This window comes from Bos indicus x Bos taurus, chromosome 1, assembly GCF_003369695.1.
Source record: "Bos indicus x Bos taurus breed Angus x Brahman F1 hybrid chromosome 1, Bos_hybrid_MaternalHap_v2.0, whole genome shotgun sequence".
Lineage (NCBI taxonomy): Eukaryota > Metazoa > Chordata > Mammalia > Artiodactyla > Bovidae > Bos > Bos indicus x Bos taurus.
This window is the reverse complement of record NC_040076.1, coordinates 131,401,805-131,473,893: the sequence shown is the minus strand read 5'-3', so window position 1 is coordinate 131,473,893 and position 72,089 is coordinate 131,401,805. Positions and strand designations below refer to the sequence as shown.

Genomic DNA, 72,089 nt, shown 5'->3' with positions numbered 1-72,089 from the left:
ATCCCTGCCTGATTCATTCCACCATCCTGATTATTTCAAAGCAAACCATAGCATTTTATCTGCAAATGCTTCTGTATACAATCTTCTAGAATAAAAGAGCCTTGTTAGACAACATAACCCCAATACAATTATTACATCTAAAGATAATTAATGATAATTCCCTAATCACCGTGTTCATATTTCCCTGATGAACTTACACATTTCTAACAATTGGAAGTCCCTTTAATCACTGCTACTTTGCAAAGTCCCCCTTATTTTCCTGAAACGAAAAAAGACACACATAACCTACCTACATAAACACAAAACCAACCAAACAAAAAACAAACCTGATATACCCTTTCTGAATATAAAGGAGAAATAAAATGCAACCAACTTAAAACATATATTTCTTTTTTAAAAAATAAATTTATTTATTTTAATTGGAGGCTAAGTACTTTACAATATTGTGTTGGTTTTGCCATACATTGACTTGAATCTGCCATGGGTGTATATGTGTTCCCCATCCTGAACCACCCCCCTCCCCAACCTCCCTCCCCATCCCATCCCTCTGGGTCATCCCAGTGCACTAGCCCTGAGCACCCTATATCATGCATCGAACCTGGACTGGCAATCTGTTTCACATATGATAATATACATGTTTCAATGCCATTCTCCCAAGTCATCCCACCCTTGCCCTCTTCCACAGAGTCCAAAAGACTGTCTATACATCTGTGTCTCTTTTGCTATCTCGCATACAGGGTTATCATTACCATCTTTCTAAATTCCATATATATGTGTTAGTATACTGTATTGGTGTTTTTCTTTCTGGCTTCTCTCAGTATAATCAGCTCCAGTTTCATCCACCTCATTAGAACTGATTCAAATGTATTCTTTTTAATAGCTGAGTAGTACTCCATTGTGTATATGTACAACAGCTTTCTTTTTTTTTTAATTTTATTTTATTTTTAAACTTTTCATAATTGTATTAGTTTTGTCAAATATCAAAATGAATCCACCACAGGTATACATGTGTTCCCCATCCTGAACCCTCCTCCCTCCTCCCTCCCCATACCATCCCTCTGGGTCGTCCCAGTGCACTAGCCCCAAGCATCCAGTATCGTGCATCGAACCTGGACTGGCATCTCGTTTCATACATGATATTTTACATGTTTCAATGCCATTCTCCCAAATCTTCCCACCCTCTCCCTCTCCCACAGAGTCCATAAGACTGTTCTATACATCACTGTCTCTTTTGCTGTCTCGTACACAGGGTTATTGTTACCATCTTTCTAAATTCCATATATATGTGTTAGTATACTGTATTGGTGTTTTTCCTTCTGGCTTACTTCACTCTGTATAATAGGCTCCAGTTTCATCCACCTCATTAGGACTGATTCAAATGTATTCTCTTTAATGGCTGAGTAATACTCCATTGTGTATATGTACCATGGCTTTCTTATCCATTCATCTGCTGATGGACATCTAGGTTGCTTCCATGTCCTGGCTATTATAAACAGTGCTGCGATGAACATTGGGGTACACGTGTCTCTTTCCCTTCTGGTTTCCTCAGTGTGTATGCCCAGCAGTGGGATTGCTGGATCATAAGGCAGTTCTATTTCCAGTTTTTTAAGGAATCTCCACACTGTTCTCCATAGTGGCTGTACTAGTTTGCATTCCCACCAACAGTGTAAGAGGGTTCCTTTTTCTCCACACCCTCTCCAGCATTTATTATTTGTAGACTTTTGGATCGCAGCCATTCTGACTGGTGTGAAATGGTACCTCATAGTGGTTTTGATTTGCATTTCTCTGATAATGAGTGATGTTGAGCATCTTTTCATGTGTTTGTTAGCTATCTGTATGTCTTCTTTGGAGAAATGTCTATTTAGTTCTTTGGGCCGTTTTTTGATTGGGTCGTTTATTTTTCTGGAGTTGAGCTGTAGGAGTTGCTCGTATATTTTTGAGATTAGTTGTTTGTTAGTTGCTTCATTTGCTATTATTTTCTCCCATTCTGAAGGCTGTCTTTTCACCTTGCTAATAGTTTCCTTTGATGTGCAGAAGCTTTTCAGGTTAATTAGGTCCCATTTGTTTATTTTTGCTTTTATTTCCAATATTCTGGGAGGTGGGTCATAGAGGATCCTGCTGTGATGTATGTCAGAGAGTGTTCTGCCTATGTTTTCCTCCAAGAGTTTTATAGTTTCTGGTCTTACATTTAGATCTTTAATCCATTTTGAGTTTATTTTTGTGTATGGTGTTAGAAACTGTTCTAGTTTCATTCTTTTACAAGTGTTTGACCAGATTTCCCAGCACCACTTGTTAAAGAGATTGTCTTTAATCCATTGTATATTCTTGCCTCCTTTGTCAAAGATAAGGTGTTCATATATGTGTGGATTTATCTCTGGGCTTTCTATTTTGTTCCATTGATCTATATTTCTGTCTTTGTGCCAGTACCATACTGTCTTGATAACTGTGGCTTTGTAGTAGAGCCTGAAGTCAGGTAGGTTGATTCCTCCAGTTCCATTCTTCTTTCTCAGGATCGCTTTGGCTATTCGAGGTTTTTTGTATTTCCATACAAATTGTGAAATTATTTGTTCTAGCTCTGTGAAGAATACTGTTGGTAGCTTGATAGGGATTGCATTGAATCTACAACAGCTTTCTTATCCATTCATCTGCTGATGGACATCTAGGTTGCTTCCATGTCCTGGCTATTATAGACAGTGCTACGATGAACATTGGGGTACACGTGTCTCTTTCCCTTCTGGTTTTCCTCAGTGTGTATGCCCAGCAGTGGAATTGCTGGGTCATATGGCAGTTCTATTTCCATTTTTTAAAGGAATCTCCACACTGTTCTCCATAGTGGCTGTATTAGTTTGCATTCCCACCAACAGTGTTGAGGGCTCCCTTTTCTCCACACCCTCTCCAGCATTTATTGCTTGTAGGCTTTTGGATCGCAGCCATTCTGACTGGTGTGAAATGGTACCTCATTGTGGTTTTGATTTGCATTTCTCTGATAATGAGTGATGTTGAGCATCTTTTCATGTGTTTGTTAGCTATCTGTATGTCTTCTTTGGAGAAATGTCTGTTTAGTTCTTTGGGCCGTTTTTTGATTGGGTCGTTTATTTTTCTGGAGTTGAGCTGCAGGAGTTGCTTGTATATTTTTGAGATTAGTTCTTTGTCAGTTGCTTCATTTGCTATTATTTTCTCCCATTCTGAAGGCTGTCTTTTCACCTTGCTTATAGTTTCCTTTGTTGTGCAGAAGCTTTTAATTTTAATTAGGTCCCATTTGTTTATTTTTGCTTTTATTTCCAATGTTCTGGGAGGTGGGTCATAGAGGATCCTGCTGTGATGTATGTCAGAGAGTGTTTTGCCTATGTTCTCCTCTAGGAGTTTTATAGTTTCTGGTCTTACGTTTAGATCTTTAATCCATTTTGAGTTTATTTTTGTGTGTGGTGTTAGAAAGTGTTCTTGTTTCATTCTTTTACAAGTGGTTGACCAGTTTTACCAGCACCACTTGTTTAAAGAGATTGTCTTTTTTCCATTGTATATTCTTGCCTCCTTTGTCAAAGATAAGGTGTCCATAGGTGCGTGGCTTTATCTCTGGGCTTTCTATTTTGTTCCATAAAACATATATTTCAGTGTTTAAATACTTGGACACTACTATACTAGAGGATATCATGCGGTTTTATGCTTGAACTTGAACTGTGAAAGTGACAGTTTTGAATATAGACTGATATTGGGGTGTCATGTGTTGACAATTAGTGTAAATAGTGCTGCCGTTAGTGACAGACTTTTTTAAAATGAACTCTCAAAAAAATTTCTGACTAAACAGGTTACAGCCTTCCCTTAATTTACAGCATTGTTGCTATACCTAAAAATTCAGCATATAATCAAAGTGTGCAAAAGTCACCTTATTTATAAGTAAAATGAAATTAGGCTCTAGGTATAACTCTGGGAGTTGGTGATGGACAGGGAGGCCTGGCGTGCTGCTATTCATGGAGTTGAGAATAGTCGGACACGACTGAGCGACTGATCTGATCTGATCTGATAGATAATTATGTATCCCTGGTGGCTCAGACTATGGTAAAGAATCTTCTTGCAGTTCAAGAGACATAGGTTCAAATTCTGGGTCAGGAAGATCTCCTGGAGAAGAGAATGGCTACTCACTCCAGTATTCTTGCCTGGAGAATTCCATGGACAGAGGAGCCTGACAGGCTACAGTCCATGAGGCCACAAAGAGTTGGACATGACTGAGTGACTAAGGCTTTCAGATAATTATAGGTAATACTTTCAGATAATTAGATAATTATAAACTGTTTTTATTTTATTTATTAAAAAATTTCATTTATATTTTATTAATGTTATTATTTACTTAAAAACACATTATTGAGGTATGATTGACATATAAAAAGTCGAATATATTTAATGTATATACAACTGATGAGTTTGGACATAAGTGGATTTCTCTAAAATCATCACTGCAATCTGTGCCATAAACATATCTACCACCCCTAAAAGTTTCTTCCTATCATATAAACAATTTATGAAATAGATATGAATGCCTGGAGAAACAGTCAGAAGTCACATGGGACATAGAACATTTTTTATTGGTGGGACCTCCCGTGCATTCGTGAGATGACTGTTATTCTTGCCTCCTCTTCTCTGACTTCTATAGCTATTTATTTATTTTTTATTTTTTTTTAATTTTATTTTATTTTTAAACTTTACATAATTGTATTAGTTTTGTCAAATATCAAAATGAATCCACCACAGGTATACATGTGTTCCCCATCCTGAACCCTCCTCCCTCCTCCCTCCCCATACCATCCCTCTGGGTCGTCCCAGTGCACTAGCCCCAAGCATCCAGTATCGTGCATCAAACCTGGACTGGCATCTCATTTCATACATGATATTTTACATGTTTCAATGCCATTCTCCCAAATCTTCCCACCCTCTCCCTCTCCCATAGAGTCCAGATTCAACACAGCTCAATTCAATGTATGTTCCTTAATTGAATCCTGGGTGGAACTAAAAACTAATTATAAAGAATATTATTGTGATATCTGGGGACTCTTGACTAACAAATGATTATAATAGTTATATAATAACTATTATATATAATAACTATTATATATAGTAACAAATTATTATATATAATACTAACTATTGTAATAGATAATAGTATTAATGATAAATTTCTCAATCATCTAGATAATTATTGTTTTATTCTTAGCATTCTTTCAGAGATTTGAAAACTTTGAAAAGAAGATGTTTTGGGGGAGCTGCCCTCACAAATTTTCAAAATTTCCATGAGGGCAGTGACTATTGAGAACTAGTACCCTAAGTGAAAGATCCAGATGTATGGTGATATAGATGGGGAAGAAAAAACGGATTAGAAATGGGAGTGAGGTTCTTTCCCATGCACTGCCTTGGGGTGGGTGCAGAGGGGGTACCTAGAGATGTCTTTAAATGTAGGCTTCCAAGAATAATGAGATGTAATCTGTTATCCTCTGGGACTTTGGAAGTGGTACCCTTGCTAATATTCCACAGGCCACAAATGGGAGTAGCTTTCCACTGGGAGAGCCTCAGAAAGTCCCCCTATCCCTCAAAGTACAGAAATGACTGATCAAAGGAGAAGAGCTCATGCTGATGGATACAAGCAGATGGGTGAGGATGGCTGTGGCCTAGAGGCCTCCTCCATGCCTCCCCAACCCCTCCCATCCTGGGCTCTTGTGCTGTCTCTGGAACTTGGCTGCAACCCTGAATGGAAAGGGAATACAGAAGGGGAGGCGGAATGGAGAACAAGGAACACACATCATTTGATTGAACTAAGCTTAAAATGTCTGAGTGATCAGCAATGTGACTAAATTGTTTGCTGCTGTGTCAAATGGAAGTGGGGGTTCAGACTGAGTGGAGATGTAGAAAAGGAAGTTGTGCTTCTCTTGGTAACTTGAATCTGTTAAAATAGTAAAGTATCAGAAGTGTCCCTGGACCTGAGTTATTCACTTTCTGAATCTGATGGGGTGCTCTGTATTTTATTTCATGTTTTTCAGTGTCATTGTTTCAATTCTCAGAGAAGTGGAGAAGTCAGGGGCACCACTGTGTATATATTGTTATAATAATAGAATGTATCAGAAAGAAGACGAGGCAGTAGACAGGATTGTGCAAACACAGAAGTACCATTTTGATGGAGGCAGGGCACTGCTGGGGAGAAGTCATGTCTGAAATTGTGAGGATAGGAAAGTAACAGAACTTTTTCCCAGTTGTCAAATTAAGAAGCGACGAGGAAGACAATTTGTTCATATAGTTAAAAAAAATCAGTTTGAGAAGAAAATCATATTCCTAAATGAGGTGAATGAAGAATATGTGGGCCCCTCTGAAAGAAAACTGGTGCCTTCAGCTGTTCCCCTTTGTTTAATTAGGGGATGTGAGGCACCAGCAGGGGCAGATGGCCGAGATCCTATCGTGGCAGCCCCAGGAATTAGGAACATTAATTTTAAGGGAGGATTAAAGCACAGAAGAACATTTTTAAAACATCATGCATTTTCATAAGCATCTAGGCATGCTGTCTGGCTAGCTGTTTATATGATGGGTCTTTGGGACAGAACCCGTGACAGAAGCAAGGGGAGTCTACGTGGCGGGGAAACATCAATATTTGTCTTGCTAAAGAACCAGGAGGGGTTCTTCTCTTTTCTGAATTTTGGTTGCTTGGCCCATGGAATGGAGGAAGAGGCTGGCATCAATCCGACTTGGTGGATCACAGTGTCTCTGGGGATTGAGGCCTCTCTTGAGACACCATGGCTTCTGGGAGGGAGTTCTAGGCATGTAGGAGCAGCGAGGCAGTCTGTCCATTCTGAACCAGCCTTCTACAATATCTCACTGCCCTGCACATGAGATATCAAGTCAGTCTGGTGTTGCAGGCTTCAGGCTGGTGAATGTGTAGCCCTGGGGATACGCAGAGACCTTCCACATGGCACAAGGGCACGGGATAGCTTAGATGCTCAGACTGCACAGGTCTTCTTTCCTAATATTTATGTCTGGGGGTGTGCCTGTGGTCTGCAGATTCTCCTTTCTCTCTCCCCTCCTGCTCTCACTTTAGAAAACATCTGCACACCTCGCTCCTGACCCCTCCCTCTTGACCATGGTGCTTTGTCTCATGATGGATAAACATCCGGGTGTAACAACAAAAGGCACAGCCTTGAGAAAGTGACTGGCTCTGATGATGGGTGGAAAATCCTCTCATTACTTGGCTGGTTTCTGACTCTTCACTTTCATCAGAATTGATGTATGTCCCCTTGTCCTTGACTTGTGCCTCCTTTATTACCAGGGTAGCATAATTATTATGTCTAGGAGAGCATTAATGGTGTTGGAAATCAAGGTGTGGCTCATTGTCAATGGCTTCTTGTAATGCCTTCAGTTAGGTTTCTGTCATGAAGTGGTTTTATTGTCCGACATTTTCAAGTAAGAAAGCTCCAAAGAGAAGACTTAGAGAATGGTGACCGTGTCTTGGAAGAAACTCCCAAAGACAATAGTGAAACATCATAAGAAATGTTTCTTCTTCAATGTTCTTGATGGCATAAGATGATTCTGGGTAGAAAACTGTGGTCATTACATCTCAGTTGAAAATTGATTCATAAGAGCTGGGACTCAAAATGTGAAGATGTAGTAGTACCATAGCCAACTTATTTCATTTATATTACCCTTTTTATGAATGCTTAAGCATGGTATATAATTACAATCTATGTCTAAAGTCTATAAAGGTCTTCTAATAAATCTAAAAATTAATCCATCGTGATAAGAAAGTTTTGCATCATGGTTTAATTTGCAGGATATTTCCCCCCTCTAGGTAAGTAAAAGAATGTATCTTAAAATCAATAATGTATTAGAGTCAGAGATACAGTATGTTTAATGATTATATATAATAATGTGTAATATATTTCAGTTCAGTTCAGTTCAGTCACTCAGTCATGTCCGACTCTTTGTGACCCCGTGAACCGCAGCACACCAGGCCTCCCTGTCCATATCACCAACTCACGGAGTCCACCCAAACCCATGTCCATTGAGTTGGTGATGCCATCCAACCATCTCATCCTCTGTCGTCCCCTTCTCCTTCTGCCCTCAATCTTTCCCAGCATCAGGGTCTTTTCAAATGAGTCAACTCTTTGTATCAGGTGGCCAAAGTATTGGAGTTTCAGCTTCAACATCAGTCCTACCAATGAAAACCCAGTACTGATCTCCATTAGGATGGACTGGTTGGATCTCCTTTCAGTCCAAGGGACTCTCAAGAGGCTTCTCCAACACCACAGTTCAAAAGCATCAATTCTTTGGTGCTCAGTTTTCTTTATAGTCCAACTCTCACATACATACACAGGCAGAGGCTTCCCTGGTGGCTCAGACAGTAAAGTGTCTGCCTGCAATGCAAGAGACCCAGGTTCAATCCCTGGGTTGGGAAGATCCCCTAGAGAAGGAAATGGCAATCCACTCCAGCACTCTTTCCTGGAAAATCCAATGGACGGAGGAGCCTGATAGGCTACAGTCCATGGGGTTGCAAAGAGTCAGACACAACTGAGCGACTTCACTTTCACTTTCACTTTCACATCCATACATGACCACTGGAAAAACCATAGCCTAGACTAGACAGACCTTTGTTGGCAAAGTAATGTCTCTGCTTTTCAATATGGTGTCTAGGTTGGTCATAACTTTCCTTCCAAGGAGTAAGCGTCTTTTAATTTCATGGCTGCAATCACCATTTGCAGTGATTTTGGAGCCCCCAAAAATAAAGTCTGACACTGTTTCCCCATCTATTTGCCATGAAGTGATGGGACCAGATGCCATGATCTTCGTTTTCTGAATGTTGAGCTTTAAGCCAACTTTTTCACTCTCCTCTTTCACTTTCATCAAGAGGCTCTTTAGTTCCTTTTCACTTTCTGCCATAAGGGTGGTGTCATCTGCATATCTGAGGTTCTTGATATTTCTCCTGGCAATCTTGACTCCAGCTTGTGCTTCTTCCAGTCCAGCGTTTCTCATGATGTACTCTGCATAGAAGTTAAATAAGCAGGGTGACAATATACAGCCTTAATGTACTCCTTTTCCTATTTGGCACCAGTCTGTTGTTCCATGTCCAGTTCTAACTGTTGCTTCCTGACCTGCATACAGATTTCTCAAGAGGCAGGTTGGGTGGTCTGGTATTCCCATCTCTTTCAGAATTTTCCACAGTTTATTGTGATCCACACAGTCAAAGGCTTTGGCATAGTCAATAAAGCAGAAATAGATGTTTTTCTGGAACTCTCTTGCTTTTTCCATGATCCAGCGGATGTTGGCAATTTGATCTCTGGTTCCTCTGCCTTTTCTAAAACCAGCTTGAACATCTGGAAGTTCATAGTTCACATACTGCTGAAGCCTGGCTTGGAGAATTTTGAGCATTACTTTACTAGCATGTGAGATGAGTGCAATTGTGCTGTAGTTTGAGCATTCTTTGGGGTTGCCTTTCTTTGGGATTGGAATGAAAACTGACCTTTTCCAGTCCTGTGGCCACTGCTGAATTTTCCAAATTTGCTGGCATATTGAGTGCAGCACTTTCTCAGCATCATCTTTCAGGATTTGGAATAGCTCCACTGGAATTCCATCACCTCCACTAGCTTGTTCAAATAACTGTGTAATAATAATTGTAATGATAATGTAGCTCAGAAGAAAAAATGTTAACACACAACTGTATGGGGATAGAAAAACCATCTCTCTGTGTATACACAATGTAGTGATAGTACTTTTCACAGTGTCTGACACATGTCCCTGTATTTCCTTGGAAAATTTAAAATATCCACATGCGTTTGTTGTAGCAACCTGGGGTATCCCAGCACACGGTTTGGGAACCACAACTATAGGATGTATTTATGATCTTGTCTACTGATTTAATGAAGTTCAGGCTCTCTGTTTTCTGTCAGGTGGTTAGGACTCTGGCATCAGCTGAGGATGAAAAGGTCATGAAACTGGACAAAGAAGAGGCCAAAAATAGTCCAAGGGAGACCTGGGACTTGAAAAGAGAGTTTCTCTGGGACAAATAGCCATTTGTGTGTTTAATTTTGTCTTTGTGTGTGTACACGCATGTGTGTGTGCACGCGCGTGTGTGTGTATCTAATATTGAGAGGCCTGTTAGCCTGACTGGCTGCTAAGGATTTTAACTTTGTCACATGCAATATTTTCCTTCTAATGTAGTCTGAGAAAGCAAAGACTGTGCCTTTTTCACAATTACATAGGGCACCAAAAATTATGTATAATTTTATATCATGCCCAACACAGTGCCTGGACTTGAGAAGATACCTAATAAATATTTATTGATCTACAAATAATAAATTAATCGGTGGAAAAAAGAAAAACATATTGTATCTAGTACTAAATTTAATTCTTTGTACTTTATTGAAGAAAAGTGGTTAAACATAGTGGTATGTTTTCTTAGGACAGATGCTTATCTACATCAGCATGGGTATCAAACCTGCTGTGCAGGTCTGGTTTAAGAAGAGTGCTAAGCTCTGCAGGGCGGAGAAGGCGATGGCACCCCACTCCAGTACTCTTGCCTGGAAAATCCCATGGATGGAGGAGCCTGGTAGGCTGCAGTCCATGGGGTCTCGAAGAGTCAGACACGACTGAGCGACTTCACTTTCACTTTTCACTTTCATTCATTGGAGAAGGAAATGGCAACCCACTCCAGTGTTCTTGCCTGGAGAATCCCAGGGACGGGGGAGCCTGGTGGGCTGCTGTCTATGGGGTCGCACAGAGTTGGACGCGACTGAAGTGACTTAGCAGTAGCAGCAGCAAGCTCTGCAGGGAGGGAATGAGGCCAGCCAGTATACCTGTCCATCATGGAGATAAATATTGGGCCATGGTGGTCCCACATCTAACAATCCTAGTTTTCAAATTTTACTTTTCCTTTGCCTACAAAGTAAGAAAACCCTGGTCTTGTGAAGAGAAAATAAAACTCTCTTTTATATATGCAAAATCTACTCTCTATCTTAATGAAGAGGCTTTGTTTTACTTGTTTGGAAATTAAAACTGAAAGTTTGCAGTTGTGAATTCTCTAAGGCCATTAGAAGTTCTGAGTTCCTGGAGTTGTCTGTTTCTGTGAACCCTCGGGTATATAGCTTGAGCTTTATCTAGCTGTGTCTTGGGTCCCCCTTTGCTCCATCCACCATCAGACCTTTTCCGCTGGGCCTTCCAGTCATCACATGTTTGCTGTTTACCCCTGGATTCTGCAGTTCAAGGTGGGAAAGAGGTGGCTGCAGGCACCAGAGATGAAAAACGGAAGCCTTGGACAAATGCTGCAACATAAAACAACGAGACTTCACTAAAGGGAAAGGAAAGGCCGTGGCGAAGTAAAAATGATGAAGAGGTGTTTTTAGCAACAACTGGTGACCCTGATGCTTATTTCAAAGTCAGTTATTTTGAATGGTTTAAGGCGTTAACCTTGGCCCAGACCAACTGCCTTTTAGCCACGGAGCCTGAAGATGTCCAAAGTGAATTATGCAGAAGGCCATTTAGGCTGAGCCTATTGGCATTCTGAATCGGATGCCATTTTTAAATTTTATTTTCTCAGGGTCACCGCATGTGTGTTTGTTTGCAAAAGCAGTTTAGGCCCTGGAATTGCAAGCTGTTCTGTTAAGACCAGGGCTGCACCGCTATCTCCTATCTTTGTTCCTCACCTCATTTTGAAGGATTGTTACTCGTGTGTGAGTACAATGGGATTATTTATTCATTGTGTCTGTCCACTCTTTTCTGTGCCACAAAAGGAGAAATAGCCTGCACTGCGACTTAAGAGCTTCTGACCGCTCCAAAGTCATGACATTTCCTTTGCTTTTTGATGGCTGGCTTTGAACAGCCGGTGAAGCTGGGTGACAAACTCTGTTGGCTCCAGGAGGGAGATGACTTGTCGTTGTTGTGAAAAAGCATATTTAGTCACTTTTAAAAAGCAAATTGCAGACTTAATAGAGCCACACAGTCTTCTTTGGAGATGGCTACAAGGTGGATTGTCTTGATAAAACATTTGAAGCCAGAAATCCATCAAGCGTCAGAGTATAAGCCCTGACCTGAACCCAAGCACACAACATTTTCACCAAACTTCAGTCATTTTTTTTTTTAAATAGAGAAAGGATAACTGTCCGGTACCTTTCATTTTTGTCTTCTTTGCAATTCTTCCAGTCCCAAATCAAATGAAAGTGTCTGATGATGAACTATTTCGAGTCTATCGGAGACCATATGCGTGGGTATCTGTAGGCTCAGCTTTTTGGCTTTTCTGCAGAAGTTGTGACTGTGCACTTGAAGCTGAGTATTTAGCAGGCTTTTGATGGCCAAGGGCAAATCTCTGGGTAAACAGAACAAATGCCTTCTCAGCATCACCCACTCCCAAGCCCCTGCATCATTATGAGGCTTGCTATCACGTCTTAGGTGATATTGACAGATCAGCCCCAAGTCCTGTCGATTTCCTCCTGGGAGCTCACCTGTCCTTGAGGTAGCTGCCACCAGGTGAGGTCTTTAGGTTTGATGGCACTTTGCCAGATGTAACTGAGAGTGAGTGAGAGTGAATTGTTACTTCTATGTTTTCTATTAAAGTAATAGCTATACTAAGCAATAATACAAACGGTCAACAATGTTTTAATTACTAAGCCGTCTCCCAAACCCGTTTCAGTCTCAGGTTGCTGAGACTTTGGACTCTTGAAGCACAAATTCAGAGGACTATGTTGAGAAAGCAAAAGAGCTAAGATTTCAAAAGGGATTTTATTTAAAAAATGAAACATGTACCTTGCAGAATGGTTGTGTTCTGTTGTGAGCAATGGACTGAACAAGGCGGAGAGAAGCCTTAGTTTGGGAGGGAGTGACTGGAGCAGGCCCCTGCTTGTCCTGGCCCCTGTTTTCCTGGCCCTGAGTCTAGGCCCTGGGAAAGGCTGTGATTGATGTATTTGTCTTTCTTTTCCCCCTTCTTTCTTTGCTTCCTGGAAAATAAAAATACAGGAAAATAGAAATATCAATGTAAGATCAATACTTGAATACTTACTATGCAGAATTTACTTATATCCATGCTTAGTCATTTTCACCTTAGGCTTTTAAAATCATTTAAAAGAAACACAACCTTACAGATAAAAATGAAGTACCCTTGGTTTCCCCTCTTCAGTACCATTGGTGTTCTTCTTTCCTCAGAAAAGGAAAGCTTATGACCTTAGTTCCCTCCACATCCCCATTAAAAGCCTACAGTGTTGTTGCTGCTGCTGCTGCTACTAAGTCGCTTCAGTTGTGTCTGACTCTGTACGACCCCATAGATGGCAGCCCACTAGGCTCCTCTGTCCCTGGGATTCTCCAGGCAAGAATACTGGAGTGGGTTGCCATTTCCTTCTCCAATGCATGAAAGTGAAAAGTGAAAGTGAAGTCGCTCAGTCATGCCCGACTCTTAGCAACCCCATGGACTGCAGCCTACCAGGCTCCTCCGCCTATGGGATTTTCCAGGCAAGAGTACTGGATTGGGTTGAACAATTCTGATGGTATCTCCATGTTCATAGTACTTTCACGGCTTTTTCACTCAATGTTTTATTTTCCAAATCTTTCTATGTTGAGATGTGTGTGTGTGTGTGTATGTGTGTGTGTGTGTGTTGACTCATTAAAATATCTGCAAGTATTTAATTGAATGAATATATAAAACTCTCCCCTTGATATGGTCAGATACAACAGATATGATGTCAGTCATCTTGAAAAGATGTCTTTCCTCCTCCAAGGAGAACTGCTGTCTCCTGCACTGACAGTTATCCTAAGACTTCCTTTTGCCTTTCTTGTATTGGGTTTGTACTTTTCTACCTTCCTCTTTCTTGGTTTACACCTTTGTTTTTGCAGTGACCCTGTTATAGTAGGTCCCTGAAAACTAATGCATCGGAGAGAAACTTTTTGAGAACTTGAATATCTTAAAATGCCTTATTTTACCTTCACTTAAAATACTTTTGTTGAATGTGTAATTTTAGGTTGAAATAATTGTCCTTAAGAAAAATTTTAGAGGCGTTGCTCCACTGTCTTTTACCTTTCAAAAGGTTATCCTTGTAATTATTGTCTGACACCTCTGGTTATTGCTTTTCTTCTTTGGGAGTTTGAAGGGTCTTCTGGTGTTTTGAAGTTTCAAGATGGCATGTCCTGATAGGGGTTAATTGCCTCCCCCTCCCCACTCCCCCGGCCCCTCAATGTTCTGGGCAGTAACTGGACCCATTCAGTCTGAAAATACAGACTCTTTTGTTCTGGGAAATTTCTTGAATTATTTCTCTAATATTTTCGTCCTACGCTTTTATAGTTTCTTTTTTTTCAAAGTTTTCTGTTTAGGATTTTGTCCTTCTTTAAGAGATAGTCTTTTAATTTTATTTTTAACCTTCAAAGTGAAGTGTTTCATTTTTTGCTATCTTTTTAACTTCCAAGTATCTTAAAAAAAATCTTCCTTTTCTTTCTGTTTAAAACGGTATCTCGTTATTTGTTCATGGATTTACAATATTTTAGGTCTGAAATGATGCTACCATTTTTAAAGTTTTCATTCTTCTCACCTGAAGACTGTTCCTTCAAATTGCCTTGTTAGCTCCTATCTTTCAATCAGAGGATCAGAGGACTTCTTCAAATATCTGGGGATCCTTGTTTGTTCCCTTGTATTTGAGCAGGACACTAAGCCCGCCTGGGACACGAAGCTAACTGGAGGCTTCATGTAGGCAGCTCCAGTGGTGCCATTTCGTTCAGAAACTCCCCATGTAATTTTCTTTAGACCTTTAGATCTTTTTCTCAAGATATTCCTCTAGAAAAGGCTTTTCATGCTCTTGATTGGAATGTACATATCTGCCTGTCAGAATTTTAGGAACCAAGTAGAGAAAAAAAATGCTGGGAGTGTCAAACTTCAGAATTAAACCTTTTACTTTAGTCTCTCTATTTTCCTAAGGTACCCTGCTGTCAACTAGGCTGGTGTCCCCCAACGCACAGACCTCTCCAGAGAATAAACTGTGGGGTCAAGAAAGGGTGTTTCCTCATTAGACAAAGCAAGGGTGGAGATTTGGGGGTCTAAATGCTTCTTAAACATACTTGAACTGATCTTATTTATAGCTCACTTTTACCCTCATGTCCAGTGGTACTGGAAAACCGATTGATAAATCTTTTGGCAGTTCTGTTCAGTATATCAAGTTGCTTCTTGATTTCTACACTGACAGTTTAGAATTTGACTTTCTGGGTATCTGTTAACTAAGTTACTGCTCATCCATCTGCTTGTCGGGTTGCAGATTTTGCTGCTGCTGTTTGTTCTTCTATGTCTTTTGTTTCTGTGGTTTTAATGTCTTAGAAATCCATTGACTGTCATTTTACTGAAATTTAAGGAGCAAGTGAAGACTAACACATGCCTTTGAATTTCTGTCTTTAAATGGAGGCCAATTATTTTTCTCCTGTAGTTTAAAGTTTTGATTTTTACAAATGTACCTTTTTTTGAGATTTTTTTTTGGGATGTAGACCATTAATAAGTTTTTATTGAATTCATTACAACATTGTTTCTGTTTTATGTTTTGGTTTTTGGCTGAGAGGGATCCCAGCTCCCCACCCAGGGATTGAATCTTTACCCCCTGCATTGGAAGGTGAAGTCTTAAGCACTGGACCGCCAGGGAAGTCTCTGTATCTATACATTTAATTCACTTAGAATGTATTTTTATATGTAGTACTGTTTATTTTCTAGGTGTGCTGTGGTTAGTCACTCAATCATGTCCAACCCTTTGCGACCCATGGACTACAGCCCTGGGTCTGTAGCCCACCAGGCTCCTCTGTCTGATTTCCCAGGCAAGAATACTGGAGTGGGTTACCATTTCCTCCTCCAGGGGATATTTCCAACCTAGGGATTGAACCCATGTCTCCTGTGTCTCCTGCATTTCAGGGAGATTCTTTACCCACTGAGCCATCAGGGAAGATTTTGAGCTACCAGGGAAGCCCTAGCCAAATTTTCCAACATTACTAACTAAATACTGTATCCTTTTCCTTCTACTGTGTAAGCCAATCTCTATCATATTTTGTATTTTCAGCCTTTCTATTCTGTTTCATTAATCTCTTTATCTGTCTTTTTACTAATACCATACTGTTTTCATTACTGTAAAGGTTATGATATCTTGATATCTACCAGAACTACTATCTTTGTTCTTTTTAAAATTACATTGACTCTTCTTGGAACTCTACTCTTTCATGTGAACTACGAAATCATTTTGCTAAATTCCGCTTTGTCAACTGAGATTCAGTTCAGTTCAGTCGCTCAGTCGTGTCCGACTCTTTGCAACCCCGTGAATCACAGCACACCAGGCCTCCCTGTCCATCACCAACTCCCAGAGTTCACTCAGACTCACGTCCATCGAGTTGGTGATGCCATCCAGCCATCTCATCCTCTGTCGTCCCCTTCTCCTCCTGCCCCCAATCCCTCCCAGCATCAGAGTCTTTTCCAATGTGTCAACTCTTCGCGTGAGGTGGCCAAAGTACTGGAGTTTCAGCTTTAGCATCATTCCTTCCAAAGAAATCCCAGGGCTGATCTCCTTCAGAATGGACTGGTAGGATCTCCTTGCAGTCCAAGGGACTCTCAAGAGTCTTCTCCAACACCACAGTTCAAAAGCATCAATTCTTCGGTGCTCAGCCTTCTTCACAGTCCAACTCTCACATCCATACATGACCACAGGAAAAACCATAGCCTTGACTAGCCTGACCTTTGTTGGCAAAGTAATGTCTCTGCTTTTGAATATGTTATCTAGGTTGGACATAACTTTCCTTCCAAGGAGTAAGCGTCTTTTAATTTCATGGCTACAGTCACCATCTGCAGTGATTTTGGAGCCCAAAAAAATAAAGTCTGACACTGTTTCCACTGTTTCCCCATGTATTTGCCATGAAGTGATGGGACCGGATGCCATGATCTTCGTTTTCTGAATGTTGAGCTTTAAACCAACTTTTTCACTCTCCTCTTTCACTCTCCTGTTTCACTTTCATCAAGAGGCTTTTTAGCTGCACTCAATATGCCAGCAAATTTGGAAAACTCAGCAGTGGCCACAGGACTGGAAAAGGTCAGTTTTCATTCCAATCCCAAAGAAAGGCAATGACAAAGAATGCTCAAACTACCGCACAATTGCACTCATCTCACAGGCTAGCAAAGTAATACTCAAAATTCTCCAAGCCAGGCTTCAGCAATATGTGAACTGTGAACTTCCTGATGTTCAAGCTGGTTTTAGAAAATGCAGAGGAACCAGAGATCAAATTGCCAACATCCACTGGATCATGGAAAAAGCAAGAGAGTTCCAGAAAAACATCTATTTCTGCTTTATTGACTATGCCAAAGCCTTTGACTGTGTGGATCACAATAAACTGTGGAAAATTCTGAAAGAGATGGGCATACCAGACTACCTGACCTGCCTCTTGAGAAATCTGTATGCAGGTCAGGAAGCAACAGTTAGAACTGGACATGGAACAACAGACTGGTTCCAAATAGGAAAAGGAGTACGTCAAGGCTGTATATTGTCACCCTGTTTATTTAACTTCTATGCAGAGTACATCATGAGAAATGCTGGACTGGAAGAAGCACAAGCTGGAATCAAGATTGCCGGGAGAAATATCAATCACCTCAGATATGCAGATGACACCAACCTTATGGCAGAAAGTGAAGAGGAACTAAAAAGCCTCTTGATGAAAGTGAAAGAGGAGAGTGAACAAATTGGCTTAAAGCTCAACATTCAGAAGACGAAGATCATGGCAACTGAGATTAGAATCACATTAACCTTATTGTGAAAAAAATTACATCTTTATTCAGTGTCCCATCCATGAACAAGGTACATCTTATTTATCCAAGAGTTCTTTTATGTTCTTTCGTAATATTAAGAATTCTCTCTTAAAACTTTTTCTTAGATTTATTTCTAGTTTTTTTTTTTTTTTAAAGTTTTGCTGCTATTGTAAATTATATGTGCATACATATAATTCTCTTTATTTGACTGGAAGTGAAACATTCAGGAACTCAAGGGAAGCCCAATGAATATAATAAGCATGGAAATTTTCTCTGTAAGAAATCAGCCATCAATCAAAACTCACAGAGAAATCTCTGATGTTTATTGTATACGGATAGTATTTCAGTCCTCGTTGGATATTAGAGGACTCACACAGCAGGTAAATCTTTGAAATTAATCACTTATGAACAGTCTTTTAGCCAGACTTACTCAGTGGGTATTAGAAATTTACACAGGAAAAACAAATCCTGTGAAGGTAATGGATGAAGAAAACTTTTCTGCTGAAAGTCAACCTTCAATTTAATTATGCACTTTTTTTTATTTTTTTGCAGACATTGAGTGAGTATTTATTTTCCGGTTTTGTTTTCCTGCTTTCCCTTTGTTCTTTGTTTCTACTTGTTTAGGATCAACGGTTTGGTCTAAATCATTCATACTTGGTGGAGTCTAGTTTTGGGTGGGATTACTGAACCAAGCAGGGGGAAGGGTATGAGCTGCTTTTTTAAAGCACAGGGATTAAGCAAGGACAGGTACAGCTCAGTTACATATTTGAGATAAAGGCCTCTCCATCAGCCTCAGAGGCCGGGTCCACCCTTGTTCTCCACGTGCTCTTGTTATTTGGGAGGTCTGCTTTAGTTCAAACATCTAGGTTGTTTGGGGACAGCCAGCTATCCAGCTGTTATTAAGGCATTTTGGCATATGAAAGCATATTGCAGGGAAAGTAAACATAAACTCAATTTTCCACTTTGGCTGCTTCAGTAAACACAGTTATTAGCCCCCAGTGAAGCTGGCAGCTCTCATCTGAGTAGACAAAAATCACTGGGTTCAAAATAGACATCCACATCAGCCAGCTCCAATTCACCATCACTGGTATTCACACGTACCAATTAGGTCACTTCTTATCGCTATACTGTGAATTGCAGTTTTACTTTCAGTAGCTGGGCACTTGAAAAGGTTGCAAGATAAATACCAGTGTCTTGCTTTATTGACTAGACCACAGAACCACAGATATGGCAAACCAAACTTCCCAGTGAATTAGGAGAAAGGAAACTTAATTAAAATCCTTCTCAATGCATTTTGTAGGTGAAGAAATAATCCCTAGTCACACGCATTTTGCATATTCACAAAGAGCTTCAACAAAGTTAAGTTCAGATCACTGCTACTGGAATTATGCACTTTTAATGCAAAAACGATCAGTATATAAACATGCTGGGCTTCCCAGGTGGCGCTAATGGTAAAGAACTGCCTGCCCGTGCAGGGGACATAAGAGACGTGGGTTCGACCCCTGGGTCAGGAAGATCTCCTGGAAAAGGGCGTGGCAACCCACTCCAGTATTCCTGCCTGGAGAATCACATGGACAGAGGAGCCTGGTGGGCTATGATCCATAGAGTCGCAAAGAGTTGGACACAACTGAAATGACTTAGAACACAGCATGCATGTGCATACATACCCTATTGCATTTTTTTTTGAATTTTCTTGATGTGGGCCATTTTAAAAAAGTCTTTTTATTGGATTTGTTACAATATTGCTTCTGTTTTATGTTTTGTTTTTGGCCCTGAGGCATACAGGATTTTAGCTCCCTGACTGGGGATTGAACCTGCACTCCCCTGTATTGGAAGGCGAAGTCTTAACCACTGGACCAGCAGGGAATCCCCCTATTGCATTTTAAAATAGTTATTGCTGGTGTACAGGGATGTTAGTGTTTTAGTATGTTGATTTTGTAACTAGCAAACCTCTTTTGTTGCTTTCAATAGTTGGGTCTGAGGAGTATCTTCCATTTATAGGTGGGAAATAATAATAAAAAATAGTAGCAACTTCATGTATTTCTTGGAGAAGGCAATGGCATCCCACTCCAGTACTCCTGCCTGGAAAATCCAATGGACAGAGGAGCCTGGAAGGCTGCAGTCCATGGGGTCGCTGAGGGTCGGACACGACTGAGCGACTTCACTTTCACTTTTCACTGTCATGCATTGGAGAATCCCATTTCATTGCCTGGAGAATCCCAGGGACGGGGGAGCCTGGTGGGCTGCTGTCTATGGGGTCACACAGAGTCGGACACGACTGAAGTGACTTAGCAGCAGCAGCATGTATTTCTTTCCAAGCTTCTTGCTATTCTTTCCCTTTTCTTACTGTTATGTAGCACTTCTACAACGATGTTCATGCAGGGAGAGCAGCCGTCTTTATTTCTGATTTTAATGGTGGTGTTTCTAAATTGTCATCATTATGTGTTATGTTTGGTCTAGGCTTTTGGTGAATTTTTAAATTGTATTAAGAAAATTCTCTCCTACTCATAGCTCACTAAAAGCATTTTAAAAGAGACACATGAGTACTTAATTTTAACTAATGATTTGTCAGTACCTACTGAGGTTTTTCCCTCTTTATTTCATTAACATGAATTTATGCTTTAGTAGATTCTGATGTTGAATTTTCTTTGCATCTTGTACTAAATCCCAAATTATTATGAGGTAATTTAAAAAAATATACTATTGGGCTTGATTTGTTAATATTTTAGGACTCTTCCTTCTATGTTAACAATTGATGTCTATAATTGTCTATCTTGTACTTTTCTAGTTTTGTTATTAAATTTGTAACTTCATAAAATTAGTTAATGACCTTCCTTTCTTTCATCTTTGAAACAATTTCCATAGGATGGAGTATCCCTTCCTTAACATTTTGGCTCGGTAGGTCAAGAATTTGACCCCTAATTCCATTTTTTATTTCCAGTTTATGGCAAGACTCTGAAAGCATTGCTTTGTGATTTACCAAAGCTGGTTTACCATTGAGTAAACTAACTAGAAACAAGTCTGTATTTAGATACTAAAAGGAAGATGCTCTTCCCCAGGCATTCCTGGAGGTTGTCATGTATACCTTCTTTTTCAAGTGTGCTAAAAAGTACGTATTACCATAAAAAAGGAAAGGAAAAAGATACTAATAAATATCAGTGACTTACAATGGTCCCCAGTGATGCTTGGTTTGCTCTCTAATGTAAGTGTGCATTATTTTATAAAAGTAACATTGTTTTTAGGCTAAACAAATGGAACATTCTCCAATGTCCTTTGTAGTCTTGGGAGAAGATTACTCTGTTGTTCTACAAACAGAATTGATTCCAGAGCTGCAATTATGTGAAACTCGTATTGGGCGAAGGGTTGCTTTTGGAAATTATCTTAGGAGAAACCACATTTTTTCTTAGATTTTTTTTTTCAAAGTAAAGCTTAAAACATTTCAAAGAACATTCATTTTTAATCATATGGCTCCCTCTGTTTAAGTAAAACTTTCCCTTGAAATGACTACATGCCTATCTTGGGAATTACTTTCCAAATCTTAAAGAACTTAGATAAGCTTCCTTCTTAAATTCAATTCTCTTTTGAAGAGAAACAAGTAATGACTTTTGAAGTATTGATACTTAATGTGTTAGAAATGAGTGGCAATGGGAAATAAATTTCCTTTATATAACCTCTTATTTTAAAAACATAGGTACAGATCTGACTGAAGGAAAGTCTTTCTGAGTATATCAATTGTCTTATCGTAAAACAAGGGTATGCATTGAAAATTGGGTCAGAAGAACATAAAGTTTATCTCTTGTTGTTAATTCAGTATGCCAAAAACACCTGCTGGAGGAAGGGCATCCTGTTAAGGCCCATTAGTTAATTGCCAAGTAAAGCTGGATTTTGCTTAGTGTGTCATTTTAACCCATGGGGAACTCATTTTTACAAGCAAATAAATTAATTCTCAGTCTTTATTTATTTTTTTTAATTTTAAGTTTTATTATTTTTTTTAATTCTCAGTCTTTAAAAAGAATCTTAAAATGATATGATTGGGTTTCTTGCCTTTTGTTTCAGGAGTAATGGAAGAACCTGACCTTGTGTGAGAATCTCAGCAAAGCAGGAAAAACGACCCTTTGCTATTAGTTGGGCTTTTCCCTCAAACCCTAGAATGGATTCCCAGGACATGGGGCTCATCTGGTGGGGGAACTGCATTAGTGCATATGAGGTAGGCCTAAGTGACCTCAAAACAAAGCGCTTTCCCCCAGAATGATATGGATGTCCTTCTGTTCAGATAAATGGATGTTTCCATCTTGATGCACTTATTCAGAGGTGCCTATAAATCTCATACAGAGTGAAGCAGAGCAAGGAAATACTCAAACAGTTCATTGTAAGAGCTTCTCATGTTCTCCTCTGGACAGAGCTTTTCCAGCTCATGTTGGTGGAATCTCTGTCCATGTGCTCTCTTGTTCTCTAGGCGCATAATCCTGCATCCTTCCCATTAGAGATGACTGTTTAGTTCTCAGTTGTCTTGATGGTCTGCCAGTCACTTATGTCTCTTTTTGAGGTCTGACTTTTTTTTTTTTCACTTTTCTACTTTTCAATTGTGGATTCCACAGAGAGACAGAGAGACAGAGAGAGAGAAAAGGAGGTCTTAACATTATTTTATGGTAGGAGTTTAGACCTGTGATATGATAAAGGATCTCATATTTGGAGCTTTGAAGACGGATGGCTGGGGCATTGAGGTAACAAGACAGTAATTGCTGGATGGTGCTATGGCTTATCCATCATGGGAGCTAAGCCAGAGCAGTTCTACAGAATTCAGTTTGGTGCCATGCTCTTTGAAAGCAAACTCTAATCTTCCTTTATCAGTAATATGAGTATAGTGCTGGTACCTAGTAAATAATTAAGACATATTTGGCTTTTAGTTGATTGACTCCATATTAAAGACACCTCAATAGAAATACAAACACTCTAGGTCACTGGCTAAGGCTCTGCTCATGTTTTGGGCTGTGGAGTGTCTGGGCTGCACTGAAGGATGCTGTGTGAGGACAAAAACATGCTTATTATTTGGATGCTATAAGCTAAGCTGTGAATACCTGCTTATTAAGCTGCTATTGCTCCTTTTTATAATTTTCTGAGATGTTCCACAATGGCACCGAAACAGCCATAAGGGAACAAATTCTGTCAATCTGGTTTAGAATTTTTAGGTTTACATTATTCCAATATTATTTTTGTGAGTTCTCCAGTTCCTGCTGAGTGGATTGCATGATATTTAAAAAATAGAATTAATGGATGCTTTAGCTCACTGGAACTGCAGTCCTAGGAGCAAGAGGAGGAGAATGAGTCTACCACAGATAGAAGAGTTGTTTTAAATTTAATTTTGTAGTGTCTAGTTGTTATGGCTAGCCTGGGCAAATGGATGAACAGTGAATAAAGAGAATGAACAGATAAATCAATATTAATGTTTTCCATTCTGTGTCTCAGAATCAATCATAAGACTGTGGCTGGGTCCCAATTTTTGGCACCAATCAAAATGACAACCTTGGTTTCTGGGACCATTCCTTGATGCATTTGTTTTTGGAGGGCAGAGATAAACTCGGGAAAGATGGAATGCTGTATTTTTCCACCAGAGACATTGTTTGTGTTGTTCTTGTCCTTCTCTTTTTTAAAGAGGTCAGGGAGGCCCTTTGCTGCAGGGCCATGTGCTAATGCTCCCAGAGTTACTGCGGCGCTGCTCAGAGCACAGACGGACACGGCACCTCCTTCTCCGAAGGGTCCAAGGGCTCTTCCAATGTCATCATCTCAGCCTTCCCCACAAAACATCCCACCTGGAGACGTCCTTTATAATGTAGCGGGTGAGTGGAGAGCATTGTCAGCAGCATTAGCTGCATAATACATGGGGGTGGATGGGTTTTAGTCTCTAAGTCGTGTCCGACCCTTGCAACCTCATGGACTCTAGCCTGCCAGGCTCCTCTGTCCATGAGATTTTCCAGGCAAGAATACTGGAGTGGGTTGCCATTTCCTTCTCCAGGATATCTTCCTGGCCCAGGGATAGAACCTGCGTCTCCTGCATTGCAGGCAGATTCTTTACTGAATCTGAGCTACGCCCAGTGCAAAATGGAAACAGATTCTTTACTGACTGAGCTACGCCCAGTGCAAAATGGAAACCAGGGGACCCTGGTTTAAGCTAGGATTTTAAGACAGGGACAGCAGAGCATTAAACCAAGAGCACACCTCTTCTGAGCAACTACACAGATCACCAACATGCCCATGAATCTGGCCTTGGTTACCAGGAGTTTGTCTTCTTGAAAGGATGCTTTATTTAGAGACACAGCATTTCAGAAGAAGAGGCAGCCACAACCAGAAAGACTTCTTCCATGCCTTCTTTTTCTTTCTTTCTCTTGTCTGGTGAGGCTGTTTCTCCCACTGATCTCTGGCATTTCTGCCCCAAACTCCACGTCATCTCCCTGCTTACTCGCTCCTTTCTCCCAACCTCTTCTTGCTCCCAGATTGTGTCATCACTGGCAAAAATATTCAAGGTGTCTCTGACAATTGTTAGCTCCTTTCTCTCCACAACTGTTGCTGTGATTTCAGAATCTGACTTCAGATACTCAGAATCCCGCTCTCTCTTTCCCCTTCCACGCCTCTCACTGTGGTCCAAGCCACCAGGATCTCTTGCTTGTAGGATTGCCATGAAACAGCCTCTGAGCTATTCTGCCTCCCTCCCCTAGGCTGCACCCTCCAGCTTGTGCTAACATAGCAGAGCATGTCTGTCCTCTCCTCACATCTCTCCAATGGCTCCCATCTGGCTCAGGGCCTTGTGTCCTAATCTACTAGCTTCCACTGGAGCCACCTTGTTTTTCTCAGAAAGATGCCCTTTCCCAGGCATGTTTGCACAAGGGCCTTTGTGGAATGCTCTCCCCTCAGATAACCCTGGTGACTCCCTGCTTCGCAGCCTCCAGGTCTTTAAATGACTCCTTAGAACTACACACTCCCCTATAGCTTCCCTATACCACCTAATGCTGTTTTATATTTCATTTTTGTCCTTAGCATTTACCTCCATTGGCTATGTGATATGTTTACTCATGTAATATATATGATATGTATTGCCTGAGTTCTGCTACTAGAAAAACCTTATGAAGGCAGGGATTTTCCCCTGTTCCCCTGTGTACCCCCAGTACCTAGGATGGTGCCTGGTATATAGCAGATGCTCACTTATTATTGGCAGGAGGATGAATCTTTGCTAGAATCAGGCTTCCTTTGATATTTCCTGCTGTATTTTAAAGCTGTCGGTCCTTGGCCTGCTTTAACCAGTTGGATATCACTTCCTGAATATCTACACTTGCTCCTCATTCATTTACTCAGAAATGTGCTGAGAGCTGCGAATACAGTAGTAAAACAGAGAATAGCTTCATGGTATTTGCATGCTAGGGACAGCAAAGCAAAAAAAAAAAAAAGAACAGAAAGCAAAAGGCAATAGTTCAGGTGATTGTGACAATGGTTTGGTGTTTGGCAGAGCAGTAACCTGACGTCTGGTGGCCTGGGAAGTCTTCTGTGGGGGTGAAGGGAACATCTGAGATGTGATCTGAATGATAAGGAGCCACAAGGTGAGAATCTGCTGGAAGAGCTTTCCAAGTCACAGAAACCAAGTACAGCCAAGGAGCAGAAGGAAGCCATTGCAGTTGGAGTGTGGCAGAGAAGTAGCGATGAGCTCAGGGAGACAGGATGATGGGGGTGTTACCATCTAGGGTTCTTGGTCTTCCCCAGTAAATAGAAATTGATAAGAGACCAGATAAGAAATTCTGACAGGGCTTTCTTGGGGCTCCTGCTGCAGCAGGAGGGAGCAAGGACAAGTAACAATTTCCCTTGCTCTCTCTCTTAGGTGGGGTTGGGGCTGGTTCTTTATATAGGGTGAGGGTAGAGGTGGGTCCAGGGATCTGACCAGAGAGGTGGCTTAGGTGGTTTGCCCACCCCTTTGGATGGTATTGAGTGCAGGGGGGCATGCACAGTACCCTAATTTTGCTCCCGATACCCTGATTTTTCCCAGTTCTTCAGAAATGGCAGTTGGGTTTTTGGTCTTTTTGTATTAATATCTCATTGTCCATAGTTTGCCCCAACTGTACACGCATGCAGTTGTTTTTAGCCCCTTAGAGTTTCTTTGTATTTTGTTGTTAGAGGAGACGTTTGTCCAGATGTGGCAGGAAAGGGGACACTTTTCAGGGCCCTAGAGTGGATTCTTGCCTAATACTCGGAAGTGAATTGTCTGAGGAAACACATATGCTGACAAAGCAAAAGACTTTATTGGAAAGGGGTGCCTGGGTGGAGGCAGCAGGGTGAGAGAACTCAGGAGAACAGCTCTGACATGTGGCTTGCCGTCTCAGGTTTTACAGTAATGGGGTTAGCTTCTGAGTTGTCTCTGGCCAATAATTTTGACTCAGGGTCCTTCATGGTATTACACACACTCAGCCAAGATGGATTTCAGGAGAAGGATTCTGGGAGGTTGGTCTATATACGGACCGGCATCACTTCTTTCCTTTTGACCTTCCCTAAATTCTTATGGTTGGTGGTAGCTTATTAGTTCCAGATTCCTTACCAGGACCTCCTGTTTAAGAGAACTCATGCAAGTGGTTACTATCATGCCTGGCCAGAGTGGAGGGCTGCTGCTGCTGCTGCTGCTGCTGCTAAGTCGCTTCAGTCGTGTCCGACTCTGTGCAACCCCATAGACGGCAGCCAACCAGGCTTCCCCGTCCCTGGGATTCTCTAGGCAAGAACACTGGAGTGGGTTGCCATTTCCTTCTCCAATGCATGAAAGTGAAAAGTGAAAGTGAAGTTGCTCAGCTGTGTCTGATTCTAGCAACCCCATGGACTGCAGCCTACCAGGCTCCTCCATCCATGGGATTTTCCAGGCAGGAGTACTGGAGTGGGTTGCCATTGCCTTCTCCAAAAGTGGAGGGCAGTTTTGGTCAATGGTTCTCCTAACACAGGTGCAAGCACTGCAGTAAAGCGTCCCAGGTCCCAGATCCCAGCCGGTCTTGGGTGGACCTTGCAAGTCTGGAAAGCAGTGGGAATTTTCATCTAGGCTCTAGAGTCTGTGGTGGAAAGCAACTCTCTTCTGTGTCTCAGGCTTCAAGTGCCTCAGACACTGACACTTGTGTTCTCTGGAGCACAGATCATGGTCATTGGAGGTAGGCAGACCTCAGTCCCAATTCCATTTGCATTATTTACCAAGGACATGACTCTGGGTTTGGTTCCAGAGTGGAGCACTACGCAGTTAACAAATGTTTACTGGTATTTCCTGTGTCCCTGGAGGACACCTTGCTGTGCCAGGGGTTAACTCTTCAGTTCCTGGATCTGAGGAGACCTGGGGAATTCTTGAAGAAGAGACTTGAGGCAGTGGCCTGTTACCAACTGTGCAAAAGTATTTTAGGAGTGTCATATTTTAACTGGGTATTGTCAGAGACCAAATCCAGTGAAGAGGATGCAAGATGGTGACATGTAGTCCCTTTCTGTGCTGTGCTTAGTCACTCAGTCATGTCCAACTCTTTGCAACTTCATGGACTGTAGCCCACTCCTCTGTCCATGTGGATTCTCCAGGCAAGAATCCTGGAGTGGGTTGCCATGCCCTCCTCCAGAGGATCTTCCCAACCCAGGGGTTGAACCCAGGTTTCCTGCATTGCAGGCGGATTCTTTACCATCTGAGCCACCAGGGAAGCCCAGTCCCTTTCTACCTGACACCTGTAGTCTGGGAGTTGGTCAGGGGAATATAAATCCTTGACATACATTGTCTTATTTAATTTTCATATAATCTGAGTTAGGAAGCAATACAGCATGTTAGTCAAGAGTATAGGCTCCAAATAGCTCTCTGTGTTCAAATCCAGGCTGGTCACCTTCTTAGTTGTGTGTCCTTGAGTAAGTTATGTACCCTCTCTGTGCCCCAGTTTCCTCTTCCATAGAAAGGAGATAATAATTACCTGGAGATGATATCAGCTTCCTAGGGTTGGGGTTGGCATGAGGATTGACTGTGTTTTTTCAAATAAGTAATCACAACAGTCTCTGAGGCACATCACAAGTTCCCCATTTATAGAAGAGAAAGCCAAGGCTTGGCAATTCAAGAGCCTTTGCAAATTCACATTGATGGGAGTGGAGAAGCCAGGACTGAAACCCAGATTCTTCAATTTAATACTGTGTTCTTTCTATTCCAAACTAGTGCTTCCTAAGAGGGCTACTAGTGAAATTTTATGTGGAGGTCTATATGGGTAATACCCCTTAACTCAATACTAAGTTAAGATTGTTTAGAAAATACTTATAAAACTTTATGATGATTTTATCATAAAACTAATATAACCTTATCAGAGAAAATTTAGAAGAAGAAAAACTATCCATCTCATTGTACTTCAACAGGTCTGTTGCTCTAGATAGATGAGAGATAAGCTCTGAGCAATAGTAGCAGGAGGGGTGGAAAATGGGACGGGTCAGAACCTATGACCTGCCACTGGTTACATTCTAACTTGCCCATGTTTGGGAATGCCTCCAGTGTGGGGGAGTTCCCAGGGGAAACTGCTCCCCAGTGTCTTTAAAGGAGGTCTGCGTTTGGTGGTTGTCACTACCTGGAGAAGAGAGGATGCCCTGGGTCACTGGTGTAAGGAGTATGAGGGGTAGCATTTCAGTTGGATTCCACTGTGGAAGCTTCCCAGTGCTCAAGGTCATGGGGAAGGCTCCAGAGGCAAGTAGTGTGGCACATAAGATGTGGTGCTTCAATGAACTGTTCTGACTTATTTTGTAATGGATGAAAAATATATAATTACCATACTTACCTGGTGACACAGTGGATAAGAATCCGCCTGCTGACAGGGGACATGGGTTCGATCCCTGGTCTGGTAAGACTCCACAAGTTGTGGAGTAACTAAGCCTGTGGGCCTCAACTACTGATACACGCACACACTACAGCCAGCAAGTTGCAGCTACTGAGCCCTTGTGCTGCAACTGCTGAAACACGTGTGCCTACAGCCTGTGCCCTGCAATGAGAAGCCTGCTCACTGCAACTAGAGAGTAGCTCCCACTCTCTGCAACTGCAGAAAGCCCGTGTGCAGCAACGAAGACCCAGCACAGCCAAAAATAAATAAAAATAAATAGGTGAATACAGCAGTGCTGTTTCTTCAGTCATGTCTGACTCTTTATGACCCTATGGACTATAACCTGCAAGTCTCCTCTGTCCATGGGATTCTCCAGGCAAGAATGCTGAATTGAGTTGCCATGCCCTCCTCCAGGGGATCTTCCTGGTCCGGGGATTGAACCTGAGTCTCTTATGTCACCTGCATTGGGAGGCGAGTTCTTTACCACTAGCACCATTTGGGAAGCCCAAAATATAGCAATGTGTACATGTGAAAAAAATATCTTAAGTATTTATATATATATATATATATATATATAAAGTATGCAGCAACATCCCAAACATTTGGATCCTGTACAATGTGCTTTGGGAAATGCTTCACAGAATGGCAAGAAAATATGTTGTTTTGAGAAAAATGTTCAGAGACAATGAAACAGAGGCCTGGGTTGAAAAAAAAAGATTCTTTCTAAGATACTGACTTAGAAAGAATAAGACTAAGAATTCACCTGAAAACAAAAGACATGGTGATCAAGCAGGGGCATAAGAGTGAAATGAACACGCCTTACTCATGTGTGTGTCTGTGAGTCTGCATGGCCATGTTTGTAAATACTTTGTACCAACATCCTTGTTCCTTTCATCACTAAATACATCACTTTTATGAAAACTGGCCTATAGCATGTGTGTTAGATACTTTTTTTCCTGTTGGCATCTCTTTCCCTCCCCTGTTTTTTGGTGCCCCTATTTCCTTTGGCATTAAAAGACGCTTACTCCTTGGAAGGAAAGTTATGACCAACCTAGACAGCATATTAAAAAGCAGAGACATTACTTTGTCAACGAAGGTCCGTCTAGTCAAGGCTATGGTTTTTCGAGTAGTTATGTATGGGTGTGAGACGTGGACTATAAAGAAAGCTGAGTGCTGAAGAATTGATGCTTTTGAACTGTGGTGTTGGAGAAGACTCTTGAGAGTCCCTTGGACTGCAAGGAGATCCAACCAGTCCATCCTAAAGGAGATCAGTCTTGGGCGTTCACTGGAAGGACTGAAGCTGAAACTCCAATACTTTAGCCACCTCAGGCGAAGAGCTGACTCATTTGAAAAGACCCTGATGCTGGGAAACACTGAGGACAGGAGGAGAAGGGGATGACAGAGGATAAGATGGTTGGATGGCATCACCGACTCAATGGACATGGATTTGGGTGGACTCTGGGAGTTGGTGATGGACAGGGAGGCCTGGCATGTTGCGGTTCATGGGGTTGCAAAGAGTTGGACACGACTGAGCAACTGAACTGATTTCTTTCGGCGGGGATCACTCCTTTCCCTTTCTCTGTCCTTGTGGTTTTATAAGGGCTCTCCCTTCTCTGGCTCTATGGGTGGGGTCATGATACTTAATCATCCTATCCCCAAATACTGAAGACCAGTGATTGGTTCAGGAGAACCAAAGAGAAGCATGGCACTCTTGCTGGCAATGTTGGAGCAGAGTGTTCTCTGTCTACACAATGCAACAGCTGTTCCTGGTCTTGCTACTCTATTCCATCAATTGGTTTCTTGATCCCTGAGCTGATACTGCTCTGTTGTCATTACTATAGTTTATGAAATGTCATAATATTTGGACAATTTCCTCAAACCCAGTGTTTATCAGTATCTTGGGACACTTTTGCTTTTACGTATACATTTTGGAATTGACTAGCCGGTTTCCTTGGAAAATTTTGATTGGAATTTGCAAGTGAATCCATAGATCGCTTTGGAGGTAACTGGTATTGTTAAGATTTGGAGTGTTTGTGCTCACTTTGGTAGTTCATATACTGAAGAAGACTTGGAGCTTTCTTAGAAAGATACACAAAAAGAGCAACTTTTTTTTTTTTGCCTAGCAAGAATGAATTTTCTCTCTTTAGGAGATGATGTCTTCTCATTAAGGATGCGAATCTCATTTAAAAGACCATTTGAGAACTGAAGTTCAGTTTTGGAAGTTCTTTACTGACATTCTCCTGGCAGAACACTATAAAAGTTTGTTTATTTTTATTTTTTTAAATTTTATTTTATTTTTAAACTTTACAATATTGTAGTAGTTCTGCCAAATATCAAAATGAATCCGCCACAGGTATACATGTGTTCCCCATCCTGAACCCTCCTCCCTCCCCCCTCCCCATACCATCCCTCTGGGTCGTCCCAGTGCACCAGCCCCAAGCATCCAGTATCGTGCATCGAACCTGGACTGGCGACTCATTTCATACATGATATTATACATGTTTCAATGCCATTCTCCAAAATCTTTGTTTAGATGAAAGATAATTTTGCCTAGTCTAGGTTGACAGTCATTTTTTCTCAGGAGCTTAAGGATATCCTTTCGCTGACTTCAGGGTTCCAAGGATGCTATTGGAAAATCAACTTTGCTTATTTGCTGTTCTTTTGTGGGTGATCTGTTTTTCTGTTCTTTGAATGACTTGCAGATCTTCTCATTGTCTTTGGTGGTTCGAATTTCATCATAATGTGTCTGTGGATTTAATTTTATTTGTCCAGTTTAGTACATGTTGTGCTTCCTATTTCTAAAGACTATGTTTTTCATCAGGTTTAGAAAATTCTAATCCATTTTCTATTCAATATTTCTTTCCTCCATTCTCTGTTCTTTTCTCTGGTACTCTGAATGCTTGCTACTGTCTTGCCCACATCTCTTAATCTGTTGTGTTTCCATCTTTTCATTTTTCTGTGCTGTAACTGAGATAATTTATTCACCTCCACGTTTCAGTTCATCGTTGTTTTTTCAGCTGTGACTAACCTGCTGTTCAACTCATCCATTAGATTTTAATTTCAACTATTATATTTTTACTTCTAAAAGCTTTTTTGCCCTTTAAAAAGCCTATTAGGTCATCTTTAATACCTTCTAGTTACTCATCACTGTCAAAGTTCTACCTTTTATTTCTTTAAATAATGCATAATAGCTATTTTAAATTCTTCTTTTGAGAATATTTAAGATTCGTGGGTGTCAACTCTGTTTATGCTGATTCTTATTCAGACTTACTTGTTTCCTTGTGTGAGTTTTGTAAGTTTTTTATGTGAACGCATATGTTGTCTTTAATCTGTGGGACTTTTGAGGGCCCATTATATGGAAAGTGTTTTTCCAGAGGGAAATTTTATTTGTATCTGTTTGGAACCAGGGAGAAATGATTGAACTAGAAACGCTTTAATTTCCTTTGAACATCCTGGAATAATTCCGAAATATCAGCATCAGCACTTTAATGAGGACCAAGGATCAGTTTTCCTATAGCAGACTTGATGTTAGTAATTTAACATTTTCAATCAGGGAAAATCTTTTGCATTTAATTATTGCCCAAATTCCCAACACTGGGTTCAATCTGCTGTCTCTTTTTCCTTTTCTTTGAGACTTTTCTAGGTTTCTGCAGAATCTGGTAACTAAAAATTGTATTTGCTGAAGTTTATCCAGGATTGAGCTGTATTTTAGAATGAGAGACCTTCTGAATGTTTACTCTACCATATTTCTGGAAGTTGACAACTGAAAAACTTTATGCATCTCTCGTGCACTGCAGTTTATAATGAATTTTCATATATGATATCTATTTGATCCTCACAACTTTTAAAATAAAAATATTCAATTTCATCTAAATTTTTAACTCAATTTAAAGATATATGTGGGAAAATTCTGGTTGTAGAAACAGCTTTTTCATGCTCAAATGCTTTTACCTAAGTATTCAAGTGTAAGTATACATATTCCTTGAGACATAGAGATGTTTGTGGAGCATAGTTAAAAATGATTTTGAGCTGCTTATGTTTTCATACATTTTGTTTTCTTACCGAAATTTTCAAAGGAGGTGAAATAGTGAAACGAGTTAGAGGAGGTAGCAGTGTAAAAATATAGTTGCCAAGTGTTACTTAGCTGGAAGAGAGACACATACGAGTTTTAAGAACCTGGGGAGAATGGCAGAGATTATCTTTCTGCTCTGCTTTCATCTTCAGGTCTCCAAAGCCAAAGAAAGGGAAAAAATGATTGCCCATTAGCCAAAAGAGTCTTGAGTGAGCCCAAAAGACATGGGGCTTGGATTTCTGACTTGCAGAGGGAGTAGAATGAAGGTTCTTGGATCTGAGAGTAAAATTTGAGATTCACTGAGAAAAAGTACCTGTGATGTAAACTTCATTCTTTAAGTTTTAAAAATAATCTATCCTTTTTGATTCTCTTAATAATGTATTTGATAAGTAAGTTAAAAAGTTTTGATGAGGTATAATTTATCATTTTTTTCATTTATGATTAATGTTTTTGTATCTTGTCCAAGGTTTTGCAATTTTTTTCCAATTTTTTTTAAAACTTATATAGCTTAAATTTTTACTTTTAGAGCTATTATCCATCTCTAATTTTTGTGTAAGGTGTGAGGTAGGAATTTTTTCCCCCTATACATTCAAGTTTTCAGTATTATTTGTTGAAAAGATTTTCTTTTCCTGTTGAACTACTTTGGCATCTTTGTCAAGAATTAATTGATCATATTTATGTAGGTCAATCTAGGTTGGTCATAACTTTCCTTCCAAGGAGTAAGCGTCTTTTAATTTCATGGCTGCAGTCACCATCTGTAGTGATTTTGGAGTCCCCCAAAATAAAGTCTGACACTGTTTCCCCATCTATTTGCCATGAAGTGATGGGACCAGATGCCATGATCTTCGTTATCTGAATGTTGAGCTTTAAGCCAACTTTTTCACTCTCCTCTTTCACATTCATCAAGAGGCTTTTTAGTTCCTCTTCACTTTCTGCCATATGCCAACAAAGGTCTGTCTAGTCAAGGCTATGGTTTTTCCAATGGTCATGTATGGATGTGACAGTTGGACTGTGAAGAAAGCTGAGTGCTGAAGAATTGATGCTTTTGAACTGTGGTGTTGGAGAAGACTCTTGAGAGGCCCTTGGACTGCAAGGAGATCCAACCAGTCCATCCTAAAGGAGATCAGTCCTGGGTGTTCATTGGAAGGACTGATGCTGAAGCTGAAACTCCAATACTTCGGCCACCTCATGTGAAGAGTTGACTCATTGGAAAAGACCCTGATGCTGGGAGGGATTGGGGGCAGGAGGAGAAAGGGACAACAGAGGATGAGATGGCTGGATGGCATCACCGACTTGATGAACACGAGTTTGAGTAAACGCCAGGAGTTGGTGAGGGATAGGGAGGCCTGGCGTACTGCAATTCATGGGGTTGCAAAGAGTTGGACACAACTGAGTGACTGAACTGAATGGAACCGATGTAGGCCAATTTCAGTTGGACTTAAACTTAACATCTGTGTGTTATCATTTGTGATAATTATACCTCAACCACAAATGATGTAATAATAAAAAAACTTTTTTCATATCTAGGTTATGCTTGCCAAACAAAGATAATAATTAGTGAATTAGGAAACATGTGTCTTCACTCCAACATGTCTACTTTCTATAGAAGTACATCTACTCATTCATTCATTCAATATGGATTTATTTAAGAGCTATTACCTGCTAGATACCATGGGGGCCTCTGGGCACACAGAACAAGCAATCCATGGCCCTTGTTCATGAGGAGCTCAGGACTGTGAGAAGAGATAGACATGAAAATGAACATAACAACACAGTGTAGTAGGAATTGTGAAGCAGGTAAATGTAGGGCATTGTGTAAGCCAAAGTGAGCCATCCAGCCCAATTTAGAGAGGTTAGACTGGGAAAGAGTTGTCGAAGAGCTTGTGAACTATTTACATTCGAGATCGGTGAGAGCTGGCTTGGCATAAAGTACCACCCACGATTACAGTGATACTGAGATTAGGAACTTAAGTCCTTGACCTGGGATCATTCAGCTAGTAAATGTGGAGTCTGGATTTGAAACCAAGTCATTCCAAAGGCTGAGTTTTTTGTTTTTTAATCACTGTTTCATGTCAAAGAGCTTGTGAGTTAGTTTTGTTCAAGGAAGATAGGTAAAAAGCTTATCTCTATAGTTACTTACCTGGGTTTTGGATATTATAAAAATTTTTCCCCCAGAAAATTGTGCTGCATATATTTAAAAAAATTAATTAATCTATTTAATGGAGGCTAATTACTCTACAATATTGTGGTGGTTTTGGCCACACATCAACATGAATCAGCCATGGGTATACATGTGTCCCACAATCCCACACCCCCCTCCCACCTCACTCCCCACCCCATCCCACTGGGTTGTCCCAGAGCATCAGCTTTGAGTGCCTGCTTCATCCATCGAACCTGCACTGATCATCTATTTTTACATATGGTGATATATACATGTTTCAATGCCATTCTCCCACATTGTCCCACCCTCACCTTCTCCTGCTGCTGCTGCTAAGTCACTTCAGTTGTGTCCGACTCTGTGCGACCCCATAGACAGCAGCCCAACAGGCTCCCCCGTCCCTGGGATTCTCCAGGCAAGAACACTGGAGTGGGTTGCCATTGCCTTCTCCAATGCATGAAAGTGAAAAGTGAAAGTGAAGTCGTTCAGTCATGTCCAACTCCTAGCGACCCCATGGACCACAGCCCACTAGGCTCCTCTGTCCATGGGATTTTCCAGGCAAGAGTACTGGAGTGGGGTGCCATTGCCTTCTCCTACATAGTCTAAAAGTCTGCTCTTTACATCTGTGTCTCTTTTGCTATCTTGCACATAGGGATGTCATTACCATCTTTCTAAATTCCATATATATGTGTTAATATACTGTATTGGTATTTCTCTTTCTGGCTTACTTCTCTCTGTATAATAGATTCCAGTTTCATCCACCTCGTTAGAACTGACTCAAATGTGTTCTTTTTTATAGCTGAGTAATATTCCATTGTGTATATGTACCAGAACTTCCTTATCCATTTGTCTGCTGATAGACATCTAGGTTGCTTCCATGTCCTAGCTATTGTAAACAGTGCTGTAATGACCATTGGGGTACATGTGTCTCTTTCAGTTCTGATTTCCTTGGAGTGTATGCCTAGCAGTGGGGTTGCTGGGTCGTATGGTAGTTCTATTTCCAGTTTTTTAAGGAATCTCCACACTGTTCTCCATAGTGGCTGTACTAGTTTGCATCCCCACCAACAGTGAAAGAGGGTTCCCTTTTCTCCACACCCTCTCCAGCATTTATTGTTTGTTGACTTTTGATGGCAGCCATTCTGACTGGCATGAGATGGTACCTCATTGTGGTTTTGATTTGCATTTCTCTGACAATGAATGATGTTGAGAATCTTTTCATGTGTTTGTTAGCCATCTGTATGTCTTCTTTGGAGAACCGTCTGTTTAATTCTTTGGCCCATTTTTTGATTGAGTCATTTATTTTTCTGGTATTGAGCTGCTTGTATATTTTTGAGATTAGTTCTTTGTCAGTTGCTTCATTTGCTATTATTTTCTCCCATTCTGAAGGCTGCCTTTTCACCTTGCTTATAGTTTTATTCTTTGTGCAAAAAAGCTTCTAAGTTTAATTAGATTCCATTTGTTTATTTTTGTTTTTATTTCCATTATTCTAGGAGGCGGGTCATAGAGGATCTTGCTGTGATTTATGTCAGAGAGTGTTCTGCCTATGTTTTCCTCCAAGAGTTTTATAGTTTCTGGCCTTACATTTAGATCTTTAATCCATTTTGAGTTTATTTATGCATATAGTGTTAGAAAGTGTTCTAATGTCATTCTTTTACAGGTGGTTGATCGGTTTTCCCAGCATCACTTGTTAAAGAGATTGTCTTTTCTCCATTGTATATTCTTGCCTCCTTTGTCAAAGATAAGGTGTCCATAGGTGCCTGGATTTATTTCTGGGCTCTCTATTTTGTTCCATTGATCTATATGTCTGTCTTTGTGCCAGTACCATACTGTCTTGATGACTGTTGTGCTGCATATTTTTAATTTGTAAAACAAACTTCATTTTACTGTGAAAACCCATCCCACTCTTTGAAGTAGTTCATGGTTGGACCAGGGTAGGGGTGATCCATTAGTACTCAGCAGAGCAAGACAGCTCTGAGGACAGAAAGCCAGGGAGAGTGGTATGGCTTCTGCCAGAACCCCTGCCAATGAATCACAACATTTTCTCACTGGTTAAGTATTCTTTGAGATCCTTAACTCTATTTATGAAAGCTGGAAAATGTCAGTAAAAGTAGCATGTTCAACATAGTGTTTCAAAACATAAGATACGTTTTGATCATTCTGAGAAAAATGGTCAATGAATATTATTAAATAAAATGTTTATAAAAGGGCCAAGCAAATACTCATAATCTCAATGCTATTACATTCTGATAGCTGCTTTCAAGGTAGACTTTTTCCTTGGTAATATCTGAGGTCATCTCACCAAATATATATTTGATGGTACACTTACTTGTTAGGGAGATTTGTTCATTTATGTTTTGATGTGCCTACTATTCTCATTTTATGTATTATTTGTAAGACTTTGGTTTTTAAAAAATTGTCACTGTTTATAGACCCATATTTTCTAAAAGCATTTGCCTATTTTCTCATACTGGTTTGGAATTCCTAAGAATTGGACTATGTACTTTTACATGAGTTCTTTTCATTTGCTTCTGTCTTGAAATGTGAACATCATGTACCAGGGCTCAGACAACTGAGAAGCGTTGGAACTTAGAGTGAGACCTGTCCCCTGAGGGAGAGTACTTGAGTATAGACCCATCTGCACTGGCTAAGAGAACAGCAGAGAACATCAAACACAATGGGATACTGGCTTGATTAGAATACAGCCAGTATTAAGCAGGGGAGGGGTAAGTGATGTGTCCAGCTAAAGGATTCTGAGTTCTGAGAGGCATGTGCACCAACCAGGATGCTTTCAGCTACAATAGTAGAAAACACCAACACAATAGGTGTATGCCAAATAGAAGGTCATTTGGTCATGTAACTGGAATTCCAGAGGCAAGATTGGCTTCAGGGTTGATTTTACCCAATGGTTTGGACTGCCTTTCTGTCTGTTTTTTCATTCTGCTTCTCTTGCATCATCCTGAGATAGATGATGAGGTGACTAACCACTCCCATGCACCATGTGTGGATGTGATCACGTCCAGAAGAAAAGTGAGAGTGTCCCTCTGGAAACCCCTATAATCCACATTGGCTCATACTTGAACCAGTCACCATCAGCGAAGATGATAGATTTCCTTTGAATTCATCTGGCCTATTGCTGGAGTTGGAGTAGCTGTCAGCTTCTCCTGAGGCAGATGACCACTGTAGGAGAGAGTACTTTGTGGGGGATGAGGTGGTGAATGCATGCAGAGTAGACTCTCTGATATCCACAACAACAAGGAGTTCAGAAACAATGTATCAGAAATTTAGATGTTATCAGCATCAGGGTAGATTGAGAGCAGCTAGGCCCCAGATGAGGGTTGGTATTATTAAGGGAACAGGAATGAGGCTAAGATACCAAACCATGGTTTATGGAAACCCAGCCAAAAATCCAGATGGGAGAACTGGAACTCAAGACTGGGTCTAGATCAGCAGCCGTGTGAACTAATGGCTGAGGTCAGGATTGGCATGAGTAGGCCAGTAGAATTCAGAAACAACAGTGAATGGATTGTGCTGTGCTTAGTCGCTCAGTCATGTCTGACTATCTGTGACCCCATGGACTATAGCCTTCCAGGCTCCTCTGTCCATGGGGATTCTCCAAGCAAGAATACTGGAGTGCGTTGCCGTGCCCTCCTCCAGGAGATCTTCCCAACCTAGGGATTGAACTCAGGTGCATGGATTAGGTAAGAGTAAATAAGAGGAGGAAATCAGGCTGATCCAGGAAGGGGAGCTGTCGCCCAAATGGCAGACCAAGGTGGGGCAGGACCTTCCCCTTGACTGGGGTAGAATCACACAGTAAGAAGAAAGGCCAGGTGAAGAGGGAGGGATGGCTGGGATGAAGGAAAGGGTAGTTAAGTGCCAGAGGGCAGGGAGTCAAGACAAAGCCACTGGGGGCAGGGGAGGGTATGCTGCTGCTGCTAAGTCGCATCAGTCGTGTCCAACTCTGTGCAACCCCATAGACGGCAGCCAACCAGGCTCCCCCTCCCTGGGATTCTCCAGGCAAGAACACTTGAGTGGGTTGCCATTTCCTTCTCCAATGCATGAAAGTGAAAAGTGAAAGTGAAGTCGCTCAGTCGTGTCCGACTCTTAGTGACTCCATGGACTGCAGCCTACCAGGCTCCTCTGTCCATGGGATTTTCCAGGCAAGAGTACTGGAGTGGGTCGCCAGTGCCTTTTCCAGGGGAGGGTATGCTATGCTATGCTAAGTCACTTCAGTCGTGTCCAACTCTGTGCGAGCACATAGACGGCAGCCCAACAGGCTCCGTCGTCCCTGGGATTCTCCAGGCAAGAACACTGGAGTGGGTTGCCATTTCCTTCTCCAGTGCATGAAAGAGAAAAGTGAAAGTGAAGTTGCTCAGTCGTGTCCGACTCTTAGCGACCCCATGGACTGCAGCCTACCAGGCTCCTCCATCCATGGGATTTTCCAGGCAAGAGTACTGGAGTGGAGTGCCATTGCCTTCTTTCTCCAAGGGCAGGGTATAGTTACACTTATTGCAACCTCCTTGGTAGCTATGCTGCCATGTTTATGCTTAAAGTAATAGTGCTCATCCTTTGCTATTGGTGGTCACATGGTGTCAGTTGAGGGGTGAGTGTAGTTGACACCCAGGTTTCTTAATGAAGAGAAAAAAATCTTCCAGCTGAAAATCTGTTCTCAGGTCAATGAGAAAGGTGACAGATAATATGTTACTAGCATTTCTGTCAATTATCCATTATGTTATGAGGATTGTATGTTGAAACACTGCAGATAAAGTGTCTCAATTAAGATTATAATTTAGATTTAATAAGAATTATTATATGTTAATAAAACATCAATTAGCAGTTAAATAGCCATTGATCCAGGTACAATAAGTATGTCAGAAAGACATCAAGTTGTCACTGAAATAACTGAAAATTGCATGAGCAACATGTGAGCAATTAGATTCTCAATATATTCAGCCTGTAATGAATGTCAGTACATTTAATTACCATTTAACAGGAAAGCTTAATGTAAAGTCTCATGCCATTAACTCACATACCTGTTTAGTTCTTCAATAGATACGTTTATTCAGTGGTTCATTCAACAAATATTTAATTAAGCACACATAAGGTGAAGTGAGAGAAACATGAATATTAAGTACATTTGATTCCCTGTCTTCAAAGAACTTAAAATCTAGTATTGAAATCTAGAGTCTCCTACATGGAAGAATAAAGGGACTAGATAGAGCACAGTATATTTTTCACATATTTTCTGATTAAGTTCCAGTTATCACAACCATCAACTGAAATTTCTCACATGTTGAAAGTAAACTTTGTTGGTGGAGACTGCTGAATTTAGAGGATGCTTGTTACCACAGCACAATGTAGGGATGCTGACTAATACAGTGAATAGATGAGTGACTGACTGAATCAAGCCAGGGATGTGTGTTCTGGTATGATGTTGACATAGAAGAAGCTAAAGCTTTATCATCCTGGATATTTGGAGAGGGGTGTTTGAAAAGTACATTAGCTTTCAGTATGGTAAATGAGCATTTATAAGTAAAATTACTTACGGCATTTTCATGCTCAGTCTCCAAGAATCTCAATTTCTTTAGGACCATAGAAGGATCTGGAAGGGAAGTAGCCACTAATATCTGAAAAAAAAAAAGATAAAATGATGAATTTTATGTTGTGTGAATTTTATCTCAATAAAAAGATATAAAGTTATATATAATTTTATTTTATGTGTATATATGCAAAAAATTATATATATACATGTATATTGCTGCTGCTAAGTTGCATCAGTCATGTCCAACTCTGTGCGACCCCATAGACGGCAGCCCACCAGGCTCCCCCGTCCCTGGGATTCTCCAGGCAAGAACACTGGAGTGGGTTGCCATTTCCTTCTCCGATGCATGAAAGTGAAAAGTGAAAGTGAAGTCGCTCTGTCGTGCCCAACTCTTAGCGACCCCATGGACTGCAGCCTTCCAGGCTCCTCTGTCCATGGGATTTTCCAGGCAAGAGTACTGGAGTGGGGTGCCATTGCCTTCTCCGACATGTATATAAATATAATAGTAATATGGGCTTCCCAGGTGACTCAGTAATAGAGAATCCACCTGCCCAGCAGGAGATGTGGGTTTGATCCCTGGGTGGGGAAGATCCCCTGGAGAAGGAAATGGAAACTCACTCTAGTATTCTTGCCTGGGAAATCCCATGGACAGAGGAGGCTGGCAGGCTATAGTACATGGGCTCACAGAGTCAGACATGACTTAGCAACTGAACAACAGCAACATAATATGTTTGTAACTAAAGTAGATGTGTTCCGGAGTGCCTGCATAGGTCAGGCTCTCCTTTCACTGAGATTGAACTCCTCCTCCTCAGGGGATTCCTGAAGCCATGTTTCCACCTTCTAACTTGACTCCCCTGGTGCTGTGAAGGCCTTTAAGATGCAGGACCTCTCTTGGAGTCTGGAATTCTCTCCCAGGCCCTGCTCTGGAAAGTTAGGCACTGGTTCTTTTTGCTTTCTGGATTTCTTCTTTCTTTAGGCTCTTTCTCTCGGAACCAGAAAGGTGTTTAAATTTTTTTTTTTTTTTAATCTCATTGTCAAGCAGGAAAATGGCTATATCATGACTGCATTTTACCCCATGTGAATTTATTTTACAAATAGTGTTCAAGTACTTCAGGCTTTGGCTCTTGAAAATCATAATTCTTTTTCCTTCCCAGAAAGTTCAGCTCTTGCTAGGAACTTCGAGATCTTCTTTAGTTGTTCAAAAGAAATCTGTGTCTCTCTTCAGCCCTTTCATGGGTGTCCAAGGACAGCTGGAGCTGCCTTAGTGCTCAGTGGTGGGGCAAGTAATTGATCCTGAGAAGCAAAGGAGTGAAAACCATTTACTGTACATGTTGTGACCTAACAGACCCCAAGCCCAGACTTCCGTAAATCTCCTGTATGTGCCAGATTTGGTTAGTGCTTGACTTAGGGAGGTAAAGATAATCTGTGTTCCACCTTTAAATAACCAGAAGCTTAGATAAGAAATGCACCGCAGGAGATGAGAGAGGGAGACATTGAGAGTTGGTTGGGGGAGGAAACTGAGTCAGAAGTGGCCATGAAAACAAGGTCTTTAGGAATTAATGGGAGTGAATCTAGATGACACGGCTGGACATCCTCCTGATTTGGGAAAGGTAACCCCAGAAGGTTGGATGTTTGAGGACACCTATAGAAATGACACCTGAATTAAAATTGTAAGAAAAACAGATGAATAAAAAAGGAACGATCTGCTCAAAAAGTGGAAAATTTAGGCACATATTTCAAAGATGGGTTAAAAGTTGTTTCTAAATTCAATATTTTTTCTCCATCTCAATTTTCACTTAGGTTAGTTTGTATCTATCAACAGAGTTAAACTTTAGCTTTAGAAGCTACTTTTAATTAATTGTGTCTTTAAAAATACTAATTTATTTCCTTAGCTGCATTGGGTCTTAGTTGCAGCACGTGAGGTCTTTAGTTGTGGCATGAGAACTCTGAGTTGTGGCACGTGGAACTGGTCCCCTGACCTGGGATCGAGCCCTGGGTCCCTTGCATTGGGAGCATGGAATCCTAGGCACTGGACCACCAGGGAAGTCCCTAATTAGTTATGCCTTAAGAAATGACTTTCTAGGATCTACTGTTTGTATCCATTACTCCTGCAGCAGGAGGAATTCTGCTGCTGTCACTCTGTGAGGTGGGCTAAGATAGACTGAGGTTAGAGCTCAAGGGGAGCACAGCACTGGGTAGCGAGGGGAGGGAGGTGCAGAGGCAGACAAAGGATTGTTTCAGTACCTGGACAGCTCCAAGTGCGGAGCTAGGCCAGTGTCGTCTTTATGTCCGAATCTTACTCTATTGCATAGCCAAATAGATGAAGGGATTGCACAGAGTAATTATTTTACAGTCAAGCTGGGTCCCCACTTTTGGCAAGTGGATGAAAGAGAAAATAAATGAACAGGAGTGATGGACAGTTTGTGTGCTTCTTTGCTTGGACTTTCCCTTCCCCTAGAGGAGTCTGGGTTGGAACAAGTACGACTTCCCTGAGTAAATTAATCCTGACCATAGGCGGCAGGGGAAGCTTCCACCAGCTCCCTCCCACATACAAACGATAGGCTTAAAGGAAGTAAAAAGGCGATTTGAATGGCAAGTACTTAAAAAGACTCCCTTGTTCTCCACCTTCAGGTCTAATAGCCCTCCCCAGAGCAGACACAGAGTGTTCTAAGAGAAATGAAAATATCCTGCCTAAACACACACGAGCACATAACAAAAGCCAAGTTAAGAAGGTTAGCGACTTAGTTGTCTCAGCAACATGCCATCAAGTTGAGATGAGCAGGAAACGCAGATAACACAGGGAAGAAGGAAAACATCATAAGCCCACAAAGAGGGGATAGCCGGGATGCTGAGAAGAAAAGCAAAGCCCCTTTTCTTGCTGTTTCATTAAGGGGAACTTAACTTTTAAACAGCCTCTCAAAAAAGCTAAAATAGAATCTGCTTTTGTGTAACCTGTGTACTTGGTGTGTGTTAAGAAATTGTGTTATCAGCATTTCCTGTGTGGCACCACATTCAAAAGCAAAATTGTTACAAATGTTCGCATAATTCCACAGGGAAACAAGATGGTGTCATGTTAAAATGGGATTTGATTTTTTTATTAGAAATTAGCAGTCTGGGATAAACGCACAGAAATGGCCAAATGTAGATTGCTTTGCTTACTTGAGCCCAAACTCATCATAATATTATAGCACAAAATGAGACAAATGGGCATTTGAGGGCCTGATTCTTTCTCTTCTAAGATTATATTCAGAAAATTGCTGACATTTGGTTCCTAGGAGAGGGACATTTCTGATCATGGAAATACAACATCTATACTTTTCAGCCAGGGCTGTAAAATTGTTATTGGAACAGGAGCATGGGGGTAGGAAGGAAGTTAAAGAAAGTCAGGAAAAGAGGTATGATGAAGTGGGAGACAATCAGCCCATTCCTTTGTTATATGTGCTAAGTGGCTTCAGCTGTGTCTGACTTTTTGCGCCCCTATGAACTGTAGCCTGCCACACTCCTCCGTCCATGGGATTCTCCAGGTAAGAATACTGGAGTGGGTTACCATGTCTTCCTCCAGGGGATATTCCTGACCCAGGGATAGAACCCACATCTCTTAGGTCTCCTGCACTGGCAGGCAGGGTCTTTGCCACTAGTGCCATCTGGAAAACACCTCTAGTTATTAGAAAATGTGTTTTAATGTTGAATCAAAGTATATTACCAGGTAACTTCTCATATCCTGTAATCTGGAGCCATGAAGAACAAATCAGCTTTCTCTGGTTACATTAATTCTTTAGATATTTGGATGATAGCATTTCTTCCCTTGATCTTCTCTTTTCTGGGCCAGGGGTTCTTAAAATGTGGTCCTCAATCTGTGACATCAGCATCATCGGGAAACTTGTTAGAAATGCAAATTCTCAGCTCCCCTCCCCCTCCTAGGGCATAGGTCCCAGTGATCTGTGCTTCAAAAATTCTCCAGGTGATTCCGATGCAGGCTCAAATTTGAGAACCACCGCTGTAGGCTGCAGAGAAGGCAATGGCACCCCACTCCAGTACTCTTGCCTGGAAAATCCCATGGACGGAGGAGCCTGGTAGGCTGCAATCCAAGGGGTCGTGAAGAGTCAGACATGACTGAGTGACTTCACTTTCACTTGTCACTTTCATGCATTGGAGAAGGAAATGGCAACCCAAATGGCAACTCCAGTGTTCTTGCCTGGAGAATCCCAGAGACGGAGGAGCCTGGTGGGCTGCCATCTACAGGGTCGCATAGAGTCAGACACGACTGAAGCGACTTAGCAGCAGTAGCAGCAGCAGCTGTAGGCTGAGTTGTTCACTAGACTCTCTCATTTCAATTCACTCATTCATTCATCCATCCATTCATTCATACATTTAATAATCATAGGCTAAACACATATAAACTGGGACTAGGGATAAAGACATGAAAGTTTGTGTACTCAGACAAGAGATGGTTTCAAGATCTTGCCTCATCCTAACTGTTCTCTGGTTGCCTGGTTGGTTGTAATTCTCAAATGTGATAAATCAGCATGTAGCACAGCAGGACTGCTTCCTCCATAAATATAACATTTATCCCACATTTAATCCACATTGTGGACATGAAAGAAGTTGTTCAGTGCCTCATTGAATCTGAGAGATGAGTGAGCAAGGATCTAGGATAATTAAACAGGTGTTTGGGGAAGATTAATCTGGGACTAGTAGTTAGAACTGAATTAGGAGGTGATGTAGATTACTCCTTCTAATTCACTCTTAGTGAATCAGCCTCCCACTATCCAGGCTCTTGTGTTGTTCCTGCCCACATTCATGCTAGACTTGGTCATGTGACTTGCTTTGGCCAATGAGGTGTCAACATCCATAAAATAAGCAGAAGTTTGTTATGTGCATTAGAGTTTGCCCTCTTAGAATACAGCTTCCAGCTTGTTGTGCAAGTCCTGCTTAGTATGGTCCCCTCAAGGGATAAAAGAATATATGAAAAGAAAGGTCCAGAAATCCTGGCTGTCCTCACTGCCCTGGCTGCAACAAGTTTTCTGCAGACCTCTATATTAGCCCATATGAGACCAGCAAATAACTGCTCAACAAATCTCCCAAATTATCAAATATAATTTACCCATGGTGCTTTTAGCTGTTAAGTTCTGGGATGGTTTGTTGCATAGTCATAGAAGATTAATACTGAAGAATTCTAAAGACAAAAGGGGGCTTTGAGGACTAGGGTAATCAGTGGGGTAGGACCAGGGAGATGGGCAAAGGAGGAGATCTCACATGAGAGGTAATTTCCCTGTAGAAGAAGCTCATCTTTGGAAGATAAGTAATGGTTCTGAGATTTCAGAAGCATAGAGAATGACAGAGACAGAGCCTAAACAATATATATTTCTATTTTTGGTAAATATCTCTATTATATGTTCTTAAGAGGGAACAAATGGCATTTTGGAGATTATCTCTATTATCTCTAGTAGTAGAGGCTGTCATTAGAGAGTATGGTGAACCCTTTGTCCAGACACTTTGATAGATCCTGTTAGAACTGTGATTTTAGATGTATTTGCTGCCTATGGCTATGTTACAAGTGACCCCCCAAAACAGCAACTTAAAACAACAAACATTTATTTTCTTACAGTTTCTGTAGGTCATCCAGGTATGTTTTTCCTGGGATCAGGGTCTCTTACAAGAATGCAATTAAGGCACTGACTAGGACTGCAGTAATCTCAAGGCTCCACTAGGGAAGGTTCACTTCCTAAACCCCACACAAGGCTTTTAAGAGGATTAAGATCCTCATGGGCTGTTGGACTGTGGGATCCCAGTTCATTGCTTGCTATTGACTGGAACCTTCTCTTAGTTTCTTGTCATGTGGGCCTCCCCATAAGGCAGATCACAGTGTGGCATCTGGCTTCATCAGAGCAAGCAAGAGGACAAGCACAATAGGAAGCCAAAATCCTTTTGGGACCTAATCTTGGAAGTGACAACCCATCACTTTTGGGATCTAATCTTGGAAGGGACATGTTTTATTCATAACAAGTGAGTTTGTAGGTTAGCCTACACTCAAGAGGAGGGCATTAGGCAAGGACATGCATACCAGAAGGTGAAGAACACTGGAACCATTTTGATGTTGTCTCCTATTCTGGGATTTTGGGGGTAAGTGGTACTTCTGACTGCACAGCACGTACGTGGCTACAGCCTGGTTCTCTTGGGGCAGAATTTCCATCTTCTTGGATGAGGAAGATTGAAAACCATCCCAGAGCCACCCTCTAGGCCTACAGTCTCTGAATCATTCACATAGAGGAATTTATTTTCTGAAGTAAGCTCATTCCTCCTTTGCTGAGAGAAGATCTGGACCGGTGATGGAATGGCACTGTTTTCTCTCCATTTCACCCCAGGACATCAGTCTTTATATACAACTGCTTGTCTTCCTTCTATTCAAACTCAAGTTCTCTCTCTTCAACAAACCTGCTACCTTAATAAAGCCTTTCCTTGATTCAGCTGCTTCCTGTGTTTGCCAGCCTATTCCTTTCCTACTTATGACATCCAAACTTGCTAGCTAAGCGGCCTTCTAACCCCTGTACTCACTTTCTCCCCATTGCTCCGTGTATAAAGTTCACTATCTGCATCCACTTCCGGCTCTCTACTAAAATTACACTCTCCAGAGCAGTCAAGGACACTCTTCCTTCCTTGCAACCACTGGCCCTTTGTCAGACTCATTCCCTTGACTTCTTTATAGCATTTGACGACCCCTACCCCCTGTTTCTTGCAGAGTTGTCCTTTGGTTTCTAGTGTAGGTATACTGTTCAGGATATAGTAGACACTCAAAAAATATCTGTAGCTGAATGAATACACTGCTGGTTCTTTTTATTTATATATATATATCTTTGTTTGTGGTTGTGCGGGGCCTTCGTTGCTGCATGTGGCTTTCTCTAGATGTGGCGAGTGGTGGCTACTCTCCAGTTGTGGTGTGTGGGCTTGTTGTGGTGGCTTCTCTTGCTGTGGGACACAAGTTCTAGGGTGCGTGAGCTTCAGTGGTTGTGGCCCATGGATTTAGTTTCCTCGCACATGGGATCTTCCTGGACCAGGAATGGGACCTGTGTCTCCTGCACTGGTAGGTGGATTTTTCACTACCAGGGAAGTCTCTGCTAGTATCTTCTGTTTCCAGGATTTTTCCATATCTGTCTCCTCCCTTGGCTCCATTTCCTTTTCTTTCTCCTATAAATATGGATTTCATATTTGATTCTATGTGAGGTATTTATCTCACTGAGAAAGTTTGTCTCTTTCTTAGAAAAAGTTTTGCTGGAATATGTTTTTCATAATATTAGTTGGTAGATATGAATGACCCTCATTTCTCCTTTCCAGGAGACCTCCTGGCATCTGCTAGACCCTATGCTTAGAGAAGCTTTCCCCTTTCAGACCCAGAGGGTAAAGTTGGTCACTGTAGCCTCATTTTTTGCCAGGGAGTGGTTTAGACATGAACATATGGTAGTTTTGGCCTTTGGAATTTGTTCTTATAACTTTATTCCCTTGTATTTCTTTAATGTCAACTCAGTGGGCTTGGGGAGACAAATGCATATGCTCAGTCTTTCATTTAAATTAAATGCCTGATCATGGTTTAACGCATTCAGCCTATGTTAACATGTATCTATCTTATCTATCTATCCATCTATTGCCATGAAACATGCCACCTCAAAAAATTAGCACCTTGAAACAATGGCTCTTTTATTTGCTCACAGTTTGGTGAGGCAGCAATATGAGTTGAGCTCATCTGGACAGCTTTTCCACTAGTCTCATCTGGGGTCACTTAATGGCCATGGTCATTTGGCAGCTGTACTGAAGCTATGTTGTCTAAGGTGTCCTCATTCACACATGTGGTATTTGGTGCTGATGGTCAGTTGGTGAGTCTGTAGGGCTTTGACTGCTCGACTCTGCTATGCAGACTTGTCTCCTTCACAAAGTCAGCCAGGATTTCATCACGTTGCAGTTTCAGGGAAATGTTTCAGTAAGGTAAGAGAAGCTGCTGCAAAGTTCTTTTAAAGCCTCTGTTTTGAAGCCATGTGTTATTTCTGCCACATTCTATTGGATAGAATGAATCAAGTCACAGGCCACTTCAGATACAAGGGATGGGGAAACTGTATCTACCCTTTGATGGTGCAGCTGCAAAGTCATACTGCAAAGGAGAAGTAAAGAAATGGGAGGATTTTGTGATCAGTCTTTGCAATCTGGTATTTATGTAGTAAAGATCGAATGACTTTATTGTCCTCATGTAAGCGATATTTGTTAAGCATAAAATAAGCAAAAAGTAAAAGAGAACAAAAATACTGCCTCAAATTCTGTCAAGAAGTAACCTAATAACTTCAGGTGAATATCATTCCAGGTAGCTCTTTAAGTGTATAAATGGAATGAAAATGCTGAATAATTTTGTAGAAATTGGGTCTTACTATACAGTTTCAGAAAAATAAAAAGCATTAAATTGAATTTTTCTTGAATTTAACAATTGAAAAAGAAACCAAAGAAAAACCAAAGGAATTATGGAGCTTCAGATCATTTGTTTTTTAACCACAGAGATATTAGATCCCAAAAGTGCTCCCTAAGGTTGTAAAGAAAGATTATTAAAAAATTAGAAAAGTTAGATTAAAAAAAAAAAGATCCACGTTTAATTTTAGACATATTGATTGACTCTCTGCTATGAAAGATAAGGAAATTAAAACTTTTAATCTTCCTCTCACCTCATTTCCCACTCCCCTCATCTTATGAGTTTTTACTAACATTATTTTAAAAAATGTTGGAGTACAAAGAATTTATATTATATATCTATAATTCTATAATTCAATAATTTTCATGGTTTAGTCTTACATCTATAATTAAATGAATTTTCTGCCTACTGCCTGACCTTGTGCTACAGTTTCTGCTATTCTGAATTATTTATTTTTAAAAATTGAGATTTAATTTTAGTTTGCCACATTTTCTTGTCAAGCATTTTTCGAGATGAGTTCCCAGCATTTGCTCTCTTGAAAATTTTGTTGGTTTCCTCCACATTGACCTGGATGGGTGTAAAGTTTTGGTGTCCCAGTCTCCTTCCCGTAAGACTGTAGGTATTGTTCCACTGCCTTTAGATACTGAATTTCACACTGTTCCATTTATCACTGCTCCTTGATTCATTCTTAATTAGGTTTTACAAGAAGAATGCTTTATTCTCCAAGTTCTTTCATATTAATATTTGCCTGTCACCTTTGTGTGTCTGATATTTACCTCTTTATAGGTGATTCTATATGTTTTTCAAGGGTTCTGAATGATTAAATAATTCTTTCACAGTCTTTGAATTTCAATAATGCAGGATGGTGATGGCTTGTTGATAATTCCATATTGTAATTTTCTGGCACGTGGTTTTAGTTCTTCCTTTATAGCAGGGAATTTTCTTGTGTTATGTTTCTAAACTACATTTATGTTCTGGTTTTGGGCTGTCCTTCAGGAACAATCTGTATGTTGGATGGCCTTTGTCTTTTACATCTATTTTTTATAAGTACCTTAAAACTCCTTATCTGTTTTTCCCCAAATTTATTTTTGACTATCTAATATTATTCCTCAATCAGTGAAACCTGGACTGTTCACTGATGTTTCTAATTTGATTCATTTCAGTCACTCAGTCATGTCCGACTCTTTGAGACCCCATGAATCACAGCACACCGGGACTCCCTGTCCATCACCAACTCCCGGAGTTCACTCAGACTCATGTGCATCAAGTCGGTGATGCCATCCAGCCATCTCATCCTCTGTCGTCCCCTTCTCCTCCTGCCCCCAATCCCTCCCAGCATAAGGGTCTTTTCCAGAGTCAACTCTTTGCATGAGGTGGCCAAAGTACTGGAGTTTCAGCTTTAGCATAAGTCCTTCCAATGAACACCCAGGACTGATCTCCTTTAGGATGGACTGGTTGGATCTCCTTGCAGTCCAACGGACTCTGAAGAATCTTCTCCAACACCACAGTTCAAAAGCATCAATTCCTTGGCACTCAGCTTTCTTCACAGTCCAACTCTCACATCCATACATGACCACTTGAAAAACCATAGCCTTGACTAGATGGACATTTGTTGACAAAGTAATGTCTCTGCTTTTTAATATGGTGTCTAGGTTGGTCATAACTTTCCTTCCAAGGAGTAAGCGTCTTTTAATTTCATGGCTACAATCACCATCTGCAGTGATTTTGGAGCCCCCCAAAATAAAGTCAGCCACTGTTTCCACTGTTTTCCCATGTATTTCCCATGAAGTGATGGGACCAGATGCCATGATCTTCGTTTTCTGAATGTTGAGCTTTAAGCCAACTTTTTCACTCTCCTCTTTCACTTTCATCAAGAGGCTTTTTAGTTCCTCTTCACTTTCTGCCATAAGGGTGGTGTCATCTGCATATCTGAGGTTATTGATATTTCTCCCGGCAATCTTGATTCCAGCTTGTGCTTCTTCCAGCCCAGCATTTCTCATGATGTACTCTGCATAGAAGTTAAATAAACAGGGTGACGGTATACAGCCTTGACGTGCTCCTTTTCCTATTTGGAACCAGTCTGTTGTTCCATGTCCAGTTCTAACTGTTGCTTCCTGACCTGCATATAGGTTTCTCAAGAGGCAGATCAGGTGGTCTGGTATTCCCATCTCTTTCAGAATTTTCCACAGTTTATTGTGATCCACACAGTCAAGGCTTTGGCATAGTCAGTAAAGCAGAAATAGATGTTTTCTGGAACTCTCTTGGTGTTTTGATGATCCAGCAGATGTTGGCAATTTGATCTCTGGTTACTTTGCCTTTCCTCATTTGATTATTAGTTCTTTAATGATGTGACTTTGGTCTTCAAGATATTTTATTAGCTATATAATTTCTCTTGGTTTCATTCTGTTAAGTAATTTCACCTTCATATTTTTCATTATTGATTTCATGTTTCTATTAAATTTTTCTATAATCCAAATCACTATAGAAAATGTTCTTCTAAAATGGATATTTTGGCATTAGCATGCTATATCTTTTAGATGTGATCAATTTGAAAATTGCCATACCTTTTCTTTTTATCTTGTTAACGTAGGCAGCCTTTCTGATTCTCTGATTGAGTATGGATGAAATCTTCGTGGCTCCTTTCTCTGTGTAGCTGAGATCTGTTTTTCTCCTCAGCTACTTTTTAAAGCCTGAGATATTGAAGGTTTACTCACTTTTCAGTTTACTCAAGGGCACAGCCAGAAACTGGGAAGGCAGTGGAGGAAAGTCTTCTGGAGCTTTAGACTGGCTTTGCTGTATGACCTGGGATCTGGGCTGTCTTTGGGAATTTTGGTAAATGCCCCAATCTAAATTTATGCCTCCTTGTCAGGGTGTCTTTGTTTCCTGGAGAGGTTACCCACAGGTTTCAGATCATCCTCACAGTTCATCTTTGTACCCTGGGAGGCCATTTTATTGCTTTTACCAATATCCCAAGATTCTACTGTGTGTAGTTCAGTTCAGTCACTCAGTCATGTCCAACTCTTGGTGACTTCATGAACCGCAGCACGCCAGGCCTCCCTGTCCATCACCAACTCCCAGAGTCCTCCCAAACCCATGTCCATTGTAGTAGGGGGCTTTTATCTCCAGGGTTTTAACCATGATATTTCCTTGACTCAAACTTTAGTCTTCTCTCTAGACTCAAGGCTGTTGGAAGAAGTCTCAAGATTTTGTTGAGTCACCCCTCACCCCATTTGGTTATTGGGAGCTAAGGCCAATGTTAGGAACCTACAGAGCCACACCATAAACTTGACTCATTTCTTGGGCACCATTTAGAAAAAGAGTTTATTTATTTTTTAATTGAAGGATAATTGCTTTACAGAATTTTGTTGTTTTCTGTCAAACCTCAACACAAATCAGCCATAGGTATACATATATCCCCTCCCTCCCATCTCCCTTCCCATCTCACCCTTCTAGGTTGATACAGAGCCCCTGTTTGAGTTTCCTGAGCCATACAGCAAATTCCCATTGTTGGCCACCACTTTCTGAAGTCTGTAGATGTTTGGATTATTGTTGATGAATTTTTTTGCTGGTATCATTATTCATTAATTTCATAAGATATGAGATAAGGAGACTAGGTTTAGGTTCTTTTTGCTATGTTTACTCTGAAGCCATGACATACTTTACTTTTATATGCTCATATACATTGGCTGATTACTTTGAGATTTTGAAGTGTTAATATTAGGCATTTTCCCCCCCCAACATGTACTTTTCTCTTCTAGAAAGTATAGGAAGACCTCTTTTTACTTCTTTAGTTCTGACAATTCCCCAGATACAGTAAAGAATGGTGATAGGCAAAGAATAGAAAACAAACAAAAAACCCCCACAAATTAACTATAGCTAAAAACCAATATTAAGCAAAGCAAACAACATCCTACAATTTTTTATTGAGTCTCACAATTGAGACCAAAGTCAAGATTTTCACAGATGATATTATCCAGTTTGAGGTGAGTAATAGTTTCATTTAGTTGAGTACAATGAAATTTAGAGACTTTAAGTCACCTTTAAGCTCAAGGTCACAGAGCTAATGAACACAAGAGCCATGCTTTAAATACAGGCCTGTGAAGCTCTATACCCAAAGTTCCCTGCCATACTCCTCTAAGAAAGAGCCTAGAAGAATCCTGCACTCTTTGGTTGGAGGAAGTACCGAAAGGAGCTCAGACAGCATCTTCACCAGAAAAACAGAAGACAGAGGAACAAGTCAGTTTGTTGGTAAAAATATCCTATTTGTGATAGTTCCCCAAGAAACAGATTCCCCTCAAAAATTTAAAGCATAATCATCTTTTTGTTTGGGTTTCCAGAAGGAGGCCTAACAGAATTATAGCGGAGAGGGACTTAGGGATGTTTACACAAGTTGCAGGAGACTTTATCAATAACTTGTTGCTGTGGAACAAATCAGTGTCTTCAAACAACAATTTTTTGTTCTCATTCACACACCTATGAGTAGGCTGAGGTTCAGCCATTCTAGGCTGAGCTCTTCTGGGCCTTACTCTAGGTTGCAGGTTAGGTTGAGGTTTCCTTCAGGTATCATCTTCCTTGTATCAGTGGACTGACTAGCTTATGTTCTTTTCGTGGTAATGGTAGAAGTGCAAGAGAGTGTACCCACGCAAGAAAGTAAATGTGTTTTTGCTTGTGTCACATTTGCTAGCATCCAGTGGCCAAAGCAAATCACATGGCTGTGTAACAGGGAAGAGCAAAATCTGACTTCATGTTGGGTCTGTTACTTTGACTTTAACCTTTTGCTTTTGGTGTTATCATCATACATAATAGCCTACCTCAGGGAACGCTGCCTCTCTGCCTGCATGTTAAACAAACGTTCCTTTGTGCAGCTCACAGGGAGGCAGTGTGACCCTGCTCACCTGTGAATGGCTGCAGAAAAGAAGAAATGAACATATCTTCTCCTTGATGCTGGCCAAGCGTCTTATGACTTTTCTACTTTACTTCCTCACTTCCTTCCTCTCTCTGTTCTATAAAAGAGATTGGTATCCAGACTCTGATATGATGGTTTTTTTTTTTTTTTTTGAAACGCTAGTCCACCGTTTTCTTGGTCTGCTGGCTTTCTGAATAAAGTTGTGACTCCTTGTCTCAACACCTTGTCTCCCAATTTATTGGCCTGTCTTGTGGCAAGCAGAGTGAGCTTGGACTCAGTAACAACTGAGTTCAAGGTCAAGGTTCTCCAGTGGGAGGAACCACAAAGTCCCTGGACAAAGAGGATGAATGCAAAGAGGAGTGAAGACTTGGGTCAATAATTTAATTTACCACAGGGACAAGGAAGATTTCTTTTTAAAAGTAGACAAGCAAAACAGTCCGAAGGTCCTGAAATAAAAAAATATTAAATTGAGAAGATTCCATCATGTTTGAGAAGGTTATTTCTAGGAAGGCACAGGTTAGACTCTGGGTAACTCAGGGTGAGAACTGAAGTTAAATGTTGAAGACAGAAATGAGGTCTTGAATAAAAGTCAGAAATGACCCATTTGTACAAAACAGATATAAAAGAGTTTCTGTCTCCCTCATTTCTTGTTTGTAGGAAAAAGGTTTCAGCCTCCTAGACCGTTCCTGAGTTCCAAAGAACAGATTCAAACAGTTACTGATTAGAGGAATGAGGGGACTCAGAAACAATGGAAAGGCAGTTTACAAATGATAGTGCAGCCATGGGTCAGGGTCCTAGTTCCTCCTCAAAGGATATACATAACCATCTGATATATATCTCTGAGTTCTTCTACAGTAACTAAGGCCCCCATCCAGGTGGCGGATGGTAACTTCAGGCTGAGCACAAGAATGTGGACCCCAGACTGGGTGGAGACTGGTTGGCTGATGATTGTGATTCCTGTAACACTACTCTGTTATTTCATCACCAACCAATCAGAGGAAGGTCAAATACACAGCAGCCCTCTCCTCAAATTTTGCCTATAAAAATTCTTTCCCCCGAACCACCAGTGAAAGTGAGTTTGGGCTTTTTGAGCCCGAGTCACCTGTTCTCCTTGCTTGTTGTTGTTCAGTCTCTAAGTCGTGTCTGACTGTTTGTGACCCCATGGACTGCTTCCCCGTCCTTCACCGTCTCCTGGAATTTGCTCAAACTCATGTCCATTGAGCTGAGGATGCCATCCAACCATCTCATCCTCTGTTGGCCCAGTCTCCTCCTGCCCTCAATCTTTCCCAACAGCAGGGCCTTTTTCAGTGAGCCAGCTCTTCACATCAGGTGGCCAAAGTATTGGAGCTTCAGCTTCAGCATCAGTCCTTCCAGTGAATATTCAGGGTTGATTTCCTTTAGGATTGACTGGTTTGATTGATTGATCAAATTAGGATTAATCTCCTTGCTGCCCAAGGGACTCTCAAAAGTCTTCTCCAATGTTCCTTATGGTCCAACTCTCACATCCATACATGACTACTGGAAAGACAGCCTTGACTATATGGACCTTTGTCAACAAAGTGATGTCTCTGCTTTTTAATATGCTGTCTAGGTTTGTCATAGCTTTTCTTCCAAGGAGCAAGCATTTTTGAATTTCATGGCTGCATTCACTGTCCACAGTGATTTTGGAGTCCAAGAAAATAAAGTCTCTCACTGTTTCCATTGTTTTTCCATCTATTTGCCATGAAGTGATGGAACTGGATGCCATGATCTTCAATTTTTGAATGTTGAGTTTTAAGCCAGCTTTTTCATTCTCTTCTTTCACGTTCATTCCTTTTCACTTTCTGTCATTAGGGTGTTATCATCTGCATGATATTTGATATATTATATATATATATGTTTGATGTATATATATATTTGATATTTCTTCCAGGAATCTAGATTCCAGCTTGTGATTCATCCAGAATGGCATCTTGCATGATGTAATCTGCATAGAAGTTAAATAAGCACGGTGACAGTATACAGCCTTGACATACTCCTTTCCCAAATTTGAACTAGTCCATTATTCCATGTCCAGTTCTAACTGTTGCTTCTTTACCTACATACATGTTTCTCAGGAGGCAGGTAAGGTGGTATGGTATTCCCATCTCTTTAAGACTTTTTCACAGTTTGTTGTGATACACGCAACTGCTTTAGCATAGTCAAAGAAGCAGAAGTAGATGTTTTTTTTTCTGGGGTTTTCTTGCTTTTTCTATGATCCAATGGATGTTGACAATTTAATCTCTGGTTCCTCTGTCTTTTTAAAATCCAGCTTGTACATCTGGAAGTTCTCGGTTCATGTGTTGAAGCCTAGCTTGAAGGATTTGAGAATTACCTTGCTAGCATGTTAAATGAGCACAATAGTATGGTAGTTTGAACCTTGCTTGGCCCTTGCCATAAACCCTTCTCTGCTCCAGAATCCTACGTTTTGGTTTGTTTGCCCTTACTGTGCATTGGGCACATAGATTTGGGTTTGACAATGCATTGTCTTGGGATCCTATTCACCTCATGCATTATATTTCTAGGCTGCAGTCCTCAGGAGAAAGAATTTGTTTCTATCTTTTTCTTTGTTAATTTTTTTGGCCCTTTACTCAGTGTCTGGCACGTGATATGCATCCCACTGTTCTTTATCAAAGTCATGAGGGAATGAATGAATGAATATCGCAGCTAGGTTGGGGAACATTTTAAGCTGTTGCTTTTTTCTGTGGCTTGCATAAAAAAATGTGAATAATTAGGCAATACCACCTTGGGGTTAAACCAGAATCCAGAATTAACATGGGTTCAAAGTGTGACTCTACTCTTAGATTAGAGCCCTCACAATTTGCTGAGCATTGGTTAAGAATTCACTCTGGAGAAAATGTGTGGGGAAGGTGCGGCCTCAGAGTGATCCAGAAAACAGGAAATGAACAGCAAGTACTTTTCCAGATTGAAGAAAGAACCATCCAGAGACCTCCCTTCACAAACCAGATGGCAGCCCCCAGCTGTCTGTCTGAGAAATACTGAAATTGGAAATGCTCAGTAGCCAAGCCAACTTTCCCTCCTTCACGTCTACAGGAGGTCCCGGATTCCATGGTTTGTAATTACCTTCCAACTGAGCCTTTGTGAGGTAACACTGCTGGCAGAGCTGAAGCTACTGCAGCATTTTCTCTATTAATTTGACATTGCCTCAAGTCATTTTTATTTTATGAATGTAAAGACATCATGCTAGCTAAATCAATATTTAGGCCCTGGGAGGGTTTTTTTTTTTTTTGGTATAGGATGGTGGTGGGAGGGTAGAGGAGAGGCATTTTAAAAAAACATTTCTCTTTCTCACTCATACTTTCAGATACCACTGGTGGTGGTGTACCCTCGCTTACCTTTTTGGAGTGCAGGTGATGACTAGCAAAATTTTACATGTGCATGAACTTTCGCCTCAGCAGGGTTCTCCTCATGAGGGCCCCTGGGCCATGCTATGGTATCTTGTCCATATCTCAAGAGCAAAAGAAGCTATTACAATGCTTTTAAAGCAAGAGGGGCTGGGGATTGATGACGTGATCAGATTTATAATTTGAAAAGGGACCTATTGAGAGATAGTTGCAGAAGTTTAGGTGAAAGAAAATGGTAACTTAGACTCAAGCGGTGGTGGTAGAGATGAGAAGAGGGCTGCACTTGAGTGAATTTAAGAAACGAATTCACCAGAAGTTGGTAAATGTTTGAATTTGGGGAGATGTCAGGGAAGACAGCTAGTTTTTATCTAAAAGGATGATGATTCTCTTCACTGAAATGGGTTTGCTTTTGGACTGTGAAATACTATGCAGCCATTAATGGGACAAGGTAAATCAGTCTTTCAAAAATTCCTGACACAGTCAAATGTCCATAACATATTATTAAGCAAATTAGATAATAATATAGTAGAAACAATTTCTTACAATTTGTTGATGTGTATCTATCTATCTATCTGCTGCTGCTGCTAAGTCGCTTCAGTCGCGTCCGACTCTGTGCAACCCCAAAGACGGCAGCCCACCAGGCTCCCCCGTCCCTGGGATTCTCCAGACAAGAACACTGGAGTGGGTTGCCATTTCTTTCTCCAATGCATGAAAGTGAAAAGTGAAAGTGAAGTCGCTCTGTCGTGCCTGACTCCTGGCAACCCCATGGACTGCAGCCTTCCAGGCTCCTCTGTCCATGGGATTTTCCAGGCAAGAGTACTGGAGTGGGGTGCCATTGCCTTCTCCGATCTATCTATCTATTACCTATCTATTTTAGATGCTTTGAAGGGTTTTGTGAATATAGGTACCATGCTAATAACAGTGGTCATCTCTTGGGTATGGGTAAAATGGGGACTTTCTCTTTAATGTACATTAATTTTGTCTGATGTTTTGGTGATAAACATGTTGTAATTTGATAATATTCCAATAGCTTCCCAGCAGGGAGGTCAGAAAGACTGGGAGCTGAGGATAAGTACTTTTGGGGACCTAGTGGAGGGGCTTACAGACTGAGGGCAGACTGCAGACCACCAGCCTCAGCTCAGGAGCCAGTGAGAGGAAGTGAAGCTTTGGAAGAGATCCCTGATGCTTTTCTTGTGCCAAAAAAACTTAGGATGTGAATGACCATGTTTCTAGATGGCATGTCACCCAGGGCAGTGCAACTGAGCTGTACAGATGTTGCTCTGCAGCTAGTCTGCAGGGTGGCAGAGGAAGGAAGGGTGATCATATACCTCCAGTGCATAAAATGTTCAAAAAAGGGAATAAAAGTCTGAGCAGGCAGAGGTGAAAACTTGAAAGGTTTCTGCAGTTTATTTTTCTGAAGTTCTAGCCATCTGTATGTGGAGCCACAAACCACGCAGACATCCGCACCCATCAGTAAGACTGATGCTTGTCAAGGACGCCTGCAGCCAGTCCAAATGTGAGCAGGTTTAATCCTCTAATTATAGATGACTCCAGTAGCAACAGGCACTCTGAGCCCCCAGCCAGGATCACAAGAGATGCAATCCTGGCTCCTCCAGGTAAATCCTGTGATTACCCAGCATAGGAAGAAGTTGGTATCTGAAGGGTTCTTTATTGGAAGCCCATGTGGGCACTGGCTTTCTGAAGCCAGGCTTCACAGGCCCCATGTGGTGCCCATCAGCAGCTCAGTCTTCTGTTCACCACAAAACCCATGCCATGCTGTTCAAATTGCCAACCAACTTGCACTGTGAGTTGCAATTAATACTCTTAGTTACAACCCTGAGTGTTTGATGCAGCATAGCACAGTGTGGTCTGCTGGATCTGAATCCAGCCCCACCAGTTACCCAGCTGCATGAGTTTTGAAAAGCTGCTTTGTGCCTCAGTCTCCCCATCTACAGAATAGTAATAATACTAGCATCTACCTCACATGGTGGCTGTGAATATTGAGACTCTTAGGGTTGTGCCTACAAATAGTAAGCACTCAATAAATACTAATAAATTTTGTAATATTCTGACCCATGTTAGATGTCCAATGTCCTCAGAGTAAATTAGTTCCACGTCCATCATTGCCTATGTTATCAGTATTCGAGTGAGGGTCCTATAGGATTTTGGAACTGAGAGAAGTGTTTTTTTTTTTTCTGAGGATGAAACAAAAAGATGAGTACATAGTATATTGCAACAAAGTCACCTCAAAGTGATAGAATGGTTTCTAGACAAGCAGAGCTTGACTGCAACTATTCATCTTTCATTTAAGCATGAAATGACTTGTGAGTGCTGATGGTGTCACAGGCACCAGGTTGGGTGCTACATGAAAACTGGGACTTGTTGCTTGCCTTTTTGGAGTTTACCAATGAGTGAGGGAAAGTGGGCAATAAACAAGAGTAAACAATCAGCTGGAGAAAGAAATAGCAACCCATTTCAGTATTCTTGCCTCAAAGATTCCATGGACAGAGAAACCTGGCAGTCTATGTGGTTGCAAGAGAGCTGGACATGACTGAGCGACTAAACAACAAGCAATGAACACTGATCCTGTAACAAATTGTGTTAGGTGCTAGAAAGAAAAGAAACAGGATTTGGATATGTAGTATTCTACCACATGACTATACCGTATGCTGGGCGATTATGAACAGCACTACTATGAATATTCATGTACGTGTGTTCATTCCTATATGACCGAGAGATTTGATAAGTTTTAGTTTTCTAGGAATTTGTCCATTTAGTACCAAGATCAGGATGATTGGGAGCAGGCACCCTAGATGTATGCGATAAAGGAGAATTACATACATTCTCTACAATTCTCTGCAGAGAATTTTAAGATGACCATGAAATCAGTGAAACTGTCAGCTATTCCAACCCTCCTCTCAATCTTCTGTTGGTTGTTGGTAAAAAAAAATAGCTGAGATTTCTGTTGCATTCTAATTATATATATATATGAGTTTCAAACTGGCACTTTTACAAAACTTATTCTTTAAAAATCACTATTTTCCATCTGGAAGTAATTTGGAGGATTCTCAATAATAGGGTTGGCTCTTAACACACTTGCACCCAGCTACACACCTTTGTTTTGAGAGTCAGGTTGTAACGGCTGGGAATCATTTGAGAGTGCCTGCTTTGTGTGCAGATTGTTTCTCCATCCCCTGGGGTGTACTACATGTTCCTGGATCTAAGTAATTAACAACCATAGTGCAGTGATTGCAAAGACAAAAAAATGGAACTGGGGTTACATAAACTCTGTCATTCTGTGACCACTTGAATTTGATAACCTCTTTACAGATGTTTGAAAGCAGCTAGAATGGTTCCCAAGAACAAAGGCATGAACAGTATTGCTGTTTCTGGACTTTATTGTGAAGTGATATTTTTATGAATTTTGACCGTGCTTATTGTGTTTAAGGCTTTTCCTAACTGTGTATCAGTTTCTTCATTTAAAATGTAGTTTCAAAATTAAAATTAATAAAAAGTATCTTCTGCTCAACTCTAAGTTAAGAGAAATTGACAAATCTGGGTTGACTGCCCATGGACATGAATATGTCAACAAGATCAATTTTGATTAAGTCATTGACAAACATTCAGAAGACAGGCTCAAAAATAAAAATTATATTGTTTGTGTTTATTACTGTGATGGATCAGTATGTAAGTATAAGTATTTTCCCTTTAAAAATACATTGAGGCAATGCAAAAGTATTACTCTAGGGACTTCCCTGATTAAGTCCAGAGGTTAGGACTCCATGCTTCTGTTGCAGGGACATGGGTTTGATCCTTGGTCAGGGAGCTATTCCTCATGGTGAATGATGTGGCTGGAAAAGAAGAAAAGACTACTTCATTCTTTTCTTCATCTTTTATGATAATATTTATGTTATTAAAACAGTTTTTCTTGGTATGTGTCTATGTGTGCACATTAGCATATGGAGTTCACTAAAAGAAAATTTTACTGTTTTTATTTTCTGGCCATTATTATTATTTGTTTTATTACATATGTAGTCTTGAAAACAATGTTGTTGAACAGAAGTTGAGGGTGTTAAAAACGCTCTGCTTTGCGTATCAAACATGCCAGGTGTGCCACCATGTTCATTTCATTTACTTTTCCAAATTAATAGACATTAAGTTGTTCATAAATTTTTCTTATCTGTTTGACATCTTCAGCATCTGAACTGATTTCCTTTCCATTCCTGCTGTTAGTTATCTTTGTTATCTCTTATTCTAGAGTATCAATTTTGACTGTTTTTCCTTTATCTTTTTTGTTTGCTTTAGGTTTCACTGATTTTTGTTATTCCTTTTCTCCCCTTCTTTCCCTAACTTTTTGAGATGATGCTTAACTGATTAATCTTTTTCTTTACTAATAAATGAATTTTAATGCTAATACTTGCTATAGGTTTCAGTGTAATAGTATTTTCATTGCCATTTAGCTCTGTTTTCAAGTTTCCATTATTAATTCTTCTGTTATCTGTTCTGTTCAGTTCAGTTCAGTCGCTCAGTCATATCCGACTCTTTGTGATGCTATGGGCTGCAGCATGTCAGGCCTTCCTGCCCATCACCAACTCCCAGAGCTTACTCAAACTCATGTCCATTGAGTTGGTGATGCCATCCAACCATCTCATCCTTTGTCATCCCCTTCTCTTCCTGCCTTCAATCTTTCCCAGCATCAGGGTCTTTACAAATGAGTCAGTTCTTTGCATCAGATGGCCAAATGTTGGAGTTTCAGCTTCAGCATTTGTCCTTCCAATGAATATTCAGGACTGATTTCCTTTAGGATGGACTGGTTGGATCTCCTTGCTGTCCAAGGGACTCTCAAGAGTCTTCTCCAACACCACGGTTCAACAGCATCAATTCTTCAGCACTTAGCTTTCTTTATAGTCCAACTCTCACATCCATACACAACTACTGGAAAAACCATAGCTTTGACTAGACAGACCTTTGTTGGCAAAATAACGTCTCTGCTTTTTAATATGCTGTCTAGGTTGGTCATAGCTTTTCTTCCAAGGAGCAGACATCTTGTAATTTCATGGCTGCAGTCACCATCTGCAGTGATTTTGGAGCCCCCCAAAATAAAGTCTATCACTGTTTCCACTGTTTCCCTATCTATTTGCCATGAAGTGATGGGACCGGATGCCATGATCTTAGTTTTCTGAATGCTGAGATTTAAGCCAATTTTTTCACTCTCCTCTTTCACTTTCTTCAAGAGGCTCTTTAGTTCTTTGCTTTCTGCTGTAAGTGTGGTGTCATCTGCATATCTGAGGTGATTGATATTTCTCTTGGGAATCTTGATTCCAGCTTGTGCTTCTTCCAGCCTAGTGTTTCTCATGATGTACTCTGCATGTAAGTTAAATAAGCAGGGTGACAATATACAGCCTTGACGTACTCCTTTTCCTATTTGGAACCAGTCTGTTGTTCCACATGCAGTTCTAACTGTTGCTTCCTGACCTGCATATAGGTGTCTCAAGAGGCAGGTCAGGTGGTCTGGTATTCCCATTTCTTGAAGAATTTTCCACAGTTTATTGTGATCCACACAGTCAAAGAATTTGGCATAGCAATAAAGCAGAAATAGATGTTTTTCTGGAACTCTCTTGCTTTTTCCATGATCCAGCAGATGTTGGCAATTTGATATCTGGTTCCTCTGCCTTTTCTAAAACCAGCTTGAACATCTTTTTTTCACGTATTGCTGAAGCCTGGCTTGGAGAATTTGGAGCATTATTTTACTAGCGTGTGAGATGAGTGCAATTGGTGGTAGTTTGAGCATTCTTTGTCATTGCCTTTCTTTGGGATTGGAATGAAAACTGACTTTTTCCAGTCCTGTGGCCATTGCTGTGTTTTCCAAATTTGCTGGCATATTGAGTGCAGCACTTTCACAGCATCGTCTTTCAGGATTTGAAATATCTCCACTGGAATTCCATCACCTCCACTAGCTTTGTTCGTAGTGATGCTTTCTAAGGCCCACTTGACTTCACATTCCACGATGTCTGGCTCTAAGTGAGTGATCACACCATCGTGATTATCTGGGTTGTGAAGATCTTTTTTGTATAGTTCTTCTGCCACCTCTTCTTAATATCTTCTGCTTCTGTTATGTCCATACCATTTCTGTCCTTTATTGAGCCCATCTTTGCATGAAATCTTCCCTTGGTATCTCTAATTTTCTTGAAGAGATCTCTAGTCTTTCCCATTCTGTTGTTTTCCTCTATTTCCTTGCATTGATTGCTGAGGAAGGCTTTCTTATCTCTCCTTGCTATTCTTTGGAACTCTGCATTCAGATGTTTATATCTTTCCTTTTCTCCTTTGCTTTTCACTTCTCTTCTTTTCACAGCTATTTGTAAGGCCTCCTCAGACAGCCATTTGCTTTTTTGCATTTCTTTTCCATGGGGATGGTCTTGATCCCTGTCTCCTGTACAATGTCACGAATCTCCGTCCATAGTTCATCAGGCACTCTATCTATCAGATCTAGTCCCTTTAATCTATTTCTCACTTCCACTGTATAATCATAAGGGATTTGATTTAGGTCATACCTGAATGGTCTAGTGGTTTTCCCTACTTTCTTCAATTTATAGCTCAGCATATTCTATCAAACACCGAAAGAGGAGTATTGAAATCTTCACAATTTGTGGATATTGACTTTTCTACCTGTTAAATTTCATATTCTATACTTTAGGCCACCTTAGAAATGTATATAAACTGAAAATTATTTTTTTCCATGAATTGAACCTTGTTATTATTTTGAGGAGATTGTCCTTATCTCCAGGAATGATTTTGCCTTAAATTCTATTTTGCCTGATATTAATACAGCTATCCCATATTTCTGTTTATTAATATTTTCATACTGTCTTTTACTTTTGTTTTCTGTATTCTTTTGTTTTGTTTTTATAAAAAGTATATAGTTGGATTTTATATATTTTCTAATCATTTTTCTTTAGTTGAAACTTTGTTGATTTATATTCACCAAAATTATTGATATATTGGAATTTTTATGGTATATATTTTCTGTATCAATTTCATGTTTATTTCTTTTTTTCCCTAAATTTTAACTCTTTTGTTATTCTGCTTCTCCTCATTTTGCAGGGAGGATATTATATACTCTGTGTTTATTCTTTTAGAAGTTTACCAAGAAATTATGAAATGAGTATTTAAATCTTGAAAGAGTTAAAAAATTTTTCCATCTTTCAAATAATGTCTTAACATTCTATGATTCTGCTTATCATATCTTTTTTTATTTTTTCCCCCCACACTGTGTGTCTTGTGGGATCTCAGTTCTCTGACCAGGGATTGAATCCAGGCCTTTACAGTGAACACAACAAATCCTAAGCACTAAACTGTCTCCATTCATCATACTTTTGGCGTATACATTATTACTATCTGGTAATAATGCTTTTTAAAATTTTAACTCTATAGGCATTTTTACTGCTTCATGGCATCAATGTTTACTTACAATTCCCAGTATTTCCACTCAATTCCACTTCATACTTTCTTGTGTCTCAGACCTTTAATCTGGGATTACTGCTCACAGGACATCTTTAACATGTTTTTCAGTGAGGGTCTAACTGCTGATGAAATTTTTCTGTATTTTCTGAGATGTCTTTCTCTTCTCTCTTGAAGATATTTTTGTTGGATAGAAAATTTGAGGTTGCAGTTATTTTTTTTTTTTTCCTTCAGAAATTTGAAAAGACATCCTCGGTTATCTTTTAGCTTTCATTCTTGTACTCAGAAGTCAATTGTTGGTCTCAGTTTTTCTCTTTTGAAGGTCAACTTTTCATTTTCACTTGTTGCATTTAACATTATATATATTTTTTTTCTTCAAATTTTCTATGATTTTTCTAAGGAGTAAATTTCTTTTCATTTATCCTGCTTGAGATCCTTGAATCTGTAGATTAAACTCTTGAATCAGTTCTTAGAATTCCTAGCCATTTTCTCTTTACAAATTACCTCTGTCCCTTTCCCTTTTTTTCTTCTGAGTTTACAATTTTGGCTATTATATTTTTATATCTAGAAACCCTATTTCATTTTTTTCTAGATCAGTTGTGATATTTCTATAGTCTTCTGTTTCCTTCAGATATTTGCAAAATTGTCATTTATATTTTTAAGCATAATAAATAACTGTAGTAAGAATCTTAGCAAATTGTGTCTATTAGTTGCAAAATTTGAAGTTTGTATATATCTATTTCTGCTTTCTGTGGGTTTTCTTAGTTCTTATATATATTATCGTATATTCTTATATGCCTGGTAATTTCTGATTGATTGCTGGACACTGTTTTTCAAAACTTATTTGTGGGATTTCCCTACTATGTAGAATAGGTGTGCCCTCCTCCAGAGAAGCCTTATGCTAGCTACTTCCAGGGACCTAGGTGCTCTACTCTTTGGGACCACCAAGTTCAAGGATTGAGGGTTTCTGACTCACCCAGAAAATGGGAGAGTTGGAGTCCAGTTGTGCATGAGGGTCCATAGGAGACACTGTTGATGTCTCAATTAACTCCCTCCAATCCCTACCATTGGTTCTGTGTGTTTATCCCATAGTGTTGTTATGCCTTTCTGCTAATAGCTAGTACCTGAAACATTATTCAGAGGATTGCCATTGGACCTTGGACTATTGGATCCACCTTGCACACTGAGATAGCAGGAATTTTCTGGGAGTTCTTACCCTCAGGGTTGCCCATAACTCATACCTGATTGGTACAGAAATAACTGGGCTTCCCAGGTGGCACTAGTGGTAAATAATCCACTTGCCAATGAAGGAGATGTTTGAGATGAGAGTTCTATCCCTGAGTTGGGAAGATCCCCTGGAGGAGGGCATGGCAACCCACTCCAGTATTCTTGCCTGGAGAATCCTATGGACAGAGGAGCCTGGCAGGCTACAGTGCATGGAATTGTAAAGAGTGGGACACAACTGAAGCAGCTTAGCATGCACACATGCCCAGAAATAACTGGTTTATATCCACTCAAGAAATCCTATAGCCAATGAATAATTTGTGGAGGAGTACAAAAGCCAAGCTCCTTTGCCTGGAGATAAGAAAATCTGTGATATGCAATTTATACTTTAGAACTCCCTGCAAATCAGGCTGAAGCTGGAACTCACCTGAATTTTCTCACCCTAGGTTGGCTTCTTTCTTTTCTCTATCCTACCTCTCAGTCATCAGTTTTTTCCTGAGAGTAATTTCTTAACAGATCAGCTTCATGGAACCCTTGGCTCAGTGTCTTCTTGAAGAACCTGACTGCAGATAAGTCTTTAAAAAAAATTATTTATTTTAAATGGAAGGATAATTGCTTTATAGTATTGTGTTGGTTTCTGCCAAACATTAACATGAATCAGCCATAGGTATATATACATCCCCTCCCTCTTGAACCTCCATCCCACCTCCCTCCCCATCCTACCCCTCTAGCTGGAGAAATCAACATTCTTGACTTCAGACTATGCTACAAAGCTACAGTCATCAAGAGAGTATGATACTGGCACAAAAACAGAAATATAGACCAATGGAACAAGATAGAAAGCCCAGAGATAAACTCATGCACCTTTGGGTACCTTATTTTTGACAAAGGAGGCAAGAATATACTATGGGGCAAAGAAAGCCTCTTCAGTAAGTGGTGCTGGGAAAACTGGACTGCTAAGTGTAAAAGAATGAAATGAGAACACTTCCCAACATCGTACACAAAGATAAACTCAAAATGTAAGTGCAGATAAGTCTTGTCTACAGCTAAGACCTACCAGAGAGAGCTTCTTTGATCCCCTTCTGATCTGATTTTCTAGGTAGCTCTTCCTACCATTCCCAGCAGGCAGGTCTAGCTAGATCTGATTTTCTTTCCCTAAAGGTATATCTCTTTGGGATCCCAAATTAATATAATGAGAATCTCAAACAAAAGTCTCTACCCTGAATGAATTATTGACTTTGGTTTTTCTCTCTCTCTTTCTTGACAGACACAGACGCTGACCAAGAAAACAAGTATTAATCTTTCTCCTATCTGCAATTGCCTCCATGATGCTCCAGCATGCTGCTTACCTAGTTGGTTGCAGCTACAGTACATTTTCCAGTAACTCTTGCAGTTACATGGGCTGAGTCCTGGCCAACAAAGAAGTGGCCAGAAATGATAGATGTCTCTTCAAACCCTGACCTCTTAATAAACCCACATTGATCTTCCATGTATTTGTTTTTCTGTTGTCACCAGATGGATACAGAGGACTTAATGAAGGACTCTGAGACTCTTGAAGTGATGAGAGTCTTGAATCATCTTGAGTGATGATTCCTTGAATAGCTATATGGAACAGAATTGTCTCCACAATTTTTGTCATCAGATTATGATAACAACAAGAAAACTTCTTTGGTTAAATTATTGAAAATTAGATTTCTTTTTTACAATTATTGAACCATGAATCATACACATTTTTTTTTCTTTACTGGGGGCACTGGTGATTATTGTTGTACCACCTTGTTTCTATCTCACAATATATCTGCTCAACTCTAGCCTTTTGATTTATGAAATTATTTATTTAACAAACATTTATTGGGTGCTAACCACCATTCTTAGAGAAGGAAATGGCAACCCACTCCAGTATTCTTGCCTGGAAAATTCTGTGAACAGAACAGACCCCCTGCTGTCCATGGGGTCTCAGAGTTGGACATGACTGAAGCGACTTAGCATGCATGTGTGCATTGGAGAAGGAAATGGCAACCCACTCCAGTGTTCTTGCCTGGAGAATCCCAGGGACAGAGGAGCCTGGTGGGCTGCTGTCTATGGGGTTGCACAGAGTCAGACACAACAGAAGTGACTTGCAGCAGCAGCAGCAGCCACTGTTCTAGACACTAGTGATACAACAGTAAATGAAAAGGTGTCCCTCTTCTCAAGGAACTTCCATTCTATGAGGTCGTTTCTTGGCCATGGTGGGGAATCTTTCTTTCTTACTATCCCATGAACAGTGAACAGACTTACCAGTTTCTTACAAGGCGAGATTTTCCTTTTCTTTTTTCTAATAGATTATTTACTTCTATCTCATACCTTTTCTGTTTTCAATTTTATCTTCTTTAATCACTCAGTCGTGTCTGGCTCTTTGTGACTCTTTGTGACATCATGGACTATACCTGCCAGGCTCCTCTGTCCATGGACTTCTCCAGGCAAGAATACTGGAGTGGGTTGCCATTCTTTTCTCCAGGGGATCTTCCTGACCCAAGGATCAAACCTGGGTCTCTCACATGGCAGGCATTTTTTTTATTGTCTGAATCACCAGGGAAGTCTCTTTAAATTATGGAGGAAGGCTAATTTCAAAACAGTCAAACTGTTTCCTCCATTTTACTTCATTAAAGATGAATCCATATCAAATGTACTCCATTTTAAATTTTTCCTATGCCAGTCACTATGTGATTATGTGACCTCTGAATTGTAACCATTTGTATCTTTGCTGTGTGGTTTTAACACAATTCACAGTTCCATAGGCTTTTAAAATTTTATTTATTTATTCATTTGGCTGTGTGTGGGATCTTTCATTGCAGCAGAGGGACGCTCTAGTTGCAGCATGTGGGCTTAGTTTCTCCTTGATAAGTGGGATCTTAGTTCTCCAACCAGGGATCAGACCCATGTCTCCTGCACTGCAAGGCAGATTCCTAATCACTGGACCAACAGGGAAGTCCTAGTTTCATAGGCTTTGACATTAGACACCACTAGTCTTGTACAACTCATGTATTATTAATTTTTCTCATTTAAATGGACTTTATTTTTTAGAGAAGTTTTAGGTTTATGGCAATATTGAGCAGAAAGCACAAAGTTCTCATATACTCCCTGTCCCACTGGTTTCTCCACTGATTGCTGATAACATCCTGAACAGTAGTATACTTTTCACAATTGATGGATCCACACTGATACATCAATATCACTCGAAGTCCATAGTTTATACTAGGGTGTGCAGTTGGTGTTATACATTCTGTGGATTTTAACCAGTGTATAATGATATGTGCCACATATAGTATCAAACAGAACAGTTTCACTGTCCTAAAAGTCCTGTGTGCTCTGCCTATTCATTCTTACCTCCTCTTCTTCAGCAACTACTAATCATTTTACTGTTTCCTGAGTTTTGCCTTCTCTGGAATGTCATATAGTTAGAATCATATAGTATGTATGTATCATATATTATGTATGGCTTCTTCTACTTAGGAATGTACCTTTAAGTTTCCTTCGTGTCTCTCATGACTTGATATCTCATTTCTGTTTTAGCACTGAATAATATTTCATTATCTGGATGTACCACAGTTTATTTATCCATTCACCTATTGAAGGACATCTTGGTTGCTGCCAAGTTTTGGTAATCATGAATAAAGCTTCTATAGACACCCATGTGCAGATTTTTGTGTAAACATAAGTTTTCAACTCATTTGGACAAATACCAAGAAGAACAATTTTTGAATCTTATGATAAGAGCATGTTTAGTTTTGTAAGAAATTGTCAAACTGTCTTCCGAAGTGGCTATACCACTTTGCATTCCCATCACCAATGGATGAAAGTTCCTATTGCTCCACATACTCATCAGCACTTGGTGTTATCAGTATTTTAGACTTTTGGCATTCCAACAGGTATGTAGTGGTATCTCATTGTTGATTTGATTTGCATTACCCTAATGTCAAAAGCAGAGATATTACTTTGCCAATAAAGGTCCGTCTAGTCAAGGCTATGGTTTTTCCAGTGGTCATGTATGGATGTGACAGTTGGACTGTGAAGAAAGCTGAGCACTGAAGAATTGATGGTTTTGAACTGTGGTGCTGGAGAAGACTCTTGCGAGTCCCTTGGAGTGCAAGGAGATCCAACCAGTCCATCCTAAAGGAGACCAGTCCTGGGTGTTCATCGGAAGGACTGATGCTGAGGCTGAAACTCCAATACTTTGGCCACTTCATGCAAAGAGTTGACTCATTGGAAAGACTCTGATGCTGGGAGGAATAGAAGGCAGGAGGAGAGGGGGATGACAGTGGATGAGATGGCTGGATCTCATCACTGACTTGATGGACATGAGTTTGGTGTGAACTCCGGGAGTTGGTGATGGACAGGGAGGCCTGGCATGCTGCGATTCATGCGGTCACAAAGAGTCGGACAGGACTGAGTGACTGAACTGAACTGAACTGAACTGAATGTCATATGAGGGCTTCCTTGGTGGCTTAGACAGTAAAGAATCTGCCTGCAGTGCAGAAGACTTGGGTTCAATCCCTGGGCCAGGAAGATCCTCTGGAGAAGGGAATGGCAAACCACTCAAGTATCTTGCCTGGGAAATCCCATGGACAGAAAAGCCTAGTGAGCACAGTCCATGGGTTGTGAAAAGTTAGACTCGACTGAGTGACTAGGACAATGACATATGATGTTGGAACATCTTTTCATATGATTATTTGCTAGCAGCTATCTTTGGCAAGGGCTTCCCAGGTGGCTCTAGTGGTAAAGAACTTGCCTGCCAATGCAGGAGATGTAGTAGACATTGGTTCGATCCCTGGGTCAGGAAGATCCCCTGGAGGCGGACATGGCAACCCACTCCAGTATTCTTGCCTGGCGAATCCCATGGCCAGAGGAATCTGGTGGGATATAGTCCATAGGATTGCACAGAGTGGGACACGACTGAAGCGACTTAGCACACGCACACACATATCTTTGGCAAAGTGTTAAGGTCCTTTGCTCATTTAAAAAATAGTTTATTTAAACTTTAAAGTTTATTTTATTTTATTAACTATTTTAAGGAATAATTTGTTATTATAATGTATTGTTGAATTTTAAGATTTCTTTGTGTATTTTGGATAACAGTTCTTTATTAGGTATATCTTTTGCAAGTATTTTCTCCTAGGCAGTGGCTTTTCCTCTCATTCTTTTGATGTTATCTTTCACTGAATTTTCTTTTTTTCTACCTATAGCACTTTTGTCATCAAATGTGTGGGTTTTCCACACCAAACAATTCCCTGCAGACAGCAGCTGACTGTCACACAGTTTCATTTCATTCTGGCATTAACTATCCAGAGCTAGTGCAGACTCTATAGATTAAGGGCTCCATCCCAGAAGACTGCCCCCACCTTCAAACTCCAATCACAAGTCCAGGTCACCTGTACTTCTGGTCAAGCGGCTATAGAGTTGGAGGGGTCCCTCCTGAAGTTTGGTAATTTTCTAGAACAGCTCACAGAACCTAGGAAGTGTTTTACTTTTCATTATCCATTTATCATAAGGAATACAACTCAGGAACACCACCCTCCCTGCCCTTCAGTGTGTTCACTGGCTGAGAAGGTCTCCAAACCCTGTAGCTTAGGGTTTTTATGGAGGTTCCATTTTATGTGCACAGTTGATTACATCACTGGCCATTGATGATCAACTCAATCTCCAGCCCTTCTTTCCTCCCCAGAAGGGAGGGGGTGGGGCTAAAAATTTCAAACCTCTAATCACACAGTTTGGGCTTTCCTGCTGGCTTGGTGGTAAAGAACTCACCTGCCAATGCAGGAGATGTTGGTTTGATCCTGGAGAAGGAAATGGCAACCCACTCTAGTATACTTGCCTGAGAAATTCCATGGATAGAGGTGCCTGGTGGGCTCCGGTCCATGGGGTTGTAAAGAGTTAGACACAACTTAGCATCTGGACAATGATGTTAAATATGTTCTTTAAAGAAAAGTAATTTAATTCTATTAAGGTTTTATTAGTGCTTTGTCTGTTTTGGTTAGTTTTTTGGGGAAATGGACCCTAGGAAAAGCATAGTGCTTGGGTGGCAGAGAATGCCTAGTCCTGCCCAGAGTGAGAGGGGCACCTGACTGACCTCTTTATAGCACACAGGAAAAAATTGTAGTTGAAATCGAAGATAGTCAGCAGAGGCTGAAATTTCCAGAATGTTTGGGAAAGAGTGATTTTTTTTCCCCCAAAGTACAAAAACCTTAGCAAGAGTTCAGATGAACTCTGTGTCCCTCTTCACCACTCTGGTAATGGGCAGCCCAGGGTGAACTCTTCTGGGCAAATGCAGTGT

At 40.6% G+C, this 72,089-nt stretch overlaps 1 long non-coding RNA gene across 1 annotated transcript; it reads left to right on the top strand.

Moving 5' to 3' along the window:
- Nucleotides 1–23,319: 23,319 nt before the first annotated feature.
- Nucleotides 23,320–67,590, top strand: LOC113899208. Its single transcript, XR_003512870.1, has 2 exons — nucleotides 23,320–23,595; nucleotides 67,047–67,590. It is a non-coding gene; the product is annotated as an uncharacterized LOC113899208 (long non-coding RNA).
- The last annotated feature ends 4,499 nt before the right edge of the window (nucleotides 67,591–72,089 follow it).